The following is a 72,089-nucleotide window of genomic DNA, read 5'->3' on the forward strand; positions in this document are numbered from 1 at the left end:
CGGACGCCCCTCGGCAGGCAATGGCAAACCTCCAAGTGTATTTCTGCCATGAAAAAGCTCCTCATAAAAATATCTGTCGTTCGGAGTCGGCTTGAAACTGTAGGTCCCTCCATTTGTGAAACAACATCAAGGCGCACACCACAAATAGGAGGAGGAGCTCGGCCAAACACCCATATATATATATGTTCTGCAGCTAGCAAATTGTGACCCTGTCTATTCGACCTTTCATGTCCACAAGGATGCCATTGTAGATCGTCTTGAAGGATTTTAGTGTGTCGTTTTCTTGTTCAAATGCCATGCAGTGCCCTTATGACCGAATACCCAATAGATGTGCAGCTGTCTGCCTACGGCTAATCTCTCTATGGCTTCCCCGCTTTCTGGAAAGTTTTTAGATGAAATTTCATATGAGTTCATTGCATTTATCGCTGCTAACAGCCAGCGTATATATTTATTTTGGAAGCTGTCGATGTCTTTGCGGATATTAATTCTGCAGCCTAACCCTAATACGGTACTGACAACGGAACAAATGGACTCTATCCAAGAACTTCTGTTAGACAAAATACTGGCGGGGAAAAACATGGCCACAAAACCACCGTTCTTGGGCACTACTTATAAGGCAGGATACCTTGTCCTGCATTGTAAGGAGAGCACATCGGCAGAATGGGTCAAGGCGGCTATTTCAAATGCGTCGCCGTGGGAGGGTGCAACACTGTGGGCCACAGAGGAATCCAAAATTCCTCACTCTCGGATCGCAGTGGGGTACTTTCCCAACTCCGTCAAAGTCGAGACAGCCAAGATACTGGACTTTGCGCAGAATAAAGGCCTCAATGTTGATTCCTGGCGCCTGCTAAAAAAAAGCCGAAAGAGGCTCCAACGTAACGCTAGTCGTAGCGGTAGATCACAAATCAGCCGCCAGCCTAAAGGAGTACAATCGTAGAGCAAAATACCGTTTCATCCAAGTGACCCTCAGGCTGAAAGCTGAAAACATAACGACCGAAGAGTTAGTTGACCAAATGGAAGCAGTGGAGTTACAAGAAGAGGATAAAAGTCCTCCCAACGACTCCGAAAACCAGCCAACAAAATGAGGTGCCTCCAGGCAAATCTTCACCATGCTAAGGCTGCTACCACTGAGCTTAGCAGAAGACTTGCCGGAGGTATCAACATAGATCTGATCCAAGAGCCCTGGATCTACAGGGGCCGTCCTCAAGGCCTCAATGTCCAAAACACACAGGTAATTTATGACAAAAGCGCTGTCAAACCTAGGGCTGCGATAATCATAGATACCAACATTAAATTTTTGCCATTCACAGAATTCCTGGATGGCGACACATCAGCAATACTGGTCGAAGCGGAGTTTCGTGGAAGCAAGAGAGAGGTCGTAATCGCCTCAGCTTATTTCCCCGGAGACGCCGACATAGTACCACCAGAGAAAATCAGAGGCCTAGTGGAGTATTGCCAAACCCACAATCAAACCCTCATAATTGGATGCGACGCAAACTCCATCAATGTGGCATGGGGTAGCACGAATACAAACAACAGAGGTGAGTCACTCCTTGAATTTTTATTACTCAGTAATATAACAGTAGCAAACAGGGGTAATAAACCCACTTTTGTAAACGCAATACGACAAGAGGTACTCGATTTAACTCTAATTACTAACAAATCTTAGAATACGATCAGTAACTGGAGAGTCTCGGATGAGGACTCAATGTCTGACCACAAACACATACTCTTTGACCTAAATGGGATGGTAAAGTTTTCCACATTTTACAGAAGCCCAAAAACAGCAAACTGGAAAAGATACAAGGAATGTCTTTCAGCTAAGCTTAATAACAGCGTAAGCAAAATATGGCCTCATATCAAGACTGTTGTCCACTAAAAACGAAATCATCCACGAAGAGGGTTCCCTGTTGGAACAACGAACTTGACAAGCTTCGGAAAGCAACGAGGAAACTATTCAACACTGCAAAGAAAACAAATAAATGGGACGAATATAGGAAATCCCTAACTAACTATAACAAAGAACTAAGGAAATCCAAACGAAACTCTTGGAAAAACTTCTGCGAGGATCTAAAAGATACTCCAGCAAAAGCTAGAATCCAAAAATCACTCTCCAAAGGTGACTCAAGTCCCGTAGGCACACTAAAAGGTCCAAACGGAACTATTACCAACACATCCGTAGAAACACTAGAGCTTCTTCTAAAGACTCACTTATCAGATTGTAAAAGTCATGACCCATCAATCGACAATAGTCTAGACATGGTAACTAACCATCAACGGAGATCGACGGTCTCATTTGTCAATAAAATCATAAATTTCGAAAGGGTAGAGTGGGCAATTAACTCCTTTAAACCCTTTAAATCACCAGGCCCGGATGGAATATTCCCAGCACTTTTATCCAAAGGCACTGTGGAACTGATCCGAGTCATGGTGAAAATCTTCAGAGCTAGTCTAATAGTGAAGGTAATATTTATTCCTAAGGGAGATAACAAACCCCCAAACACCCATCAGTCTATCGTCGTTCATGTTAAAGACAATGGAAAAACTACTTGAATACCATCTAAGAGAAGAAGTAATCTTCAAAAAACCCCTTCATAAGCTGCAATTTGCTTACCGAAAAGGTAAATCCACAGTCACAGCACTGCACACACTCGTTCTCAATATAGAAAAGGCTCTAAATCAAAAAGAAATGGCCCTATGTTCCTTTATGGACATAGAGGGAGCCTTCAACAACCCAAATTACAAATCCATGGAAACAGCACTCGAGAAAAGAGGTGCAAACCCAATATTAACACATTGGATAAGCCAAATGCTTAATCAGAGGATTATTAAAGCCTCGTTAGGCCAAGCTGAACTTAATGTCACAACAGTAAAGGGATGTCCGCAAGGAGGAGTTCTTTCTCCACTGCTATGGTCCCTACTAGTTGATGACTTGGTGCAGCACCTAAACAATAAGGGATTTATAACCATTGGTTATGCAGATAACATATCTGTTATAATAAAAGGCAACCATGAAAGGACACTAACAGACTTAATGCAAAATGTCTTGAACGCAACATGGGAATGGTGTAAAAAGGAGGGGCTGTCGAGCAACCCTAACAAAACCACAATAATCCCCTTCACAAGAAAAAGAAAGTTAGAGTTTCCTACATTGAAAATAAATGAAACAGTGATAGAACTAAAGGAAGAGGTCAAGTATCTAGGTTTAACCTTAGATAAAAAACTCACTTGGGAATTACATATAAATAATATAACAAAAAAAGCCACGAAATGTTTGTGGACAACCAAACAATTACTAGGGAGATCCTGGGGCCTCAGCCCTAGTATGGCCCTCTGGATATACACCCAAATGGTTAGACCAATCATACTGTATGGGGCACTAATATGGTGGAGCAAATCTATCCAACAAACAGCGATAACCAAACTGGGAAGAGTACAAAGGCTTGCTTGCCTATGCATCACAGGGGCTATGAGAACTACCCCAACAGCTGGCATGGAAGCACTCCTTAATCTCCCACCACTTCATATAGAAATCCAAGAGGAAGCAGCTACGCAAGCACAACGCTACACATGAAAGAAAATTTCAAATTAGGCAACCTCACCGGTCACCTAAATATCCTAAATAAAATCAAAAACACCATAAGCATGGCTCAAGTCTCAGACCACATTGACCCAACCCTCTGTTTCACAAAAGGATACACAGTTACCTTTCGTGAGAAGATCGAGTGGAAAACAAACCCAAAATGGATGAATGATGGTTCACAAAAATGGTACACTGATGGATCAAAAATACCTTATGGTGTAGGAGCAGGAGTAGTGGGGCCCAGAATCCACAAATCATTCACTCTCACCAGGGACACCACTATCTTCCAAGCGGAACTATACGCAATAATGGAAGCAGCAAACATCATGCAACGTAGAAACCCCAAGAGAGTAAAGATCAAAATACTCTCGGACAGCCAATCAGTTCTAAAAGCCTTAGATAGCTATACCTACAACTCAAAAACCCTCTTAGAATGCCACAAGGCACTCAATAACCTGGCATCCAAAAACAATGTCTCATTAATTTGGGTACCGGGACATGAGGGATATGACGGCAACGAAAAGGCAGACTTTCAAGCCAAAAAAGGGGCAGATGCAAACTTCATCGGACCTAGTCCCATGCTCGGATTTAACAAAAACAGCCTGAAACAAAAAGTAAAACACTGGGCCAAAACTCTAATAAATCAGCATTGGAACAACGTAGAGGGTCTTAGACACTCCAAAAAGTTCCTAAGTTTCAACGCTAAAAGAGCTAACATGGCCCTCACGTTAAACAAAAAGAGCATTCGCACTCTCACAGGCGCCCTCACGGGTCACTTCACCTGCAACAAACACTTACATAAATTAGGCATAACCAACACCAGCACCTGCAGATTTTGCTGCGAAGATGAGGAGTCTATAGAACATCTCATCATCGAATGTCTGGGATTGACGCATAGAAGGAAAAAGTTTTTAAACAAGTTCATGCTTATAGATGAAGGCCTACAATCACTCCCTCAGAAGGAGCTGGTACAATTCATAAGCATACTTAACAGTCAATAGACAGCATAGGGTGCACAATAGATCAATATGGTCGCAGTGCTAAAGGCCCATACCTTAACCCTTTACTACCATTAACCATTAACCATTAACCATGCGTGTTGGGGCTAGATTTCATTCCCTTTACCAACCCTCTTCTTCTATTATTTCTCGGAATTTCTTCACCCAATTGCATTTCAGAGGCATATAATCCGTCATGCCTATTGAGCTATGTTCCCATCATAAGGCAGATTTGGCTGCTAGACATTCTGCTGCAATGTCCATCGGTGAGATGTTGAGTATTCTTGCAAACGCCATATTCGGGATAGTTCTCCTCACCCCTGTAGTGCAGAGTGCACCAAGACGTTGAATCGACTATTTTCATAATAAGCTTCAATAATTTTAACGAGTTGTCCTACCGTGTAAGTCTTCATGGTTGATCACATAAAAAAAGGTAGTCAAGGTCGTATTCATACCAAAAGTAGGTAGAAGAGGACATGAATCAGCGAAGGACTTCAGGCCAATCAGTCTTTCGTCTTTCCTGTTAAAAACCTTTGAAAGACTTTTGAATATGCACCTTAGAAGCTCTTTGGAGAGCTCTGGTATATCAACTGCACAACACGCATACCTTAAAGGCAAATCTACGGAGACAGCGCTTCACGAGGTAATCCGAACTATAGAGGGCTCTCTAGAGAGCAAACATTATACCATGGCGGCATTCTTGGATATAGAAGGCGCCTTTAACAATGTTAGCACAGATGCCATCCAACGGGCGTTGATAGACCTGGAGGTGGACAGTTGCGTTAGAAACTGGGTCATCTCCATGCTAGAAACCAGGATCATCAAAGCTAATATGGGCAATATCAACATAACCAAGAAGGTCCACGGGGGCACTCCACAAGGGGGAGTATTATCTCCACTTCTTTGGCTATGTGTGATCAGCAAAATCTTAATAAAACTTAACGGAGGTGGGGTAAAAGTGGTGGCGTACGCTGATGATGTGGTGCTAATGGTGTCAGGACTGTGTCCAAATACGATCAGTGGGATCATCCAAAGGGCGTTAGGCGAGCTTAACTCTTGGGCCACAGGATGTGGGCTAAGTTTAAACCCGCGTAAAACAGAACTTACGCTTTTCACCACCAGATACAAGGTACCAACTTTCACCCTACCAAACATCAACGGACAAACTCTGTCACTATCAACCAGTGCAAAGTACTTAGGAGTAATTCTGGACTCCAAACTTAGCTGGAAGTTAAACGTCGAAGAACGGGTAAGGAAAGCAGAAATTGCTTTATATGCCTGCAAACGTATGCTTGGAAAAAGATGGGGTCTTCAACCTAAGCATACATTATGGCTGTATAAGGCGGTTATACGGCCAATTTTAACGTATGGCTCGGTAGTTTGGTGGAAAGCTCTGGAGAGAGAGTACAATACCAAATTACTCGGCAGAATACAAAGATCAGCCTGTGCAATAACGGTCGGTGCAATCAGATCATGTCCTAGAGAGGCTCTCAATGCACTGACACACGTTATTCCAATAGACCTACATATAAAGAAGACGGCAACCATGAGTGCATTTAGGTTAAATGAAGCGGGTCGTTGGAAAGAAAAAACTTATGGTCACGCTAGTCTATTATTGCGACAAACTCAGTTAACCTCGGTGAGGACTGACTACATCGTCCCGATGGTAACGTTCAATAGGAATTTTGCCACACTCTTTCCATCTAAAAAAGAATGGAATAAGGGATTCTCTCTAAACACCTTCGATACCACAGTCTATACAGATGGCAGTAAAATGGATTGCGGTGTCGGAGCTGGTATATATTCTCAGAGACTTGGAATTGAAAAATCTGTGCGTCTCCCTAATACCAGTAGCGTCTTCCAAGCGGAAGTACTAGCAATTGGGGAAGCCTGTAGGTTACTAATCGCAGATTTCTCTTTCAAGGGCAATATCGCTATTCTTTCGGATAGCCAAGCTGCAATCCAGGCGCTGGATGCGACTATAACAACCTCTAAAGTGGTGGAGCAAAGTAGGAATAGCCTCACCAACTTGAGTGAAAACCATAGAGTAACCTTAATTTGGGTCCCGGGACACCGGAACATAGAAGGTAACGAAAAAGCTGATAAACTGGCAAGAGGGGCATCTGCCATGAATAGCGCTCTTGCAGTACCAGTACTCACCCCACTAGGTGCGGTCAAGAATGCAATTTCCCTAAAATACCTTCGAATTGCAGAGTGTAGATGGAGATACCAGACGAAATGCAAAATCAGCAGAACGTTATGGCCCACCTACAACCTCAAGCAATCGTCGACATTAATAAACATGAAACGACGGGACACCTGTAGACTTACGGCAGTCATAACTGGCTTCTGGTCTATCGGAGAACAAGCCGCCAAAATGGGCATCCCTCACAACACATACTGTCATAGTTGTAAACAATCGGAGAAAAAAGAAACAATCTTCCATTTTCTCTGTGAATGCCCTGCCCTATGGAAGGACAGAATGTCAACCCTGGGCAAACCGCTGTTCGAGAGTCTCGAGCAGCTGTCTGGCTTAGACGTCAACAACCGAATAAGGTTCCTAAACCGCACAGACTGGATATAGTCCTGCTGCAAATAACTGTTAAACAATTTGGTAACGAGGATGTGGCAACAAAATGGTGCGGAAGCGCTAGTTGGATTCTGGATGAATCACCACTCTAACCAACCAACCAACCTAGGCCAATTCTACGTGAGTAATATGGATGGAAATGAACTTTACGAAGAAATTCTTGACCATTTCAAGTCCAGAAACACTCCCCGAATTCATTGTTCAGTTCGGAGATGAAGGCGTGTTGCCGAATATTCGCGTCGCAATTCAAATTTTACTGACAATACCAGTTTTCATTGCTAGCTGCGAGAGATCCTTCAACAAGTTAAAACTGTTGGGGCGCAATTTTTTCGCTGTCATGGGTGATACGTCCTCCAGGTACGCCTCTGGTACTAAGTAAATGTGAATAGACTTGTAGTATTAAATGCATATGTAGATGTGATACGTACTTCTGCGTCATTTTTTCATACATATTTACACGCATACATATTCAACTAAATGCATACATACATATGTATTTATTTACTTGAGATATGCACGTAACTATGTACGAGCACTCGTTTCAACCAGCAAATCACTCAGCTATGCATGCGCTTACATACGCATACATATGCCATACATACATGCGAGTATATGGACATTTGAGTGTACGTAGATATGTTTGTATGTTTGAGCGCTGGTGTGCATGTGCACGATATGCATAATGGCGTTTACATGTTGGCATTTTTATTATTTGTTTATTGTGGCGCATTAACAATTATTTTTAAGTACCAACAGCTATTCAAAAGCGACAACAACAACAATCTTAACAGCAATCATAGCACCAACCAACGCATCCAACACGTCCACATGCAACGCCCATTTGCGAGTAATTACCCACACCACTGCACGGCCTCTGCCGCATTTTCCCTCCGGTCGCCACCCATCCTGCCTGCTGTGCGGATACTCAGGAACAGGCAGGCGCGCCGCCTCCAGTACAACATGCAAATGTCCGTAATTTTGAATAATTACTAACGTTTTTTAACGTTCCTAAATGTGGTCGCAGTTATTGCATGCGGCCAGCAAGCGAGCGGAGTAAATGAGAAGCGTTCGCCTGGAATAAATAAAACGCAACAGAAAAGTAAATGAAATGCAATTTTCCATTCCCGCCAAACGTTCGCGTTCGCACACTGATGTTGTAGCGTTGAATGAGAAGTTGTCACACCATGTGTGGCAATCAATGGGCATACATACATACATACATACGTGCTTGTGCGAGTATGCGTGACGTGAATATGACCACACATATGTGCTGGCTCATACATGGCCTTAAACAAAAAATTGTATACATAAGTAAGTAAATATGTATGTATGTGCCACTCACCTGTATGTATATTACTGTAACATTTGGGGTGGCATGCAGCATGGCAAACCGGGCTAACGTGCTCTGGCCATTGCGTGCTTATCAACATCCTGCATATGTTTACCTTTTGCACACACACACATTTTCAAACATTTTTAAATGCTCAAAGCCCCTCCTTTCTCGTCTAGCACACATCAGCTTTTAGTGCCTACAGAAGACGCCATTACCGTGCAACGAAACGGTGAGTGTGACATGGCAAACTCCGATCCGTGCGCTTTGCCAGCAGCCAACATGGCCGGCAGTAAATCCGCGATCCGTTAGACATTTGCATATGCACCTAGGCAAATAACGGCATCGCGCCTCTGATTTTATTTTGAAAATTGATTACTAATAGCTTTAGAAAAAATGTAAGGAAGGATTCGGAAATGCCGATGGATTTACAATAGGCAACACATCTAATCGTATGGACATGGTTAAGGAAGTTTATTTTAGTAAAAATTCCATATGCGGAAGGTCTGAAATAGAGAATAACGACCATAGAAAATATCTTCACTTCGATGGTTTCCACTCTAAGGAATAGGCGATTTAAGTCCATATTAAAAATTGCTTTAAAAAATATCACAACAACACACAATACGCATTTCTAGGAAGTGTGTAGCAAATCTTTCTCGAGGAGGATTTTCAAAGTTAAACCGATCAATGACTCTGTACTAGCAGATATCTCACCATATTTTTGTATAATTAGTCGTTTTCTTCCTCTTGAAAGCACGGCAATCGTTTCTTTCTCGTCCTAACCGGCGCCAGTTGGACATACCAAGTCCTTCTCCATCTGACCTATCCAACGCAGAGAGGTGTTTCTCTTCCTCTGCTGCCCCCAGCTCGTGCCGCATCGAATACTTTTAGAGGCGGAGCGTTTGTGTCCATTCGGAAGACATGACCCAGCTAACGTAGCTGCTGGATATTTATACCCTGCACTATGTCTATGTCGCCGTAAAGCTCTTACAGCTCATTGTATATCAAATTCATTGGTATAATAAGTGTCACTGCCTCAATTTTTTTCAGCATCAAACCTCTCCTCTTATTTGTGGTGTGCATCTTGATGTTGTTCCACAAATGGAGGAACCTACAGTTTTACGCTCACTCCGAATGGCAGATATTTTTTATGAGGAGCTTTTTCATGGCAGAAATACACTCGGAGGTTTGCCACTATGTGCCGAGGGGCGAACGCTATTCCAAAAACACTTTTCATTTTCATTTTACATTTTTCTGTTTCACGGCTACTTCAGCCGCCATAATGGACCACCCTATTAACTACTTTTTCTACCTGAATTTGCAAACTTCCTCGGTAAAATCGGAAATGATGTGAGTAAAGAGTAACCAAAGGATCTCAGGTGGCTGAAATCATTCAAGTAACCTTAGATTCTTGAAGACGATGTATACATTCAGATAATATTTCCACACTGAAAATGAAATCTAATAATTTTTTTAAATCTATTATATTCTTGTAAAAAAATTGGTCCTCTACTGCAACCGCAGAATCATGAAGCCGTAACTGACCCAAACACAAACTTCGTCTAGAACTTTTTTATAGTTGACAGCCATTTTCACTGGGCATTTGCTCAAAAAGTCAGCTGCCTACACGGAAGCAATAGGACGAAGGAATGAATAGCTATACCAAATAGAGGGAAGTTGTGTTCACAAGTCATGACCGTCTAGAATGCCCAAGGAGAGTACAACTCGAAAGGCAGTTGAATTACGCCCTGTTGGAGGCCGAAGCAGAAAACGCCCCAGAAAGAGGTGGCTTGAAGGCGGTGAAGTTGATCTTGAAAAGCTAAACGCGTGGCGGTGGAAGGAAGTAGCCTTGAACAGAGACAGATGGTGCAAGGTTGTGAATGCAGCAATGGCTCAGCAAGGACTGTGATGCTACGAAGAAGAACAAGAAGTCATAACCGTTAACATCAGAACTCATTTACCCATGTCCGTTAAATTTTCTTTAAAAGTCAGAGTGCACGCCAGCCTTTACTCATTTCCATCAATTGTGACCTTTCGCACAATACAAAATGTCTTTGATAACCGATGATTAACTGAACCTTCGTCACATCAATTAACCTGGCGTTCAAAAATTAAAATTAAATCTAAGTTCACCTCCAGACATTTCTTCAATTCATTAGCTGGCAAGCGCAGATCGGCGTTTTTGCAACTGAAAATTGTGCGACCCAGCATTTCTCCCCACACAAGTGCGTCAATTAGTAGGGATTTGAGACACTCGGCTTAACCTGCGACTCGTCAGTCAATTTTCTGTCAGTGGTGACCCGCCAAATCAACAGAATTAGATGAGTTTTTCCGACACAATTCACATCTTGCTGCGTTAGTTGTCATGCCGTCCTTCATTCCTCCAAATCTCCTTATTCCTCTTCTTATTTTCCTTAAGTGCGTGTGATTTTTGTAATTTGAAACTTTTCTCCAATTGATTGCCTCAAATCCGCTCGAGCTGCCACTACACACGAGTACGCACACATTCACCCGACTTTCTTTGCTGTCGCTACTTTCCGCACACGCACACACACACGCACGCGTGCGTCACAATGTTCTCCCCTAACGCGTTGCCTTGTGTCAAATGTGTAACCCCCTGTTGGGTGTACAAATGTCACTTTGACACTTCAACGTGTGTGTTCGCGCGCACTCGCTGCGAAGCTGCCAAAGCAGTGGCGGCGTTTGTCACCAAATGTCAAGGCGAAATAATGTGAAGCTGGGAAAAATCTCAAAAATATGAAAACGAAAAAGAAGTTAAGAGTCCTGCTCTCTGTTCGAAGAATAACAATACTTATACCAACAGCAAAAACAACAATCTCGTTCTCAAGTGTCTTGTTAAGCATCAGTGCGATATTTTAATTTATTGCACTTGTTATTTATCCAATCCGAAGCACCAACTTAAGTGGCTGTGCTCATCCTCCAAGTGTCCTCCGGCACATTCGGTCCTCTTTAGCAGTCTTTTGTTTGCCAGCATGAAAGATAAACATTCGTATTGTTGTTAATTGGAGAAGGAAAATATGTCAAGAAGAAAGTGCCGTCAGCCACTTGTAGGACTTTCTCTAACAGTTCGTAACTCGCGTTCCGGTGACAGTTGACAGTTGGCGGAGATTATTTGATGTTTAACACCGTTAAGTGGAGCGGCTTGCACAAAGTGTTGGCCATCAATGGTAATTAATAAATTAAGTGCGCTTAGAAATTTCTCCAATTCTAAGTCCATTTCATATCCTTTTTGTTTTGCTTTGTATGAAAATAAATGGCACATTAGCGTTTGGAGTATGAGAATTTGTAAGAACTTGTACAGCATAGGTACTGAGCGATCTTCATTTTCGATTTTCTGTTGACAGACATGGCGTGGCGGAGCTGAAAATAAAAACAATGAGGACCACACAACAACTGGAAGTAGATTTCCTTTCAGTAAAACAAGAGATTTAATAACCTTCTGCATATTTATGTACGAAAATATATTTGGCTGATATACACATAGCTGAGGATGGTTCCATATGTAGAAGTCCACGCAAGTGGGGCAAGTACTTGATCGCCATTCACTTGTGAGTCGTCAGCACGATACTTCTGCATACGGTTCACGCAGCTCACAACTTTCGGGCTTCGCTCAATTCTACTCTGGGTAGCTTCCAAAAATCCTGTGATTTGAGGGAAGGTGGCTCTGTACTGTTAAATAAAAGCTTCGGCAATCAAGAACAAGCAGAAGGTATATCGATTTACAAAACGTAAATTGTGACATTGCGTTTTCTGATGTATGCAGATGACTCGAAGATTTATAGTCGTATTGAGGACGTAGCTGACTGTATAAGGCTTCAGGAACACTGAACAGGATTGGAAGCTTGGTGTGCTGATAACTGCTTACCTCTTAATACTGGCAAATACCAGCACTAGTCCTTCAATAGACGCAAAGTTGCGACTTATTTCGATTACGAGCTGGGCACTACCACTCTCACAAAAATGTATCAAAAGAAAAACTTGGGGGCCAAAGCTGCATTAAAAATGCCGATTTCTAAACATATAGACTTTATGATTGTCAAGACTAGGTCTATGCTTGGCTGTGTAGTAAGGAATTTAAAGAAGTTTCAGGGTCTTTCTACTTTGAAAAATTTGCATTTTTCTCTATTTTTCTATTGTAAAAAGAGAACAAAAGTAGTACTTTACATTTTCCCTTTATACTTTAGCTATAAATTACTTATATTTTACTTTTAAATAAATAATTAAAATACAAATTTTCCCCGAAAGGGAGTGGTTTCATGTATTCAAACACTCACTGTGAGTCTCTAAGATAATTTTTTTTTGTGGCTTAATTTTAATTCGGCTATCAATAAAAGGCACATGAAAAATTGTAAAAAAAACTGTCTGTAATTAAACATGGAGCAGAATCCACCAGCTCAATTTTTCAGCACTCCTCGCAGACCTCGCCACTCACAAAGCAAACTTCGATTTCACAGAAAATAGTCTGACGGAGTTAACCCTCAGCTTATAGGAGGAAAATAGGCATCACTGTGTTGGCTAACTTTTTAATTTTCGAGGGCAGTATGCAAAAATCAAAGATACGGTTGGCTGGGTAGCACCAAGCATCGCCCAGTTGAAAGCATATTGAACTTTCTTTTCAATTTGCAGAAATTCTCGTATCACTCGCTATGAATGTTCATTTACATTTTTTTTTAATTTTTCAAAACAAAAAATGTGCAGTAATGCGCCCAACAAAAATCCGCAGTATTGAGGCAGCGGTTTCTTCATGACGACGTGTAGATTTTTTGAGCCCAAATACGACAATTCTACTTGTTAACAAAGCCATAGAAGAAAGAAACTTCAACTAAAAAGTTGATCTTTAGATAAAATGCTCATCTTTCAATCAAGTATTGTTCAGTCAATTAAGATGGACAGCTCCTTCATATTTTCCATTTTTTTCTTTAAAAATTCATTTACAACCTAAAGAATATCTTTTCTACGCTTCAAACTTAATAGAGAGTCTAAAAATTCCCTATAAAATCAATCAACTGATGAGCGTCGAACGAAAGATGAGTAAGAACGAAGACTTTAATCGCGTTTTTCTCGAAATACGTTTTTTTCCGCGCTGTCGAATACAACTGAAAAATTAATCAAGATATCAACTTAAAATTTTACAGGGATATTCTTTAACACATTGGCCTTGCATATACTTCAAATTTTGTATAGTAGAAGTATCACTAAAAATATTGTTTTAATCAATTTGTTTATAAAAAAAATTATAATTTTTTTTTCACTTCAAATTTTCATTTTTATTCTTTAAAAATAGATAAGTGCAAAGCGGAATAACTTATTTTAATGAAAAAACTGTGTCTGGTTGATTTCAGTTTGATTACAAAAGGTTGTACATTCCACGGGCCCAATTAAAATAGCCACATTTGAGCAACTGTAGCACCGCATTGCTTTTTTTTATTTCAAAACAGTTTGTAAATGCCTAACTTTAAAATAAAATTTCTGAAGCTGCACGGATGTTAAATTAGTTGCCAAAGTTAAAAATTCGATAGCTCAAATACTAAACGAATGATGGATCACCCTGTAAAAAAAATGTTAAAGGAATAAACTTTGATTTCAAAGGTATATGCAGAACGTAATCCAGTACCTAAACTAAGATATAAACAGTTGTCTTAAAGTCACCAAAATTACATGATGATACCCTTATAAATAATCCTCTGGAAACTATTGTTAAACATATTTAACCTAGACAAAATCAGGTTAGTTCATAATTATTGAACTCTTAAGATGGCACGCAGAATATATACCATAGCTTATTAAAAATACTTTCCTCATTTACCTCACCTTAAATGTGCGTACATTGAAGTCCCAATAAAATATTAAGTAAAATTTAAGCCACTGTCCACGTGAAATGCTCATACCGCTGTATATTTTCAGGCATTGAATGTCAATTAAATAAAGCTATTATATATGTACGTACATACCTCCATACATATGTATGTACATGCCCACATAAACGTACAAACTTACAACAACAAGAAGGAGTCAACAGCAGCATTTCAACAGTTCACAGCAAAAGTCAGCGCTGAGGAGTAACAATGACAATGCAAACACAATTTGCCACGCACTCGCGTATCTCAAAACTCGTAACAACTCAGCGGCATCAACGCCAAAGGCTGCAGCTTTAACCATAAGCAGCAACAACGAACATTACGCAGCGAAAGGACAATGGCGTTGCACTCGCTATGGAGAGAAGTTCTGCATTTGCCATACAACCAATTACATTTAACATATGCTGCGAATTACAATAACAACAAGAAACAAGAGCTCTAGCGCTATATGAAACGTATAGGAACGTGTTGGAAACATAATGAAACATGAACAACTTAGTGTGGAAATCAAGGGCAAAATTTGAGTAAAATAGAGTTGTAAAAAATTGAACGTCGAAAGCTGTTTGAGAAACAACGCCAGGGTAGGAGAAAGGAGAGGAGATGTGACGTTCAAAAACCGCAACCAAAACGTTTACACTTCATAAATACAGCGGGAAAAAAAATTAAGAAGAAAAAGAAGAATTTAAGAGAGCCTGTCACATGCACTCACTCCACTCGCACTCACGCGCTACATATCTGCTTGACGTCAAGTCAGCCTTTTTGCCTAAAAAAAAAATTGTACAAACTAGTATGGTTATGTATCTGTTGCGCTGCGAACGAATGAGAAACCAACATTCAGTGCAACCCGCCGACATTTTTAATTGTGAATGAATTATGACGTACAGGCAAGCAATCGCCACCCGTTACCCCCGTTGCACCGCACCACTCCCCTCAAAAATGCTTTAACTTTACGCCATTACTGTCCACCAAAGCAGCAACAACTCATCACTCGCTTGGCTAAATTGCAGAGAAGCCACACAATCAACGCATAATAGTGCTGTTATGTTGTAGCTCTCTGTAGCTTTCTCGCGCATAACTCATATTTGTTGGTATTTCATAGTGTGGCACAGCCCACTCACGCGCCAACAACACTTGCTTACCACTTTTGAGCGGCGCTCTCAGTTATGCTGATTTGGCCTATAGTAGGAGGATGAGGCGTACATTTAAATGAAACAACTCCGTGAGTGAGAAATGAAACCAACAAATACGATATGTTATAGCATGCTCTCGCTTTGACTTGCTTACAGCTGCGTGCGCACAATACCAAATACAGCCCATCAAAACACCACACACTACACTCCTTTCGAACTCATTTCCAATTGTTCTTGACTTTGTTAGCTCCCTTCCAACAATAAGAAAAATCCTACAACCACGAAATTCAAATTGGATTTTTCCATCGCTGAGCGAACTTTCTGCGCTCTCTCGTATCGCAATGCTTTTTATGTTGCCTGCATTACTGCAGCAGCTACACTGCTCACACAAATCGCGCACCCCAGTATTTGCCTACTACTCTCACGCAACCAGCTGTTTGTTATTGCACAGCTCATGCTGTTATTGTTGTTGACACGGATCTCTAACCTCCTTTCCGCATATATATTTTTCCTCTTTCTTCATTTGACTTTTCTCAGCCCATTTTTCGTCTTTATTAGTGTTTTTCTATCACTCTTAGTGTAGTTGCCCCTTAGTGAGGAACTGGTTGCTGTTGTTGCTATTTTTTGCCATTCTTGTATAAGCCAGCGTATGGGCACGTACATCTGCGTATGTGTTTGTTTGTTTTCTCAACCTACCAGAAACACTGCTCATACTGGTTTCCACAGTGGCTGCCCCGTTCACCAAGCAATAACAACAATACGCGTTGGCTGACTGCTTGTCTGACTGGTGCTGGCAAGTTGTGCACCTTTCCTTGCCGCAGCAAGCAGTCAGTTCGTCGTCGCTTGCCTTTCATTGTGCACACACCCGTTTTCGTCGCTCTATACGTCGTGTATTCGCCGTCGCCGTCGCCTTTGCCGTTGACAAAGCGTTTTTCCTAACATTCGTTTGGTAACAGGAAAATTGTGTACTTAACGACAAGTAGTTGTAAAGAAAAACTTCTCAAGATTAGTCGAACGCGTTATAGAGTGTGAACTCAGGGACGAATGTGTTAAATGCAATAAAACAGAAGAACAGTAGTGAAACGGCTGTTAAAGGGTAACTAAAAATTACAAACAACAAAAACGAATTATAAACAAAAACAAGTGCAACAAAAGATTTAGATAAGAATTAGAAAAATATTTTTCACGAAAGATGTGCTGATTTTCGAGGAACCAAGTGATATATTAGTGTTATTTTTGAGCCCCAAAAACACGCCAACTTCTTATCGGGCATCAGCTTTAAGCGCTAAAAAATCAAAATTAATTTTCCTCACTCATCATACGCCCAGGCTGCCAAAATGCTTGTTGGCTCACATCCGTATCTGTGCAATGGCGTACTGCCGCCCACGGTGTCTAATACCGCTGCAGCTGCTGCTGCCGCCGCCGCGGCTGTGGCCAATTCGAATGCCAACAATTCAAATCAGATCCAAACCACAGCGGGCAGTAAAAATGCCGCCGGCTCAGCAACAGACTTCTCAATAGCTGCGATAATGGCCAGAGAAGATGCCTCAAGTAGAGAATCGTCCGTGCGAAGTGCGAGTAAGTAAAAAAGAGTACACAATTATTATAAAAAGATCAAATGAAAATTAAGAAGAAATATTAGATTAAATGGATGTTGCAAGTCAACATGAGCAGAAGTGCATGACGATGATAGCGAATGGCAGGTCACTTGAACCAAGTCCCACCAAAATTGAAAAAAGTTCTTAATAAGAAATGCGCGTGAAGGTTTATTTAAATGATTTGCATATGCATAGAGACATTTGTTAAAGCAATACAAAGTTCACAAGTTATTCTTCAACTTAACTCACTGCTATTCTGAATACTGGCAGTAATCAAGAAAGGTATGAACCAATTCTTAAAAGAGGTGAAAGAATAAAAACTGAGCTTTTATGTGTGGTAGTGTATGGCATATTTGAATGTAATGACCTTCGTCTTCGAAAAAGTCATATTAGAAAATCATCTTGGAGAGATTCATAGAAACTAATTTTACTAAAAGAAGTGACATAGAAAGAACACCGACGGCATTCGAGGCTTGAGAAAATTGCAATGTTAGTACAAATTGTTTATATATCTTTCAAATTTGAACTACTCATTTATATGAAAAATAGTAATTTCAAAGCTCTCCAACTAAGTCTACTTTCAGAACTATATAACAGGTGCGAGTACTATTGAGGTTATATTCTTTTTTATTCCAATTGTTCAAAGACACATCTGAGGCATAAATTTTAAAAGAGAAATATGACTGAGAGGTATCCACTGCCTACCGAAGGTCGATAGCCTTTAGCTCTCAACCTGTTCTACCACTTTATCTTTCATGTAGGTGTAATCATAGTGGGTATCGAGCCCGGGATCAGCCGAATGCTAGTAACGCATAATCCCACTTTGCTAGTGAAGGCTCAAAAAGTTTATTATTGATGCGGTCTGCGCCCAAAAGAGATCTATTGTGCAAAGCCTGCTCAAGTATCCTATATTTTAAGGCCTTTTAAAAATTTTAGCACATTCTGGGGTTTATCGTTCCACAATCTATACGAGGATGGCATTACCACCAAGATGGTGTAAAATTTTCCGGCCAAGGCCAAGACTTTTCAAAAGATGTGTTCTGAATGTTCAGTGTCCATTTCATAGAATTGACAGATGATAGACTCAGAAACACCAATTTTATTTGAGTGATATCTCATGCTCCAGTAGTCTATAAAGTAACTAGTTAAAAGTCTTAAGTCTTCTCTGCTGAGCGAGAGTAGCTTATCGGAATTCCTTTGCCTAGAGTTAGGAATTGTTTCGCTTGTCGCTTTCGCTAGCCGATAGAAAGCCTCTACCTGAAAGTATGTAAATGTGGGCTTCTCTCATTTTTCTGCGGAAGCATTCCCTCACACATATCTCAATGGCATGTATGTATTTCTGCTTGGAAGATTGTTGGGTAGTGATTCATTGAAATCGATTTTTAGAATGAAGGTCCATTGAATCCCGCTCCTGTTCTACCACAAAAAGATTAGTTATTATCGGGTTAAGTAAATGCACCCTCCATGCCAAAAAAATTAACTTTTTACCGGTAAAAACAAACATTGTTTATTTTATGCCAAATAATTTTTATTAATCAATAAATTCCCCTTTCTGTTTACACATTTTTGCCAACTTTTCCAAGTTTTCAAACGAGCTACCTTTGTAAGAATGTTTTACAGTCACACAGGATTCAATCGACTTACAATGTTTTTTTCCATGGTGATGATAGCACATCAACATGTCGACCAGTGTTCAGCATTTTTTTAATTTTGATTTCTGGCATGATTTTTGGTATGCAGATTTTTAGATCATTAAACTTGAATCCTGTAGATTTTGTATAGCTTTTTCCTTAACTGTGTTGCCCATTTCCTCCTTCGAAAGAAATATCGTACATTAGCTATAAAAAAAAAGTTTGTAAAATGTTTTAAAAATTGTCTTGGTTGTTGTCGAAGGCGTGGTTGTGTGGCACAAAGCTAGCATTGAACTTGCGAAGACCCAAAAATTCTGTAGCAATGCAAAAACAGCTGCCTGAGTATGACAATAATTTTTTCAATTGAAATCCTCTACTTTTTCGGTGTTTTCTAAGTTGGTGTACTCTATCAATAATATATGAACGATCTGTTAGTTTATCATCACCAAACCTTTCTCTCTCAACTACTAGTGGATTGGCGCACGAGAATGAGATGAGTTATCATCTTTTTAGAGGAGCTTCTCGAACAATCTTAATGCTCAAGTCAAGGTAACAACTTCTACAGGTTTAACACAAAAGTCCATCGCAGATCTTCGCAGCTGACTTTTCACTGCAGCACAGAACATACCAATAAATATGAAACATTAACTAATACTATTTCCATACCTCCTAATGTCATACTTTTTTATATTGTGGCATAGTGATTCTATATTCTATTTAAAATTTTTATTTTCTTCAATAGAGGGCGTTTGCTTGATATCAAATAAATGAAATCGCGTAACGTGAAAATAAAGATTTTCCTCAATCAATTTTTTTTTTGGTTTTTGGTATTTATTCAAAAACAAAATTGGATGTTTAATTTAGCAAATGAGTTACTTATAGTGAGATATGGTGTAAAAATGGCTGTAAACTGGTGAAGGATCTTTCAAAAGCAGCATCAAGATGTCAATAGTGAATAACTCCTAGACGGTACGATTTTTTATGCCATCCTTGACATTATTCAAGTAGACACATGCACAATTTTATATGATAGAACAACGCGTTAAAACTATTGACTTATTACGAAAATCTTCGATCTCTAAGCACAACATATCGCAAAATTTGTGATTTTTCAGGTGGAAATAATCGGGCGAATGAATTGACAATTGTAAGCTTGGTGAAAACATTTCAAGAAACTGATTCCAGCGTGGATAGAAAAAGGAGTGCCATACCAAAAACTGGGCATTATGCTGAGAATATTGCTGCTGACTGCTGTAGTACAAAGAGAAGCTGAATAACCTTCAACATCGAATTCTATATATATATAAAATTGGCGCTACACCCTTTTTGGGTGTTTGGCCGAGCTCCTCCTATATGTGGTGTGCGTCTTGATGTTGTTCCACAAATGGAGGGACCTACAGTTTCAAGCCGACTCTGAACGGCAGATATTTTTATAAGGAGCTTTTTCATAGCAGAAATACACTCGGAGGTTTGTCATTGACTGCCGAGGGGCGACCGCTATTAGAAACAACTTTTTCTTAATTTTGGTGATTCCCCGGGATTCGAACCTACGTTCTCTCTGGGAATTCCGAATGGTAGTGACGCACCAACCCATTCGACTACGGCGGACGCGGAATTGAATGAATCGAATTCTAAACGTCCCCGAAAATTAGGCATTCATGAATCGACTTCTTGGCGGATTTTACCTCACTTGTAGACGAACTAATTTTTCACATATAATTTCATTGTATTTTGAATAAAAAGAGTGAAGCTTGAATGAATCTAAATTTTTACATATTTTATTTTGAAGCAAAATCTAGGAACGTGTTTTGTAAGACCCTTTATTGTTCTTGTTAACTGTTAAAAGCTTCAAAAGCATACATATATTTTAAATATGTTTGTGTGCGTGTTTGTTAAATTTAAAATTTAAATATTTTACAAATCTTTCACTTCCATATCGAAATTGTAATTAAATTCGTATATCTGTTTCGTTTCTGGGTTTCTTCGCTTGCATTACTGGGTTACCCAGCATCAGCTTCTAAAAATTGTTTGCAACTGACTTTCCACTGCAAATTTGGAATTTTACACATCTACATACTTCCTTTCAACGAATATTGGTGAAAACAGTGACCGACGTACGTAGTCCCTTACCGCAGCCCCTAACAAGCACAAAACACAACTGCGTTCTTTTAGTTACATATTTACACAATACCGAACCGATGTATGTGTTTTTGGGTTTGGTTGTATCTACACAAAGTTGCCATTGATATTTTTGCTTACTCACTTTTTCACACATCCGCGTTATCAGTTACAATTTTTCATTGTTTGATAAACCAAAGCCAAAAACCAACAAATGCAAATAGTTAATTTATCTATAATTAACATTAATCAACAGTGTTTTTAAGTTATTTTAATAAAAATTATAATTTTTCTAAATTTATTTTGTAAATGATTTCGAAATGTCCTACTTGGCAATACTGTGTGGTGATATTACAAAAATAATATTATATTAAAAAATATGAGAGAAATGCCGTAAAGTTTGCGGCTTTCTTTTGGCTCAAAAACAGGGGCAATTTAATGAGAATCAAAATTGACAAAAATTTATTAGCAATACAATTTCAAATTTTAGACAAAAGGTGTTAAAATCCCAAATGAGATGCAAGCATTGAGTAGCCTCTTTTCGTTATTAATTATTAACCTAATCAGCCACTTTGTATGTACGTGTCTATGCATATTTATTCTTTTATGATATTCAAATTTGACTGATTCGAAAACCGGCAGCCGCAGCGCTTCATGGTGTTTACCTCAAATTAAAGTAACACAAATTAACAGCAGCTCATATTTTATGTGTTTCCGTACAATGCGCATGCAGCACAATGAATTCTCTGTGTGTGTATGCGTTGATAGCAAAAATTAATAAAATTAAACGTATTTGCTGAAATCATTAGCATAATTATGTGCCTTTGTCCGCTCGAATGTTTATTGCAGGTTTAAATTACAGTCTCCAATTTGTTGAATATGTTTCGGGTGACAAAGCCAAACTAACTAATAATAAATAAATAATTTTCAAAACGTAAAAGACGCATACTACTCATAAGAAAAATACATGAAAATCTCTCGAAAACGCAGATGAAATACCTAAAGAAAAACAGCAGCAGTTTTGCTGCTTTGACCGTTGGTCGGTCGTTTTGCATGCTCTGGTCTGCAATTTCAACCCACTCAGCAGCAGCTCTGTTACCCGCTGATTTGTGAGATACTTGTCATATCAACATACGCCGTTACACATACATACACTCACACTTATAAGCATTTGCGTTTAGTTGTGTGTGTTGCAGTTAGAAGTATGTGATTTTGTGTTATCTTAGCCGTTGTTGTTATTAGATGTTTGATTGACTAGCGGATGTTGGCATTTTGTGGCGTGTAGAATGAGTTTTTAATTCAAATGCGCCAGCGAATGTTTTTGTGTAACCACTTCAGATGGCAATAGACAAGCGTGCATGTATGTTCATGTGTATGTATGTACATATGTAAGTATTTTTATTGAAACAATCATAATATTCAATGAAATAATTATTGATTTGCAAATGTAACTAATTTTTATGTCGCTATTTCAAAGGAGTTGGAGATTTTCAGCGCACATTTGCTTGTATGTCTGCGGACACTTAGATAACGAACCATGGAGCAAACTGGTCGATTGAAAGAAAATTCGTAAATCACGATACAATAAATTTCAATAAAGCATCTTTTGTAGCTAATCTTCCATAAAAGTTAAAGTGGGTATATTTTTGAACGTAGTAAGCACCAGCCACGAACGGCGGCCACCGTAGCCGATTGGGTTGCTGCATGACTACCATTCGGAGTTCAGAGAGAGAACGTAGGTTCGAATCTCGGTGAAACACCAAAATTAAGAAAAACATTTTTTTAATAGCGGCCGCCTCTCGGCAGGCAATGGCAAACCTCCGAGTGTATTTCTTCCATGAAAAAATAAGGTAGGTGCCTCCATTTTTGGAACAACAGCAAGACACACGCCACAAATAGAAGGAGGAGCTCGGCCAAACACCCAAAAAGGGTATATATATATATAGAATTCGATGTTGAAGGTTATTCAGCTTCACTTTGTAGGGTGGTTAAGTTTCAAGGGCCGGTGTTGATTTTGAATAAAATACAATGTTTTAGGAAATTATTGTCATATCTCTTTATTGTGATAATATTGGTATGGTTCAATTACGTATGGGTGAAAATATCGCCCAAACAGCCGCCGCGGCTTCGGTGGCACACCTCCAAAGACCACCAAATGCAAATAGTTCCTTATTAAAGGGTGGTTAAGTTTTAAGGGCCGCTGTTGATTTTGAATAAAATACAATTTTTTAAGAAATTATTATCATTTATCTTTGTTATGATACTGGTATAGCTCAATTACGTATAAAACAAAATATTGGCCAAATGGCCGCCGCGGCCTCGGCGGCACATCTCCATCCGATGGTCCAAATTTTCGATGACGCTGAGGCATAATTGAGGTTCTATGCCGTTAATGTGCCGAATTATCTCATCCTTTAGCTCTTGAATTGTCGCTGGCTTATCGATGTATACCTTTTTTTCAAATAACCCCAAAGAAAGAAGTCCAACGGTGCCGTTGACGTTTAGGTGTGGTTCACATTCAACATCGGCCCTTGAAATTTAACCACTCTTTATAAGTATCAGCATATTTTTTGAAACGGTTCTCTGAACTTGAGTTTTGACTAAGCAAAGGCATTCACCATTTCTTAATTGAAATGTTTTTGTTATTGCCAACTATGCATTTCTAGACAATTATTAGATTTAGTTGACAGCAACATTCATACATTTGCACTTACGAAATGTACTTCTGATCCACTATTTGACGCATTGCAGATTCATTTAATTTGTTTCATATGGCAGTACATAACATTTCCAATCAATTTATGATCTAAATTTCTGTGTTTATAAACAATATGACACTTTGAGCACGTCTACAGGATGTCAGGCGAGAATTAAAATTTTCAAGGGCTCGCTCACACATTTTCGCATTGAGCCCAGCAATCTTGATCTGAATCTTCATATTACTGTTGTGCTTCAGCTCTGGCATCATTTTTGATTTATTCGCCTAGACTTTACTTTTCAAAAAACCCCACAAAACTTATCTAGTGGAGTTAGATCGCATAAGTTAAGTGGCCAGTTTATGTCAACATTACGTGCAATTACTCGACCGGGAAACTTAGACCACAATAATACAATGTTTACCCGTGTTGCCTGACTTGACTATGTCAGGCCACAAAAAATCTTCAATCAGTTTTCTATAGCAATGCCCATTCACAGTAACAGCTCTTTCAGTTTCATCTTCGAAGATCTATCAGCCCAAAAATCACATCACAGTACATTTTAGAAAACTCATTGGAAATAGGCCATCGAAAATGCTACTTGCCTTTCAAATTTCCGTTCCTTTTTCAAATAAAATGTGTTATGTAATTTTTTTGGTGTTTAAAATTTTCATTATTATAAATTTTCATAGTTGCTCCCTTTTATAAAACATGCATAAATATGTATGTGTATGTATAAATAGGTAATAAAAACAAAGCCAGCGGCATAAATTAATAACTATTTAATTTTCAATTAAATAACTGCTAACAACGCAAATCACAAATAATTCAAATAACTACAAATCAACAACGGCATTCGCATATGTACATATGTATATATGTGTGTATGCATGTACAAGAACATTAATTTTACTAAAAATAGTATAAATAACTAAATTGCGCGCCACTGAAAACTGTTAAATCAAATCACTCGTTTTTTACTCTAATGAACTTCACACCTTATAGAAATGGCAAAAAAGGAGTATTTATGTATGCATGTGTGTATGTATGTATGAGTATATAAATTAAAACATTTGAAAAACGTTGTAAACACAACTGAAAACCTAAGTTTCTACGCAACTTGCACACAATCCTCATGTGAAGATATAAGTGAGCATATGTATGTTTGTATGTGTGTAAGTGTGAATATATGTATGTATGTAACCCTGTGTATATATATAAATATATTTATGTGCATATTTAACGCATGCAAACATACATATGTATGCATGTACGAGTATCGTTTGATAAGTCCGCGCAAAAATAAAAAATACCTAATTGAGGTAAACCCTTTTATTTTTAGACATAGTCTCCTTTTCGGCCTATACACTTCGTTCAACGCTTTTCTAGTTTGTTTATCCCTTCTGAATTATAAGATTTGTCCAAGTCTACAAAACAGCCATTCGCTTCTGCAATCACCTTCTTGTTTGAATAAAATCTTTTTCGCGCCAGCCATTTCTTCTAATTGGGGAGCAAAAAGTAGTTCAATTAATCCGAGGAAGATAAGTCTTGAGAATAGGGAGGATGTAAAATGCATTGGAACGCTATTTCCATTAATTTTGCGGCCAAAACTGCAGAGGCCTGAGCTGGTGCGTTGTCGTGATGGAAAATAACTTTTTGAAAATCGCTCGACTTCCTCGATTCAAACGAATGCCAAACACAAAGAATTATACCGACCTGACAGAAACTTGGTGTGCGTTCTTACAAGTGATGCTATTAAGTAAATATAACTTTTTTTTTCTTGGTAGTAGGAAAGCGTCGAAAGCCTAAATGGCCAATGTGGTCGTCAGTATGTGATTTTAACCCCAACTAAAACCTGCTCTTGTCCGAACGGTTGCTTCTCCCGCAGCCTTGCCGTTAAATAAAATAATATTATATATCGGGAGGCCTATTTGAGTATGTGAACTGAAATCAGTCAGTCTCTGTCAGCACGATAATCTGTCCAGTGCCAGTAAGACGAGCAGACACAATGTCTCTTCAGTTTTTCGATCAACCTATAGATCAAGCTGCAGATGGCGTAAGTACGCCTTTCCGACCCATTCTTCATCACGCAGCGTTTTCATGATGCGCTCTGGTACACCACTGAATGCTCGATATTTTGCTCGAGCATTTGCCTCGTAAGTTTTGCCTCTGTGGGATGCTCGCCGAAAATCCTGCAGGCTGACTCAAATCATTCAGTTAGGGCAGCGTTGAGTTTCTCAACAACCGCCTCAATGGTTAGTTCTTTTCGAAGTCTTGGTGGCATCAGGTCAAGGACCCGCAACGCACCCCTAAACTTCTGTCAGTCTGTTTTTGGGCATTTGTGCCTCTTCGCCACACTGAAACTTAATGTACCTGTAGTCTCAGCACGAATCTTCGGCAAGAACTCTCCAGTTCTTGATTGACCACCCAAGCTTCGAGTTTGATAGAGTGAGATCAATCACCTCCTGCCCTCTAGCAGTTACAAACGTAAGCTGTGAGCCCTTGTTATGTATGTCTAGGTAAGAGGACGCGATAATTTCGAATAGTCGAGAGCCCCGTCCATTGCACTTGCTGCTGCCCCAGACTGTATGCAGGGCATTAGTATCGCAACATAGGATAAGACCAAGACTGCGCCGCTCACAGAACCACACGAGACTAGTGGTGCCCCTTCCAGAGCATCGTAAGGAAAATAAGCAGATGCAATCACAAACTCCGGTCCTCCGCGTCTACCTCTATAACACACCTCAGCCGCTACTAGGTCTTGACAACAGAATTGCTCAAGACCCGTCAAAGTGAGATGGGATTATACTATAAGTCTTCTCTTTCGGTGTCGAAACGTGGGCACCTGAATAGCAAATTTCTTGCACTCTCTGGTTCCTCAGAGCAGACCGAGCAACAAGGGTCGTTTTTCAAATTAAATTAGGTTAGGTTAGGATGAATGACTGCACTTGTGAGAGGCCCACTTGAACAAAAATTCAAAATTTGTCCGTTGTGATACTATACAGGGGAGGAGCGGCGAAAAGGAGAAGGGGAGGAACCAGACAGGTGGAAGAACAAGAAGGAGATGCTTTGGAATAGAGGATGACGACCAACAGAGGCGATTTACGTTCGTATTCACCGCTTCAAGCTACTGATGAATTTTACCAGATGTGTGATATTTAAACCCGCAATATACGCAGGTGTAGTGAAAGAGTGAGAGTTCAGATGTACCTATAAACCTTTGCCCGACGAGAGCAGGGCAGCTGAGAAGAAGGTGTTAATCCCACTTCGTCCTCTAGACAGCTGCTGCAGAAGGATTTGAAGCAATCCCAAGTCTTACTGCATGAACACCTAACGGACAATGTCCAGTAAGAATACCTACCAAATTCGAGAGCTGTGACTTTGTTAGCCTTAGAAGTTCCCTTGAGCGCCCCCGATTTACCCGTGGCCAGAAGGATCTCACGGTGTAGATACTCTTTAGAACATCCGTGACCGCTCAGCAGCTGCGTCACGTAGAATCCAACTTTCCCCGTGCTTCCTTCCATACCATTTCGTATGTCGGGTGTCAGTTTGTGCGTTAAACGTCCGACCATTTGTAGAAAGTTCCCAGCGCTGATGCCACGCTCTGCTGGTTCTCTACCTCTCTTCTTCTTCAATTACACCGGGCGGTAGTTCTCGCACTAGTTGACGCAGCCTCTGCAGCTCTTTTATAAAATGGTAACCTACGTTACGCGCCAGTAGTGGCATCTCGCTGCCTTTGCACGAACTTTTCGAACGACCCTCGTATGTAAGCATAGTAAGCGGGCTGGTTGCTTGCCAACGTACTCTGGTATTAAATGTATTTGCAGTTGCAACATGCGCAAAATAAAACGTAAAAAAATCACAACAATAATTATCGCAAAGTTTGCTTTTCTTATTGTTTTTGTTGCTGCTGCTATTGGCGCTGTTTTTACTACTATAATTAATGTTATTTCATCTATGCAGCTATTTGTGTTTTGTGTCGTGTTTTTTGCTGCTGTTGTTGCCGTTGCCGCTGCATTTAGCGCAATTATAAATAATTGAATTTCATATGACAGCAACAAGTGCAGTTGGCTTGAAATGTTGCTACACTTGACAATTTACCAAGTAATTAAAAGCGGGTAATCATTACTTGATGGCGCGCAGTTTTCTTTATTCTCTCATGTTTGCCTTCACAATAAATTCATAATGGGCGATAGGTAAAATGCAAGAAAAAGTGTGAACATTGAATGATTAGTATGATGGAAAATATTCGAGCGCTGCGGATATAAATTTCAGGTAATGTGCTTGTGCACCTATCCATTGCTATCTGGACATTTATGCAGCTATTATCTGAAGTAATTATTTTTATTTATCAAAACATAAAAGTACATTAACAATAAAGTGTCAATTTTAGCGATATTTTTGAGCGGCACCAACATTTTACGCAAAATGAATCAGAAAAAGACTCCAACTAAATATAAAACTTTTGAATAAAAACACCCATACACACACACTTACTTTTCTGACCTAGTTAGCATTTATTCACGCTAGATTGTTTATTTATGTCTACTTCTTCTTTTTTCCTCCCCCCTCCCAACACAGGTCCCATCTCCGTTGAAGATGAGGTGGATGTTGATGTAGTCGATTGCAGCGACTCGGAGGAGCCACCACCGGCCAAAGTACGCCGCCTACATCACAACAATAGTCATCATCACAGCCACAACAATAACAACAACAGCAATAGTCACAATCACAATAACAGTAGCTCGTCGCAAAACCATCTGAACAGCAGTACAACCAGCAGTCAGGGGCGCTCCACGCCGCCGCAATCACCCGGCACCGACACCGAAGAGCGCCTCACACCTGAACCGGTGCAAAAGACGCCGAAAATTGTGGGCTCCTGCAATTGTGACGAACTAAAGCCGGTGCAATGCCATTTGGAGACAAAAGAATTGTGGGATCGCTTTCATGAGCTGGGCACCGAGATGATTATCACCAAAACGGGCAGGTATGTATACCCAAATATGAGTAAAAATTTTAGTATTTATAGTTAGAAACTTAAAAAATTTGTATGCAATGACTATGTATGTATGCGTGCGTGTGCATGTACGGACAGCTGTGGCGTTTTTGTTAGCTGCCGCGGTTGGTGGCAGGGATGTGTTGTGCAACCGCCCAGTTTGCCATTGAGAATGCCATAGTACAATAGTTATTTACATACACACATACGAGAAAATATGTGTATAAACACTCACATTTATATACAAGTCCGCGATCGCTGATGTTGGATGTATTTTGACCAAACATGCAAATGTTGCATTAGTGCGGTTTTTGTGCCGCTCGTCGGGGGAACAGACAACGGCGGTTGCACCGGTAACCGTTGAAAAAGCTGCAAGCAGGCGACATTCAGTCAACTCACCACTCAGCGGCGTCATGCAGTGTTCGTGGCAATAAACACTCCACTAGACTTGTTTTCTTTTTTCTTTTTTTCGAATATTTTCTTTTTTTTTTGTGGCACATAACCAATTCCGAGGGGGGCAACTTAAACTCTTTCTTTCAGTTAGTTGCATTTATTTGTACTTTTATTTGTGTTCTTGCTTTATTTTATAACAAATTACCTTGTAATGTGAGTAGATTAACGGCAACGGATAACAGAAAGAGAAACAATAAGAAACGCGCTCAAAATGTAACGACAGCAAAATTAGAATACAAAAGTGATAGGCAATGCGAGCGACAGGTTGCATGTGGCACCACATTTTAATCCTTTTCTCAAATTAATACACAAACAGCTAACAGTGGCGAGAAATTACAGAATTACAGAAATAGCAGCCCGCTGCGTGTTAAATGGTGCGCTAAAAACATATTTCTTGTTAAACTCTTTCGCGGTGGGAAAACCAATGTGCGTATGAGGCGTCCAAGAGTGGGAAAACCTAATTGAAAGAGTTTGAGAGAAATGTTCATATATAAACACAAATATATGTGTGTATGTGTGCTGCATATATATACAATATTTGCTTATCATGAAGGATGTGGAGTTTTGAGCATTCATTTGCGAGAATTGGTGCCATGCTGGGCTTGCAGAAAATAATGAAGCAGTGTAGGTACTCTTCCAACAAATCCCAAATATTTCTGCTCGCTTTAAATAAGACCTCCTTCATTACGCTGAATAGCAAGTGGCTGACTTCATCACCGAGAAAGCACAGGCTCTCATAGAAAGTTGCAATGACAACTAAAGAGTCTTGCAAAAGACGCGTTTAGATGTGGTTTTGAAATAAAGCAGCTAAAAATTAAGATTCTAAGAAATTAAAAATTCAGATTCTTTCTGGCTTCACTATTTTTATTCAAAATACGGTTCCTAACAATTATATGTGAAAAATTACATCATTTAAATGTCCACCACGTGTACCTCTACAGGTAAAATCCGACAAACAGTCGATTCATGAATGCCTAATTGTTGGGGACGCATAGAATTCGATGTTGAAGGTTCGTCAGCAGCACTTTGTGCTACAACAAAAATATTCTGAACAGAATGTCCAGTTCTTTTTCTGTCAGTCCTTTTTCTATCCTCGACAGAACCAGTTTCTTGATATTTTTTCACCAACCTTTGAATTTTCGGCCCAATCGGACGATAATTTGCATCAAAAGAATTACGAATTTTGCGAAATGTTGTTCTTAAATATCGACTAATTTCATAATAAATTCCATTAATTTTAACGCGTTGTTCCATCACGTAAAATTGTGCACTTCACTTAACAGATGTGAGGGATGACATAGGAAAAGGTGCCGCCCATGATCTATTCCCTACATACATCTAGGCGTCACTTTTGAAATAGCCTTTATTTTGAGCCGCAAAAATAGAATAGCACATAGAAATAAAATTGTTTTGGATATGAGTGAGTTAAGCTAGAAAATATTTTTAGACAAGAAACAACTAAAGTAATGACTAAGTTCAGTTGGAACTCAAATTTATCCACCTGCAGCCCGCGAAAAAATATAGCACCTCAATATAATAATATAATAACTACTTTTTTCTTAATTTACCTTTTCTTTTCCCACTACCAAAGCCGTATTTTATTATTATCCGTACTTCAATTCATGTTAAAATTTAAATGCTAAACTCCTTCTTCTTCTTAATTGGCACAATAACCGCTTACGCGATTTTGGTCGAGTTTAACAAAGCGCGCAAGAGAAGCAAAATCCTGCTCCACCTGATTTTCCAACGCAGAGGAGGCCTTCCTCTTCCTCTACTACCACCAGCTGGTACCGCATCGGACATTTTCAGAGCCGGAGCATTTGTATCCATTCGGACGACATGACCCAGCCAGCGTATCCGGTGGATCTTTATTCGCTGCGCTATGTCTATGTCGTCGTAATGCCCATCCCTCATCGTTGATCTGTTCTACTGATATATGTAAATAAAATAAAATGAAATGAAATTAAATATTTTCAACAGTTTTGACATTTCTTTTTTTGAATTTTCATTATTTTTTTGTTTTTATTAACGTAAAAGCCATATGAATCTAAATTTCAAACTTTATATTGTACAAAAATAAGAACACTAGAACTAAGTCATCAAAATTGCAAGCTTTTAAATCAGAACTAAAAACCAAAATCCGGTATGCAGTTGGCTATAAAACTTTAGTATAATAAATTTTAGTAATGTATAGTAAAGTAATAAATTTAAATAGTAAAGTGGAAGTTTGAAGCAGCTAGAAAATCTTAATTATTTGTTATAATTTTTTTTTCTTGTCGGTGTTGCGCATATCTTCGACGTATTCTCAGGTGGTGGCCAAACGTTATCAGCAACGATGAGCTATATAAAAAGGGTAACTTGCAGTCAATGTCCAACCATATAAAATTACGAAAGTGGAGGAGGATGAGCAGAAAGTAGAGTGGCTATACATTGCAAAAAGATGCAGCGGAAGTCTGTGAACAAGCTTTTGATTAGAACCCCAAAGAAGCCGCAAGAGGGGCCGACCTAAGATTGCATGAAGAAAATCGCTACACAAAGAAGTCAATAAATGCGAGAAATCGTGGAATGCACTAAAACTGCTAGCTAAAAATAGGACCAGGTGGAAATGCTTTATTGAGGCTTTATGATGCAATAGGAGTTAAAGGAAATGATGATGATAATGAACACCATCAAGGAAAAGAGCTATCCGAAAACAATACTGCTTACCCAATTTTTGTGTTTTTTTTAATTTCGATGAAGAATTTTTGAAATTTTTATGAAAATTTTCGTGAAAATTGAATTGACTCTTATAAATCTGGTACAAAGGTTTAAACTCTCTTGGACTTTATTCAACAATGAGCTATATTTGTATACAAAAATAATTTAAATTAAAAAAAGATAAATAAATATTCATAAATTGTCAAAATATTGAAATGCTATACTGAGTACTTATATATAATATGTTATTAGTAAAATGCCTTGGTCATAGACAGGCATACAACGATAAGGCTATCAATGCCTTAAAATTGCTCGAGGAAGATAATGTAGAAACACAATAGAGTTTAACGCGATAGTAGTCGAAAGGATGAATACCGTACGTGCTTCAAGTTAATTTCTTTCTAGTCCCATAAGAATTTACTGCAATTTTTCTTCTTCAAATGATGGCTTAACATATTACTTTACCTTTGGAAACTTACCGCTATATGGAGAGAGAACGCGGAAAATCGAAGAATTCCTTCTTATACATATAAAATTAAATATGTTTTGTACAAGCTGCTTTATGTAGGAGCTGCCATGAAGTGCTTTTGTAGTGTGAAAGTGAAGCAAATAGAAAAAACAATTTACACTGAAGAAGAAATGTTGTTGCTGTTTTCAAATTCAATATATGTATCAATTAAAATACACAGCCAGCAAACTTTCTGCACTGGGCGAGCTTCATAATTTGCGCGAAACTTTAAGACTGCTGAGGACTTCCATGACGAAGTTGACCAGACCGACTAGAGCGAAGAAGATCACTGATCAAAGCTCGTTAGCCTTCGTGAATAGTTCTGCTCCAAAATAACCAGATATGTGTGGTTACCCATTTGCAATTTTTCCTGTTATTATCTCAGCTCTCATAACAGCTCCAACATAAACGCACTCTAAAATATCTCTGAGATGGCGTTTAATTTTTTAATTGTATAAAATTGTGAAATGTGAAAATTTTTATTTTGCATTTTTGGTACCCTTAACTTCTGAAGTACTCTCACAGAAAAAAGTCTATGGGGGTAAGATCGGCGACTTGGATAGCCAGAAAATGCGGCTTTGCATTTTTTCGGGAAGAAATCACGCAGTATCGCCTTCGTCTCTCTAGTAGTGTGCGGCTTATCGCCATCTTGTTGAAACCATGTGGGTGTACTGAAGGAAAAATGATATCTAATTATTGAAAGAAAAAATCATTCAGCATGCGCCATAAGAAACACAAAACCGTCACCTTGGGCCTTTGAACTGGCTTTTAGTGTTTTAATAGGGGGTTCTGTCTTTAAGATCACAAATAGCAGCAGGTTTGCTTACACTTCTATCTAAATGAAAATGGGCTTCCTCACTCCAAAAGTGTTTACCGTACGATAACACTTCGACATTGCCTCGCAGGAGATTTTTACGCAAATTGTAATGGTTAGGATTAAGCGCCTACGCGATTTGAATTTTGAAGGATTGAACTCTGAGATCTTCAATATTTCATTGACAATAGTTTTTGGAAGCCACAGGAAGGCTGCACTCTTGTGTACGGACTGACGTGAATTGTTGTGCAAATTTGTAACGTCGAGTTGAAAATTTTCATTTGTTCTCGATATCCGGCTGTGTCCTGACCGTGGGCTGCTGGCCACCGAACTTTTTGCCCAGAGCTTTCATATCCACGAACGAATCAAATCTTCACTTGCGTATCACGTAAACGTCGCATATTGTAACGTGAGCAGTTGCACACGAATCATTCACCTGAAAATACGCTTCGATTGCGAAGGCACGCAGTCCACTCGTCCACTGCTACATCGTCTCTAAAACCCTGCACCAATAACGGAGCTAATGCAGCACACTATCTTTTGCTGCTCCATAGGCTCTTAGTGGATTTTTCTTTCCTTGCAATATATTTGCGGCTTGGCATTTCATTTAACAAAAATTGGTCTGAAATATTTCCATAAAAGTTTAAGAAAGCCGCACCAAAACGAGAATCAAGTGTCTATCATCCTCCACTCCTAAGGAAGCACAAATATCTTCTGCTGCAAAAGACTTTCAAATGAAAAAAATGGACTAATTCAACATTGAAAAGTGTTAAGCAACTTTTTTCTATCATTACGAGCTCGTCATCAAAACCAATTTTTTTTTTATCGCTTCGTTTCCTACATTTTATTCATTCAGAGTTTCTTAGATTCTCTGGACTCAAGGCACAACTCAATGTTTCTCAGCCAATTCAATCCAACGCAGTTCGTAAACAATGCATTTTTGCAAATTTCCCACTCTTTCAGAAGACAATTCCACTATTCAAACACAACAAAGCAGATGTTTCCCGGAAAATTTGTGTGAAAAAATGGGTCGTGTGCGGTCCTGCACAAAAGATAATTAATAAAAAAACACATTCAGTTCCTTGAGCGTCGCACTCCAAGTTGGCAAAAAAATGATAACAGTTGGTGTGACACGCAATTGTCCGAATGTGGATCGACTCCTACATGTCTCGAACAATCCATCTCGCCAACAATTGGTCTGCACTTTCTCAGTCCGGTTGAAGCAAAAAACAGGGCGTTGCAATTGTCAGCAATAACAACTGCAACGATAGCATTTTTTGCACACTTTTTTGTATTTCATTTTCACTTTAATTGTTTTTGTTTTTTCTTTTGGTTTTGTGCATTTCGCATTTAGCATTTTGATTTCTCGAAGACAGCAAATGACGGTAGGGGGTCGTGCGACTTTTATGCGCAAGTTGTTGTATTCTGTCATAAAGTGGATCTCTTTTATGTTGCTGACCACACACGCAACACATAAACCAGTTACATGTGCAAAACAAGCACAGCAACAGCAACAACAAGCATAAATAGCAATGCAACACTGCAGCGATAAGGCAATAAAGCAATAAAGCAGTTACGTTTGTGTCTTAAATCAGGAAGCAAAAATCCACGCCGCTCTACGCGCCGACTGGCTGGCTGTCAGAGTGGTGGTGATGATGGTGGCGATGTGCCAACCGCAGCAGCGCAGGAACGAAACAAAGCAATACCCAAACGCACACTGCCACGTAACTTGTTTATTGGCAACACGCAGCTACACACACACGCATACGCACATAGACAAGAGTGTGCGTTTCCTGCATTTACCTTTAATGATATTGTAAAAATCACACCTAACAATCAGGGCGGTCCCCGTAACGAATTCAGCCATTCAAATCACCACTTCCTCCACTACACACACTCCCTCCGCGCCCTTCCTCGCTCATTCAACACAACAGCCCTCGTCGACCATACTTCATTTCTGTTATTGTTGTAGTTATGTCATCTAGTGCATAGGCAAGAGCCAACACCTTTGTATTTACATACAAACACCCAAACACACATACACACACAATCGTTTATGCTGGCAACCAGCTCAGCCGTGTTGTTGTGTTTGCTGGTTTAGTTATCTTTCGTTTTTTCTGGCTTTGTTGCTCGCCAAAGTGTTTGTATCTGGTATTAGGAGCATTAAAACCGCAGGATACTTGCCAGTTGTCATTGACTTCTTGGCGTGAAGGCAGACAAAACACAAAACGTGAACAGAAAAAAAGCAGGCAAACTAATATACAACAAAGCAGTTTGTAAAAAAATCCTACAATTGGGTTTGTTTACAGCAAACAAAGGCGCAACGAATAATGAAAACACAAACAGGGCAAACCGAAGAAAATAGTACGAGCACAAAACAAGGTGGAGAAAATGGAATGAAGGGGCGAAGCAGTTGCTGCGCGCTGTGAAAAAGGATTTAAAGCATAAATTTAAGGATTTTCGCGTAGAAAAACAGACACAGATACCTGTGGTAGTGGTCTCGTCACCGTTTAGGCATTTTACATAGACACCGAGGCAACCTGCGGAGCGCGCAACTTGGGCGAGTTTGCCCACACAATTCGATTTTATCACCCATACATACACGATTTTCTCCGTAATAAAAATCACAGCACTTTGCTGCCATAAAGCATAGCCATATATTATATTTTCTATGTATATCGTATTCCCGCGTCGTTCAACCGATTTTTCATAATTGTACACATTTTTATTTAATTTTTTTCTACTTTTATTTCTTCTAGGCGCATGTTTCCCACTGTACGCGTTAGTTTCTCCGGCCCGTTGCGGCAGATACAACCTGCCGATCGTTACGCGGTGCTACTCGATATCATACCGATGGACTCGAAGCGTTATCGCTATGCGTATCATCGCTCGGCTTGGCTAGTCGCCGGCAAGGCTGATCCCGCACCGCCAGCTCGTCTCTATGCGCATCCGGATAGTCCATTCAGCTGTGAAGCGCTGCGCAAACAGGTTATCTCCTTCGAGAAGGTGAAACTAACTAATAATGAAATGGATAAGAATGGACAGGTGAGTGTTGTGGTGAATCGTTACAAACATAAATGTATGTGTAACTTGTGGTCTGTTGTTGTTGTTGATATTGTCAAGCTGGGTTTGCTGTTTTCGTATGAAGAAAATGCTGGTGGTTCATTGACTAAAATACAACTAAGTGAGGGGTGCCGAAAATGAGGGACAGAGATACTGAATGGATGATGCAGAGTAAATTCTTAAAGAAAAAAATATGAAGAATATTAAAATTAAAAACTAAAATATGAAGAATATTAGAAATTAAAATAACAAATATTAAAATTGAAAATATTAAAAATAATAAATTAAAAAAAACTAAAAATTATTAATAATATTGAAATTAAAAATATTAAAATGAAAAATATTAAATATATTAAAATTGAAAATATTAAAAATAATAAATTAAAAATAAAACTAAATATATTAAAATTGAAAATATTAAAAATAATAAATTAAAAAAAAGCTAAAAGTATTAAAAATATTGAAATTAAAAATAATAAATTTAAAAAAAATATTAAAAATATTGAAATTAAAAATTTTAAAATCAAATATATTAAAATTAAAAATATTAAAACTAATAAATTAAAAAAAACCTAAAATTTTAAAAATATTGAATTAAAAATATTAAAATCAAAAACACTAAAAATATTAAAACTAAAAATATCAAATTTAAAAATATTAAATATTACTGAACCCTCCGTTGGACACCTTTTTTAAAACCGGTTGGACACCCGAGCTTTTCCTTTCTCGTCCTGTTCTAGCATCCTTTTTAAAAAGTTATACCCATAAATCGATAGAAAATTAAATTGCAAGAAGCTACCTAGAGCCTAAAGTCGTTCGCTATATTAGAAATATGTAAAATTCACGCCCAAAGTCGAAAGAGTCAGTCCCGAGTGCCCAACGGAGGGTTAAAGCGTAAATATTCTTTATACTTATTTTTACTTTTATACCAGCTAGTTTTCTTGCCAAAAATATAAAAATGCAACTTTCTGCAACTGCAATAAAACTCCTGCTTGTTTTTTTTGTTTTAATTCACTCGGAAAATGATAAGAGCCTTTACATCTACTTACGTGTATATGCGAGATTCTACAACTGTACTCACCCCAAGAGTTGAACGCCATTTCGACTTCTTGCGCTGCCCCCAACCCCATTTAACACACCACCATTTTTTACAAATTCCTACTCTGCATGACTTTCCAGCTGCGAAAAGTGTTTATTTATTTCATTTGGCGTTGAGTTTTTCTCCACCAAACTCATTCAGCTGTACACGCGAGCTGATACATAGCGCTTTTTGTAGAGTTTTTATTGCGCATGCGCGCTCTCAAGCAAACGAAAACGCAAATAAAAACAGTACAACAACTTTTTTACCAAAGAAAGTCTCTAGTTGCATTATGCAAACACACATACATAGTAACATTTGCCTTTTTGCTCTTCCTCTTCCAGATTGTTTTGAACTCAATGCACCGCTACCAGCCGCGCATTCATCTGGTGCGCCTCAGCCATGGCCAAAGCATACCCACAAATCCCAAAGAACTGCAGGAACTCGACCATAAAACCTACGTTTTTCCCGAGACCGTTTTCACCGCCGTCACCGCATACCAAAATCAACTCATTACCAAACTCAAAATCGACTCGAATCCCTTCGCCAAAGGTTTCCGCGATTCGTCCCGTCTCACCGACTTCGATCGCGATCCCATGGAGGCACTGCTGCTTGAGCAACAACTCCGTTCACCACTGCGTCTCTTTCCCGACCCCCTGATGCAACAATTCGCCGCACAGCAAGGCGTCGATCCCACCTCGATGGCCATTTTCGAAAAGGCACGTCAACATCTGCAAATGTTCGGCGGCAATTCGCCCTATGCCCAGCTGATGATGCCGCAAATGTATGCACAGCAGGCGCCACCACCGCCTAGCCTCGGTGCATTCCACATGTTCCAGCAGCAATGGCCGCAGTTGACGGCCGGCTTTCTGGCCAGTGCTAATCAGCAAGCGGCCGCCGCACAGGCAGCCGCTGTGCAGGCGCAAGCCCAAGCCCAAGCACAAGCGCAGGCTCAGGCACAGGCGGCTGCAGTAGCGGCGGTGGCGGCCGCCAATCGCACACCACCACCACCGCCTACCGCATCAACACCATCATCCACGTCGTCGGGCGGCTCACCATCGCCCGATATGCGGCCGCGCCAGTTTCAACGCTTCAGCCCCTACCAAGTGCCGCAGCAACAACAGACGTTGACGGCGCCACCGCAGACACGTAGCCCACACAACTAAGCGGATAAATGGGGGGTAGGTATGTTGTTGCTGTTGCTGTTGATGATGATAGAGCCAAAAACAGTATTAAAGGGAAAATCATGGTTCAAGCAGAAAGTTTTGTAAATTAATGTAGAAGAAAATTAAATTATTGTACTGTAATTTATCATAAAAATTGTTTAAGTAGTTAATTAGAATTGAGAAATTCGCTTTTTGTTGCTTTTGTTAGAGAATAACAGTGAAACTGATTCTAACGCGCTGATAATTCGTTAAAAAATCGGCGAAAATAGGCTTCTTTTGCAAGCAAATTCAGGCAGAGAACCAGAATCAGTTCTGTCAGTTGAGCTTTTGTAAATTTTGTTTCGAAATCATATCAAACTTGCGCAAATATTTTCAAACTCTAATAGTTGGACGTGATAACTTGTAAATTATAATTTTATTCTTATTTTTTAAGCTATTGTAAATTTACGTATAATAAAATCTGTTGTTTGTTCAAAATCGTATCTCAGTGTGTTTTAGAATTGTGAACGCTGATCTGCGTCAGGTAAGGCGCGTTTTAGCTTTTCTATTAGTCGTAATCAAGCAAATATTTAAAAAATGTAAAACTGCTTTACAGCTGCTAAACGGTATTGTAACTACTACAAATATAAATGATTGAAGATAAATACCTACAAAAATTTAAGTAAATGTAGCTGCTTAATAAAAAAATTATTGAAAAAAAATTAAATATTTATGACTAAAATAAGCTTGCAAATAACTCAGAACTAAATATATTATAATATATTAATTATAATTATTGCGTATAGAGAAAATACAAATATTAAATGTGAATGAAAATATTCAAAAAGGAAAACGAAAATCATTGAATAAAAAATCAAAAATTCATAAAAAATTATAATAAGTTTGACTTGCTTTTTCTTTCTAAGAACAATTGAACATAGACATCTAAAATGAGCCTCTAAGATGAGCCTCTCCGGCTCTGAGTTAATGGCGCGCGTTCCGATGGAGAGAATAATAAGATGGCTCCTCAAGGATGATAGATTACTAGGTTTGGCCAATAACTGTGATCAAAACCTAGTAATCTATCATCCTTAAGGCGCCCCCGACGTAACGGGGGTGTTACGCCAGCCGAATTCCACACAATCATTTCACATATATTCACACACTCATCCAATCAGTCGTTGTTCAGACGGAAACGATGTAACTTTGTGTTAATTTTTTCGTATATCACAAAGGTATTCTTAGTTTTTTCGTAAACAAACCCATTCATAACTCCTGTTACGTCAGCCCATGAGCCCTGAGAGCCAGTAAACGGTCTGATATTGGCCACACTATTTAAAATTATTTTCACCGTGGTGGCGCCTATCGTGGTAACGTTGCTTTGCTCTTAGAGAAATTTGAAAATATCAGCTGATTTTCGTGACGTCGCGCTGGTGCAATTGGTGATCAGTGTGACCAGATTAACATTTTCCTAACTTGATTTAACATTTATTTTTGTTTTTTGTTCTCTAACTTCGGAGTTTTCGTTCTTTCTTCGTGATATTTTATGACCAGGTTAACATTTTCGTAACTCGATTTGGCATTTTTTTGTTTTTTGTTCTCTAACCTGGGAGTTTTTGTAATTACGTAATATATATTTTTTTTAGTTAGTTCTATAATTCATGCAGTTCTTTTAAGCTTTACTTTTTTCATCTATTTACATCGTCGCCAATTGCGATTATTGTTGGTGTTGGTGATTATTCGTGGATTATTTGTGTGTGAAATTTCTTCGCTCTATTTAAATTTTTTTTCGAGTTTGCTCTTCTTCTTCTTTTTCGAGTAAGTAAATATCTCTCTCTCTCGCAATTGCAGTGTTGCCTAGTTTTGGATATAAGAAAAGCACTAAAATGCCCTTTTAAAGAAAAGAAAATACCAATTTTTTATTAATATACTTAAAGTACTTCCCTCAAAAGCTTACCTTCACAAAAGCCTCGGATCAAAGGCCGACCAAAGAACCGATGGATAGACGGAGTGGAAAGCGATCTCAAGGATTTGGGAATACGTAACTACGAAGCAAAAGCTCAAAATCGACCGCTTTTGAGGAGTGTTTTGAAGGAAGATTTGACGCACTCCGCGTTGTAATATTGTGAAAGCAGAAGAAGACGTAAAGAAATTTGTATGCGTGGAAAATTGTCTGTACTGTGTGCGCTTTTTTTTAAATAAATTTTTTATGGTAATACACAATAGACTGTATGCAAAAAATAGAGTTTCAAAAATCGATCCTTGCATTTAAAATTTATGTTAAAAGAATTTCTAAAAAAAAAGACCGAAAAACACTTTTTGCATATTTGAGGTTATGTAGCAAGATACAGTACTCCATTTTTCGTCATCCTTTCTGCAGTATTGTTTGCTTTTTTAACTACGAATACACCTCTATGGCTTTAATTCGTATTCAGTATTCAAAGACCTTTTAAAATGTATTTATTTTGATTTCAATTACTTTAATCTTTATTTTTTTTTTAAAAGCTTAAATGGAATTTTTAAATAAACAAAAACAAACGCAGCGCTAGCAGCGAAGGCTGTCAGCTGGGGTTTCTATAATTTTAAAATTTTGTAAAAAATATTAAATGTTAAGAAGAGTGCAGAGAAGAAGATCCAATGTTCTTGCATAACCTAAAAAGTATCAGAAATGAGATTCTTTCTTTAAAAACATAACATTTAATAAGAATCAACAAATTTTTAATAGCACTGAAAGCTTCTCATCATAAGCTTTAAATGCACATGTGGCATTTTTAAGCCCTTTTTTAATAAAAAAAAATTTTAACTGACAGTTTTGGTAGCTTTAAATTTAAAACAAACACCAAACTCAAACATTTCAGCATTAAATTCATTGCGAAGAACAAAGGCTTGGCAACACTGCACAACTACACTAATATGAGTCCTCTCTGATGGGCGCAATCTGGTTTCTATTACTGACCTACGCCCATGACCTACGCTCATTAATTCAAACTACCAAATGTAATTTTGCTGAGCTACGAATGGAAGTTGACAAAATCTGAGTGTTGGAAGACCAGCAAAAAGATTCGCGTACTCTTTAAAAATGAAGAAAAGAAAATGTTCACGCTTAAGAAATTATTGTTTTAACAAACCTAAAAAGTGCTTTATAGACAAGCGCGATCTCAAATTCAGGTTTAATAGTCATATATACAGACGTCTTTATGCAACTTTTTATTGGGCTAAAAATGCTCAATTAGTTACTCGTACTTTCAGTTACATTTTCGCGTGTGTCAATATTCCAGCCGTTGGCAATTAAGCTTTCACATTAATTGGCAGCTGAGATTTTGTGATCGTTATGCTGCTGCAAGCCCTTTCATGCAGCATTTGTCAATTCACTTAATATCGGGTGCTTTTTAACAGCTTAAAGTGCTAGTAGCAGGACGGTAATAAAAAGAGCAAAAACATTGTTGGAGCGAATTGATTTTTATTATAATTTGGTAGACCATTTCATGCTATACATTTTTTGATTATGATATCCGGCATATGTCTGCTGGGGCTACGAGTTACATGAATCATTTGATCAGTCCAATTTTTGAGAATTTGATGGCGTAAACATTGACTTCCAATGCTTCAAGAGTTGCTGGTTTGTCGTCATAAACCAATGACCTCACATAGCCCCATAAAAGGTAATCCATTGGCCCGCACGAACGCGGGGGCCAATGAACAGGACCACTTCTGGAAAGAAAGTTGTCAGTAAATTGTTGTTGCAATAAATCGATTGTTAAACGCGTTGTGTGGCAAGTTGCGCCGTCTTGTTGGAAGTCGTCGATGTTTAGCTGATTAATTTTTGGAAACAAAAATTCGGCCATTCTCAGCCGTCAAACCTTAGCTAGCTCTATCAATAGTTCTCATGCAGCTAAAACAACACCCATTATTTCTTACATAAAAAGTCTTAGCTAAGCAGGGATATCATGTTACGAGTATTTTACTTGTTAGATTTATAAATACGATTGCAAAACTACCCTACAGAGAAATTATTTTGTGGTCAACTGGGGTCCGTCTAGTTCGATTGGTACTAGTTCCTAGTTTTCTTTTATAGTAAAAGCAAAGAGGGAATTGAGCTCCTTATGATGAAACGATTCCAAAAATTGTATTTTCTTCTCTTTTTTTTCTATAAATACATATATAAATTGTTGTAAAACAGTCCCTCACTTAAACTGCTGCGAACCCAGTTGCACCCAGTCGAGTTCGAGTTCGCAGCGACTTTAAATCTAAGTATTTCCTAGAAGGCACGAGTATTTTCGGTACGCTACCACATCTTCACACTTCTGCAAATGTCAGCTCAATTTCTTTCGCTACTAACGACTACATAAAATACATTTTCTACAGCTTGATCTCAAAGTCATCCATCAACACATCGTAAAAATCTGATATCTGTGAAACGGCAACAGAGAGCAGACGCGCGCAAGGGCAACGACGTTGGCACCGACGGCAACGTTCGCAATGGACATTTCCAAAGGGTACTGCGAGTACAACTGATTAGCGTGTCGAGTTTAATTGCCGTCAAAGCAGCCGATGGCAACAACAGCAACAGCTTGGCACTTGAGACACATAGACAGCCAACCGAACGTACCGACACACAAAGGCTACAATTGCACGACAACTCTGTGCATTTGTATCTACGTATACGAATTCTTTCGCCTGTTCCTTTTCAGCTTTTCGAAAGCCAAACATACTTGTATGCTGTTTGTACAATCCCCAAAATGTAATGGGATTTACAATAACAATAACAATAACCAAAAAAGCAACGAAAGTACTTAACGATTTTTCAATTTCGTTTTTTGAGTAACCATGAAAATGAATTCGTTACTGGCAATGCACTCAAGTGCATTTGTGGCTATGCTATGGCATCTCAGTGCCAACGTCAGTGCATCAGAAGTTTGATTGAGGTTAACGCTGGAGCTGAGTACCTCCACAACTATGTGCGCTTTGTAGCTGGAAGCTACTTGGCATTGCAGCGCTGCTGAGCCAGTGGTCGAGAGCTAACGCATATTCATAGAATTGGGGAATAGCTGTCAGTGTGGCAGTGGCAAATGAATTTGTACACACAGAACCAAAGCGGCATCGCATCGCGCATGACTGCATTGGCAACGCATCAGCAAGGGAAGGGGAGCAGCGAGCAGCGACGAAAGCGATATGTTACCAATTTGTTATGCATACACACAGAGTCGCAGGAGTGAGTAAATCGAAGAAAGAGTGAACCGATATATAAGTAAATGGGGATATACATACATACATATATATATTATGAATGTATTGTATGGGAATCTAAAGTTGTCGGCGAAATTGTCACGCACTTTTGGCCACTTACAAAACGCACATTCCTTCATTAGTATTTGGTTTATCGCTATGAATGCGGTTGGTATTGAATTTCAGCGTTCAAATGGTTCGAGAGTGTCGAGAAATGCTGCGTTGCTTCTAAAGATTTTATGATGCGCTAACGGCAAAAGGACATTTGGGTAGATTTATTTTTCATCATCGCTTACTCAGCTTACACTGCTTGTGCGTGTGAATGTTTGTAGTTCTTATTGGTCATGAATCGATGGGGGCTATTCTTCACCACATCCATTCATACATCCGTATCGAAGTAAATTTGTTGAAAAGTGTAACAAAGTGTTGAAGAGAAGAAGTAGGCATTACATAGTGTGAAATTGACTTGCACAGATAATCCGCAGTAAGTCAATACCCAATCTGTGGCAGTGTAATAAGCAATTTTCATGTATTTTGGCGGCATTTCGGCTTATATTTTAGTTATAGAAATGGTTTAAAGTAACATAAGCAAAAAATACAATATTATTCTATATTCAGCAAAAAAATCAGAAAAGTTCGTTCCAAACTAAAGAGCAAAGGGAAGAAAGCATTTTTCTATTAGAATCCATACTCCCATTCCACATATTTTGTGCTCTCATGCTCGAATATTCTTCATTAAACTCAAAATTAATACCAACTAATTTAAATTCTGTTGAGTTGTCTAGCGACAGCCCAAGCTTCTCTATATCCGGTCGTATTAAACAATATCAATCAATAGATATTAAATCAATGGTTTGTAATGTAATGCATTTGTTACTAATCAGTTAAGCTTAACTATTGAGTAAAACATTCATTAGCACATTTACACTAACAACAATTGCAAATTACTTACTCAGATTCAAGGGTATGATATCGCACTGTTCATTTTATTCATTGTGAAAATTTCGATATTGGGTCGAGTAAAAGCGACGCGAAACTCCGCATGTTCTTTCTCTATCACTTTCACTTCAGTTAATTTTAGAGCATTTAAAACGGAGTCCGACGATGCCGTCTTAGTAATAACTGGCATGTGTCCGTTAGACATATTTCCAATGGAAGTTGCTCGCTGCTCGTGTGACGTTACGTTAGAACTGTATCGATGAGTGGCAAACGAGGTGGGACAACTTTACAAAGGGCGTTGGACGCACAAATGCATCTCAAATCTAAAGCTTTGGCTAATGAGGCCACATGGAAAAGCGGCCTTGTACCTGGCCCAGTTCTACTACGACGACAATACCTATTGCAATTACTGCCACAAAAACTTTATAGAAGATGTTCACCACATAGTCTTCACATGGTCGTGCTCCTGTTCAGTAAAAGAAATACTTCACAGAGCCTTGAAATCCAATGGAAAATCTTTCCTGCCAACAAGGTATATTTTAGACTAAGGGGCAATTGAATAGTAAAGTACCCTCTCGACGAACAAAACTAATACTTTACAAGACACTCAGCATGTCCGAAATGGCTCAGAAGATTCTGCGGAAGATTTTTGGATGTTTGCACGTTTGGTGACGGCGATAGTGGGGGTACAAACGTTCCGACACTGAAGGCTCTGAAAGTATTCGATGCGCTACCAGCTGGTGGTAGCAGAGGAAGAGAAATCCCTCCTATGCGTTGGAAAGGTTAGATGGAGAAGGGCTTGGCTTCACTTAGTGTGTCTAACTAACGCCGGTTAGCACGAGAAAGAAACGACTATCGCGCTTTGTTAAACTAAGCCAAAATCGATTAAACGGTTTTCGCGCCAACCAAGAAGAAGAAGAGGTTGCAGGCCGATGGAGTCCAGATTCATACGATATATTATCAATGCTCATGTTATACACAGTTTTTGTGTGGACATGGATCCTTTCGCAAGTATTTGAGGCGAATGGGAAAAGTGAGCCTACCAAACTGCATATATGAAGATACTGAGTGTCATGATGCGGAGCACACCTTCTTTAAATGCGAGAGGTGGAACATGGAGCGAACAGCTCGGCACCGAGCTATTGGTGTATTTACACCTGAAGAAATAATCGAGAAAATAATGATAGACGAAGAAAAATGGAATGCCGTCGCAAATTTCGTGGAGGATATTATCCGAGAAAAAAAGCATGAAATGGAAACTTATGCTGAAGGGCATTGAGCATAGGTTTCTCAAAACAGGCGACCCTGGACGGAGGGTGAGTAAGTAAGTGTCCTTCTTAGGACGCCGTCTTGGCCCTCTACTTCGAAGCAATGCGGAAGCAGTCCCATGGTGGAGGGAAAAATACAAGAGGAGAGAAGGGATATGGAATCACCAAACACGTAGTAGCGACGGTTACTATCATAAAGGGTGTTTTTTTAGAGGTTAGGTTTTCAAGTTGGCACTACTTTTTTCGTAGATGGTCTTTTTGACAGCTGTTACTTGATTTATGCTCAGTTTGGTTTGCCATTTCATAATGAATAGACTTATACCTGAACACCGTTACATCCTCAAAAAGTCAGTGTTTGGTGTGCTCTATGGGCAGAGGGAATCATTGGTCCATATTTCTTTAAAAATGAAGCCGGCCATAATGTTACAGTCAGTGGAGAGCGCTCTAGAGCCACGATTAATGACTTTTTCGTGTCTGAATTGGACGATGTTGATGTGGACGACCTTTGGTTCCAACAAGACGGCGCTCCATGCCATACAGCCAACGCAACAATCGATTTATTGAAGGAAACTTTTGGTGAGCGCATTATCTCGCGCCGTGGACCTGTGGCGTGGTCTCCAAGATCGTGCGATATAACACCGCTGGACTATTTCTTGTGGGGCTGTGTGAAGTCGCTTGTCTACGCAGATAAGCCCGAGACGATTGACGTCTTGGAAGAGAATATTCGGCGCGTTATTGCTGACATACGGCCCCAATTGCTGCAAAAAGTGGTCGAAAATTGGGCCTCTCGGCTGGAATTTATTCGAGCCAGCCGCGGCGGCCACTTGCCCGAAATTATTTTTAAAACATAATGGCAAACCCTTATCTTTATAATAAAGCTAAATTCTTGGCCATAACATTAAATTATATACGTTTTATTTCATCTTGAAAACCTAACCTCTAAAAAAACACCCTTTATATGGTGCATTTTCAACCCAACCTCACCGCCAAAAAAAAAAATATGCTCATGTTACAATTATTGTATAAAAATTTATATGAAGGTCACGATATGCAGTAGCATCTAATCAGGAGTCAGTAGACCCCGCTGGCCTTTTCCAAAAATCACCTCAAATGTCTTGTTTTATATATTTTTTTTTCTTTTTCGCTGTTGCACCAATTTTATTACAATGCCATCATTTGTTATACATTTCCACCAAAAAAATATGAGATGAAAATCCGTTTTTATCAAACAAAATCTTTCAGTGAGAAATTGGTGTTCTAACTAACTTTAGTTGTTGTTTAAAAATTTAATAGTGTATTTGTTTCACTTATCCAGTTCTTCAATACAAATCGTGGTAGTCTCATCTGTGTGGTTCACACTTTTCATGAATGGACGCGCAGAACACACAGAGAATTACAAAACTTCTTTGGGGGTTGGTCGATTAGAAAGTAATTAACTTCAAGAGCGTACACGCCGCCCGCACATTCGCTCACCAACAACGCAACCAAATAAATGCTACCCAAGTGATTTAAAAGAAGATAAGACTAAATTATGCTGCCACCTCATATCTTGACCTTTTTTCTGGTGTAAATGACACCTGGCCGGAGAGGCATAAAATTCCAGGCGAATTGGAAGAATCGAGACACTTTGACATGGCGAAAGCAAAAACAAAAAACGTGACACTTGCTGGTGCCCATCGAAGCCAAAAAACGTCGACGAGTGTGTGCATGGATGTGTGTATGTAGATGGGCAATTACAGGCATTCTAATAGAGATAAGAATGTGGGCAGGTAAATATTTTATGCGCGACCGATATTATCCTGGGTATGCGCTTATTTGTTTAACATAAAAGTTAATTGTTTTATAATTGCTTGTACAAGCGACGAATTTGGGTGTGGAGTGCGTGGGTGCGCATTACAGCGCATGGCGGGACAATGTGGCGGCGGCTGCAGTTAGTGAATGTTTTGACAAACTATTTTGAGGGTAGTTGAAAATAATCAAACCTTTTGGTGCATTCTGGTGTTGAAGCATTGAAAAAAATTTGGAAAAAATTTAATATATTACAAAATAAGTAGGTACATATTTGTATGACTCGATTTTCTATGATATCAAAATGTAACCTCAATTCAATTAGGAGAGTTGCAGAAAGAACCACTGTTTTCGAGTGGTCAACATGTTGCTGATGTTGAAGCAGCTCACTAGGCCCTGCCAGTGCGGTCTGGTCACCGATCGCCATCGTCTAGCTCACCTAACGGTAGACCAAAAAAGCATACTGTTTCGACAGATTGGGTCCAAAGGCGAAGGTGTGTTATGTGAGTGACTTTAAGAGAGCATATAAATAGGTGCGGGTGCCTTCACGTGCCGGATATATATTGAGTATTTCGGGATCGATTCCACATAAGTAGGAGTTTAACCTGCTACAATATCCAGACAGTAATTTAGCAGGTCTTACGAGACAGCTTAAGCTCTTCGTCTGCAATAAGTGGTGGTTAGACTTCGATAACGGCATTTATTATTCGAGAGTTTAGGAAGGTGATGAGAGTCTCCCGATAAATGTCTGCTTATACACTATCCCGTCCAATTGTTGCAGTTGAGTTTGGTCATGAATCTCGTCGGTGTAGTTGAAGAGATGTCGAGACATGGGAGGGGCTCAGGCTGTAACAAGTGCCAGCAGAGGTAACTTCTACGGTAACACCCAAGCTGAAATTGCTTGCTGAGCATTTTGCTGTGCTTCTTGGCCGAGCGCATGGAAGCCTCGTTGTAAAATGGTTATAGGAGAGGCATCAGGAGGTATCTCGTGGCTTTCCTGATAGCAGTATTTTGATAGGTCTGGAGCTTTCTGAAGAGATAGGAGTCACTGGCAGCCAACTCTGATGAATGTAGCGGGTGCTCAAGCAATTCGTGCTTTAATTCATTAAATTTAGTCATTGTCAGAAAACGTTGAGAAATGGTTTTTTTTTCAATTCAGGTTTTCTTAATTGCTCACGAAGGCGGCACTAATTTTCTGAACAACTTAGCCACATGAAAATTTTCGTGTAATTTTTTGCCTATGAAATTAGCGATTCCACGCTTAGTCAAACTTGAATCGCCACCGACAATGCCACGCAGTGATGTTCTTCAACACTTGCAGGACCACCTTGAAACTCGAAAAACATTGTTGCACAGTTGGAAGTGAAGAAGCAGCCCTTTGGTATTATGAGCTCGCACTTGGATTCCGTTCAGCTTGTGGTAAAATCTTGGGACAAAAATAGTAATAGATTCCTGCTGGACTCATGCCACCCACAAAGTAAAAAAATAACGAGGAGAATGTGAAACAAGCAACTTTTACTATTTCTCCGGCTAATTACACAGTGCTACAAAGTGAAAAAATTCTAAACACTGTTTTGAGTTAGATTTTAAAATTAGAAAAATTAAGTAGCGAGTAAAAAAATAATATTTATGAATTAGAAAATGTAAATTGCAACAATTGTATCCTTCGAAATAAAAAAATTGTTACAGTTTTGCTTACAAAAACAAAAACAGAACCAATAAGCGGATTTCAAATTAACTCAACTTAAAGCAAACCACATTTCATAATAAATTTTTTAATTATTTAACACAGTTTTGGCTAATTTCAGGCACGTTTTTGCCATAATGTCTGAGAATTTCATATAAAAGGACAATTGCAAACTTTGAGGTGGCATACGTTAAGTTAGCCATTTAGGCTCATAATCCATGGTGATGCCACGTGGAAAACTTGCCCTTAACTTTTCTTAAACCAGAGTATACTTTTCAGCAATTTTAGAATATTCCTGATTTCCACAGTATTGAAATCTTCCAATTCATTCAAAAATTGCCTACCTAAAATGGTAAACCTACTTCTGGATAGAGCAGGAGAAGGGCACAGGAAGTGCGAGATCGCGTCTTCCTCACCTAGACAGCTTCTTCAGAAATGATGTGTTTACACGTATATCCTCTGGGCGTGTCTGCCTCGTTACAACGGAATTTAGACTATGCTTATTTTGGCTCAGTAGAAATTCTGTACGCTTATCGCCATCTTTCATTCGCTGCTCTTACAATTTCCTCAAAGTTAAATAGCTTACAAGTCTGTATGAGTACGCCTGTGTCAACTTGGCGCCGAGTCTCGTTAGTTCTTCGGCACTGCAGTTACCCTCAATATCGCAATGACTAGGAATCTGTGATACCTTTAGGTGAAATAACTCAGCCATCTTGTTAAGAGATGTGCTGCATTTCGTGATCCCCTTTGATGCAGTCCAAAGCAGTCGACCTTTGTGACAGATTTTATCAGTGAAAGTGTAGATATCAACTCCCGGTATCGCATCAGACTGTTGCTGTTGTTGAAGCATCTTGTTAAACCCTGTCAGTGCAATGTAGTTGCCGGTCGTCTTCGTCAACCTCATCTAACGGTAGACCCAGGAAACGAGCTGTTTCGACAGCTTGGCTCCAGAGGGATAGGGGTGTAAGGTAAATAAGTTTGATGGGCATGTGAAAAAATCGTGCCATGTGTCTTCACATGGTGGACATATCTCTTGGGTATGTTGGGGTTGATTCAGGATAGGTAGAAGTTTAGTCTGCTGCAGTATCCAGAACGTAATTGGGCCAAAGGCACGCGGGTTTCTCAGGGTAGCTGAAGCTCTTCATCTGCAGTAGGTAGTGGCTGGACTCCGATGACGGCATTTAGAGGTCGGGACTCTAGGAAGGTGGTAAGTGTCTCCCGATGAATGTCATTTAGCGTCTGTTTATATACTGCCGGTCCAGTAGTTGTGAGCTCATTTTATCCTGGATCTGAATAGCTGTCTTTTGAGGTGTCTGGGAGGCGGCTCACACTGCACCATTGTGGTGGCTTAAAATGAATGAAATTACTTATGAAAATATTTCGTAAAATACAATACATTTTCCATAACCTATCAGCAAAATACTATGCGACCGCAGAGATTAAATTTTTTTTTTAATTTTTTTGTACTGCGTTATTATATTATTTTTCATCAAAGCCCTCGTCAATTATTCCGCTTATGCTGCGCATTCATGCCACCAGTAAGGTTGCCGCTCCCAGCTACTTTTTTCGCCACTTTCCACACATACGCCCCACAGCTCGCCACCTAATTTCCACGCCGTCCACAGTTACATTAATTATCGCCAACCACCAACACTCCCAGCATTTCTTTCCAAGAATCCAATCAGAGAGTCATCACCGAGTCACTGCACCTGCATTAGTTAGCTACTGTGCAACGTGGCGTTCGCAATTGTGGCAATCGGCAGTAATCATTAGCATCACACGTGTTGAGCGCACGCCTAGTTGATACGTAAGTATGTGCGTGTGTGTGTACCCATGCAAAAACTCGGAATTGGTATGTTTGTGGGAGTAACATCAATGTGGCATCCACACATTCCAGCGATGTGTCGCATCAAGTGGGCAATGAATGGCGGCGGTGGCTTCAGCTAAAGTGAAAATCATTCGATGCCGCTAAAGTGACACGTGGTGCGGCATGATGTGGCGCGACGGAGTACCGTTGTAACAAATGACAACACTGATTGTCACATTACGCAGTGCATTTCTCGTTTGGTTGGCTGACGGGCGTAGCTGGTAACAGTACAATCAACGCGCCGCATCATGCGACAGCTCAGCAATTGAAAGCAAACACTCGCACATATACACGCATCCATATAAGCGTGTGTACGCAGAGGTATGTTCGTTTGCATATGGCCATGTTGCACGCAAACGCAGTCGTCGCAGCTTATCGAGGGTCGGCCACTAAAGTTCCTTTGGGATATTCCACGCAATGGCTAAGTGAAAATGTACACAAATTAATATTCGCACTTTTTTGCAGTGCAATTAAATGCGAATGTTGCAAAAGCACAGTTAACAAGGCGGAAGAGCGATGGGCCACGAGCAGACAGAGCAGAGTGGCAAATCAATAAGTTTTGTTGTAAATTACATTTGCGATGACTATTGTCTTTTGCAGCAATATTGAAAAGTACATTGTTTTTTGTTGTTGTTGTTGCAAGGTAGCAGAAATTCAATTTATTAAATTACCCAATGAAATATTTATATGCTGACGATGACCAGTGGCTGAATGATGGGTGTGCCAGTTGGTTTGACGTTTGTATTTGTGGCCTCTTTGTGCCGGTGCTTCGTCTTTGATGGTATATCTAATGAATATAATGAATGCCACATGCCACACGTCAGTTGCATCAATAGTTTATTGGCCTGCGGATTTTCACAAGTCATTCAAAGTCTTCCCGCCCGCTGGTCAATGCTTTGGGCGTTTTTAGCAACTATGTACAGTATGGTATATAAGTACGTATCTATGAGGCTTTTGCTATGTAAAATTTCCTTGGATTGGTAATTTGAACAGCCATATCTACTGCATGTGTGTGTGTGTATATGTACATTTACATGAGTGGTGGGTGAAAGCACCAACAGAGCGAATGGGTCTGCTGATATGAGTTATTTTGCCATTGATACTCAGAAAATGGTAGAAGTAGATATGTACATCGCAGATGGGTACGCTGCATTATATATTTCTTGTACATAACTCCATCCCTCTACCTGCTTGTACATAAAGCTTTCAGTAGTCAACCGATTGCAATTGTGCGACTTGATTTCTTATACAAATGAAGTAGTTTTTGATGCAAGCTTTCTGTTTTGTATGTCGACCAGAATCGCTATTAAGAGAGAGGAATTTGTGCCAAAAGGTGCACTTAAAACTTGATATAGGAAAAAGTGTCCGCCCGAGGGAGATGTCCATCTAATAGAGATGCCCGTTAAGGAGGTTTCACTGTATTGAACATCCATTAATTGAATATAGGTATAAATATGAATTAGTGAATCACTCAGACATTCGCTGAAAGCATATGCGTCTTTTTTTCTTCCTAGGCCATCAAATACATAAAGAAATTGAACACGTTAAGAGTGGGATTTATGTGTCCGCAGCAACAGCATGGCCTTAGACAGCCAATCCAACCACTTCAAGGGTGGTTGAGTCCTGCAAGTCCAGGCTGAACTATGTCGGTAGGTTTAATATCCTAGTGGTAACGAGGGTCTCGTGACACGTGGGTATAGCGAGTAACGAGATCTCTAACTCCTTAGCTAGGATGGGCTCTGATACCAACTTATTTGGCCCGGGTACCTTTCTGCCACTCCCTTCTGCAGCCATCATAGCCACAGTTAGCAAACGGGCTACTTCCACCCACAAGCGGGCCTGGCAGGCTGAGAGAGGCTGCAAATGACAAAACTGATGGTGCCTATCAAGTCCAGTCATAGATCCTTCTGTCATTCAGCAGAAGGGACTGTAGGTAGCTGGTTGTACTGATAACGGGCCAATTTCTATGGGCGAAGCACATGGAAAAGGTGGGCTCTCAGACAGTACACTCTGCCCTGTATGTGGAGAGGAGGATGAGACGGTGGACCACTTTCTGTGCATGCGTCTGGCCTTCGCTTGAATCAGACTTGAGATCCTTGGTACTGATGTGTTAAAAAGCGACCACCTTGACTCTTTGGCACCACAAAGAGTTATTTGGTGGTCGCATAGATTTAAAGAAAATTAAAAAGGGAACCCGAGTGCAGTACAATGGACTTAATATTGTCTGAGTGCTATACTTGCTAGTCTGTCCCGATAAAAAAAAGAAAAAAAAAACGGGTTTTAAAAATTTGGTCAATATTTTGCCCAAATGACCTGACCTTCCAACCAGCTCAATGCGATAAACCACCAGTCCAGTACTAGCAGCTCTCCGCTCTTCTACTTACCACAAAAATGCTGTCAAAGGGCTTTATATTTCATTTACAAACCACAGTTATTCGCCTTGATATGATGAAACAAAGTAATATGTGCATCCAATAAGGCTGCGGGCGATTGTCGAGAAGCTCACATGCACACCGTTGACGGGTTGACGGGTAAATAGGTATAATAAAGTTTGTTGCTCGGTAATCACTTCCTTCCTTAAATGTCAGGATTCTCCCAATTGTCAGTTGAAAGCAGCGAGCTACCGACTCCGCTGTATGAACAAACATAAAGGAAACACAAGAATAATTGACAAACACCGCTCGGACATTTGCATACACTCACAGTGACCTCACGTACAATTACATACAGCAGTGCGTGTATGGGTGTATATGCATGTGTATGAATGTATATATGTATGTATTCGTGTAAAGTACAAGGCTATGATTCACTTTTCAAGCACTGGCAATTTAGTGGTTTCTTTAATATTTCTTCAGTCGATTGTGGTTGAGAAATCAATTACACCAACAAAAATCTACAAATAAGCTTACAAAAGCAGTTGCAAGTGTGTGGAGGTCATCACCACATCAGTAAATGATACTGTAATAATAGTGATTTGTAAAAGTACGAATGATGCGAGTACTCGTCAGTTTACACACATCGGTGGGCGTGAATAATCAATTTGTTTTTGGCTGTGCGGAGACTGGCTAGCTGAATTTTGTTTGTGGGTCAGCTTATTTGTAAATTGGGGGTTTCTATAATCTATTAGCTGGCTACTGAAACCAAATTCAGGTTTCTGTTGTACAAACATACATACGCACACACTACTGAGAGCATGTGAAGCTCCTTCTCTGCCTTCTTGCTTTAATATTGCACGCCTTACGGTTTGCGGTGGGTGTTGGCCCTGAACTGCGCTATCCTACATACAAACATATGCACAGACATTCATGTAACTGCTGGGAGGGTGTTATTTTGAGTGAGTTTGATTTGAATTGACAACTTTTTGGGAATTATATAGATTTTCCTTCAAATATTTGACTGGAACTTCCGTTTGCTGTGAGCAAATTGGCTGGATGATAAATGATGAATGCGAGTAAATAATAGTGTGAAGGGAGTTGAGTGCGGAGAATGAGTTTGGCTAGTTTCACAGAGTGGCCCAGAATTTATGCGTACAATGGTAAAGTAGGCGCCGTTGCTGTGGGTGCTTGTGAGTGGCTAAGCAGACAATAATTCGAAGTGGAAAAGGATACAGGGCTTCAGAGCCCGGGGATCCAAGTTATATTAAAAATGTAAAATTAATTGGCATACCACATATTTCGATGTACCAGAAAATTTTCCTTAATTTTCAATATTTTAATTAATGCAAAAATTTAATGCGAGAGTGCAATAGAAAATTTGATAAATTTTTCTTTGACAAAAATTGCTGATATGAGTAAATTTGATTTGAAATGAATTTTTAAATAACTCAAATTTTTATCCTACCACTATTTTTTTAATTGTAAACACATTTAATACATCTTCCTGCCTATTTTAGCCTTGATAAGTGTAATCGTTGTTGATCCTATTTATTAGATGTACTTAGTCTTGCCAAAAAATCTGTAACAATCGGCGAGAACAAATTCTCAGAAAAAAGTTCCGTTATTTTTGCTTTTGTTCGTATGCATTGTCTACTCAACAATTATATCCAGTGTCGTAGCAAATTTCGCTTGTTGACAGCGGAGTGGGGAGCTAAGGAAAATCGCATTGCAGTTACTCCATTAAGAAAGTGCGGTAAAAGTGCAAGTGAGATTTATGAATTACGGAAAAACTTAATATATTTATCTACCGCAGAATTGGTCGTGATCGCGTGGTTCGAGCCAGTGCTGCCATAAGAGCCGTTCGAGGAAGAATACGCAGAAATCCCCTTAGAAAGCAGAAAATTATGATCAGGGAAATGAATGTGCCGACTAGATCCTAGTCAAGACTTCTTAGAGATTATCTCCACATAAAAGCCTTACGTTACTCTACTGGCCACCCTTTGACAACGCGCTTGAAGAAAATTAGACTCGACAGTCTAACCGTGGCATCGTAACGATATTTTCGAGCTTCGCAAAACTCCCATCAAGTAGCTTTTCACAACTCCTATGCCTATAATTCTCTATATCTAAAACTCATGCTAGCGCGCGCTTTAACGGTTGCACGGGTGTGGGTTGTATTCGTTGCGATGCGCACTATGATTTTGAAGATCAAAGGGTAAAAATTGCTTGAAATTGAAAAATTGAAATTTGAAAAGGTCGAGCCAAGAAGCACCAGGAGATTTGTTGGCTGCTAAAACACTCAGGCTGAAAAGCCCATTGTTTTAGAGCTCTGGAAAGAGGGTAGATAGTCCAGGAGAGAAGGAGAAAAGTATCAGAGAAAGAGATAGGAAAGAATAGAGACAGAGATAGAGAGATAGTTAGTTCGTTAGAATTTTCCATATTCTTTGGCAAATCTGCAAACATCCTCCAGTTTTAGAGAACGAATATTACTTATTCTCACGACATCCGAACCCAAAACTCGTAGCCGTAAGCAAAGGCAGGACACTCATAGAGAAAGTGCTCAGTGTATCCGCCTCCTCCAAGCACGACAGGCGCATTGGGTCCTCAATGGTTCCAATGGGTTGAGTCCTGTAATAATACCGACCATCAACCGAACGTCTTTTCTGAAGGAATCTTTCCTTCCAAGTTTTAGTAGAAAGTTTGACAGTTTTCTGTTCGGACTTGTCACAAAACACTTTTCAGTTCTGCAGCGTTCTAGACCGGACCATAGCTCTTTATGTAAATTTCGTGCATAACCGCCGATCCAATTCATGATTCCTGCGGAACTTATTCCGATTATTGGCTCTAGCTCTTATGTGGGAACCGCTGATCCACGGTTGGCCAATTAATCGGCAATTTTGTTTCCTTGAACACCGGAGTGTCTTGGAACCCATATAAGTACAAACCTGTTTTGTCTTGCGACAGAATTAAGCTTCTTCTTACATCCTTGAACAATCTTTGAGGTTTGCTTCGCGTTCTCCAGGGCCTTCAGTGCAGCCTAACTGTCACTGAAAACTCCAATCTGTCTCTCTCAATTTGAAAATTCTTAACAGCCTTAAGGATGGTAGATTCTGGCTTTTTTGCCCATTTACATATATAAAAATTGTCCGCTTTTAAATGATTTAGCAAAATACTCACATACATATGAGGATGAATAACAAGAAATTTAACTTTTCAATAACAAGAAAATTTAATATTTAAACTCCATGCCAGCTTTTGCAGAACACACATTTTCGGCTATCGGTTACCCAGCATATTTCCACAATGCATCACATGTGATTCGCCACATTTAGCTTAAATAATATTTAAGTAAATTCTCGCTTACTCTCAGTTGTATGTCTGAAAAGACTACAACACTCCTATATTTCATGTAAACCCTTTGGAAAGCAGCTTTACGAAAATTGTGGTCAGCAAAATTTAAGGTTAATCCTGCGGAATTGAAGCAACGAAAGCGAAGCACTTTAGGCTAAGGAGGAAGTATGTACGTATGTATGTAATTTTTTAGCTTCAAGTAAAGGTTGGCAACTACTTATTTAGTGTACAAAATTTTACAGTTGTTGGTGGTGAACTGAATGTCTAAGTTTGGAAATCACTTTTGTCTAAAGCTTTGCCATTGAAATGGCATCCTAGCGGAGCGGAAAATGAAGACAGCAGCGTTCGAAAAATAATGTTGGATGCCACATGAGCAGTATGGTGTCCCGTCAATGTATGAAATTTTTTATTTTTCAAGATATCCAAACGCAAGAGTTGTCAAAATTTGCGTAATTTCACACAGATTACGAATATCATAAGAAAATTTGAATTACATATTATCTTGAGGGCTCTACAGAACGTTAAAGTTTATTAAATCTTACATTTTTACAAGAATGAACCATATGCCGAAAATAAAACAAAAGTTAAATTCATAAGCTGGTTTATTTTGCAAATTAGTGAACTACAGAACAATAAAATAAAATAAACGAAGTAAAGCGGTCAATTAATAAAAGAATCTTAATATTTAAAAAGATTTTTGTGCCCAAAATTTGGCATTTCTGCTCGAGATTGTAGCCTGGTTCTAATGAAACCATCTCTAGAGCTTGCGGCAGTTACACGTTGTGAGGCCTCTGTTACCAGTTTTACACACCTTTCCACTGATTGTGTATGACAAGGAAAGTCATCGATTTCCAAGATCTTATCTTTTGCCATGTTTTTTAGCTCCTCGTCTGAAATGTGACGAAGAACAGGGGGTGTTGTAGTTAGGCATTCGTCCCATAGAATCATTTCAGTGTAATCTCGGGCCGAGAAGTTAAGTTTTGGTGGCCTGAATATTCTGAGTTTTGTTGAAGATTCATTTTCTCTAGCTGTTATTATTTTCTGTAATGCCAGCTCCCGAATGTGATCCCTCTCATCAAATAACATACTGACAAGTAGGTTTTCTGGGTGCGCATAAAAGGCGTTTCTTTCGATAACAGGATCCACAACAGATTTCAAATTTTCTGGCAGAAATGGAGAGTACTGAGTCAATTGGTAAGTATGCTTCGCGCCATCCTTAAAAGAACTTTGTTGCTTGATAAGGAACCACATCGGGGCGTATGCTTTAACAACATAATTGACAAGCAGTTTCAAATTTTCTGTTGGATGAAGAGTACTTATATAAAGTCTGAGTATACGATTAGCAGTAGTAAGCCATCTCGAGTGCGCCATTTTTCCAGGTTGACGGTTTGCCAGCTCAGGAGCACAGAAACCAGTTGATACAGCATTACTCATCTGATAAAGGTATTTTTGATCTGTACTAAGATCATCGATCACATTTCTCGGCAAGTCAGGCAAATTACCAGCCACCGCACAGAAAGACACGGGGGTTTTAGTTTCACAGCCAACTAATTGTTTTCCGATAGGTCCAGAATATTCTTTAGGCCCAGAAGTGGGACCATCTAAAGTAGAAAATAGATGACGAAGCGGTAATTCGTTAGCATGAAGTAAACAAACACACCATTGGAGTGGCCGTTTTAAATATTGCTCTTAATTTTGAATCACGCCACCCTTCCAACCGGTATTAGTTGCAGTTCCGTCACATCCCACGCAAATCAGGTCATCTAACTTCCAACGTTGTCCTTCTAATAAAGTTGTGATCGAAATCTGAATTTCCTTCCCAGTCCCACGATTCGGCGTTGTGTGACCTAAATAAATTGATCCAGGTTCAGCCAAAACTGAGACGTGTTCTTCTAAAACTTCTTTGCGACGGTAGCGATTCCCTATTTTCTCATTTATCAGAGTCTTGTCCTTACGTCCATCAAAGTAAATGCTTTTTATAACGGTGCTTCCAATATCTTTTGAGGCTTCGGTCCGGGCTTTAGATACCGCTCTGTGGATCTTGTTTTTATCAATAACCAGAGTTAACTCTTTGGTAGAAACCAAGCCAACGTCTGCCAAAACCGCCGAAGTTACAGCCGCAGCAGATCGCAACGATAAGCCATATCTGTCACAGACCTTAGCCACGGTAGGCAACGGCAGTGTGTTTCGATTTGCCGTTGAAGTTGATGGCGCCTCTACTGAGGGCATGCTGGTCGATGATCCCTCTAATATCGGATTTATTTCCAGACAAGATTCACTCATCGCATCTTCATAACAGGCTGAGTCCGAATAGGTTTCTTGAGTAGAACAGAACTTTTTTGTTGCCCTTGTTGATTCTTCTATTTGTCTCTGCTGTCGTTTCATTAATCTAGTCGTTTCCTTCTTATCAATTCCGCCAATAGCCATTTTCCTGTCATTTCTCTGATCCAACATAAATTTTTCTTTCAATTTCTTTCATTGATGGGAACTTTTTTAGGTTTTAAACATGAACAAAATTTGAAAGAAGTGCATTTACAAGCAGCAACGTCGAAGAGTTTTTCTGATAACACTGAGAAACATTTCAGTTTATTTTCATAGCTATCACTTCTTTTGTTTTTGGGGTATCTTTTTAAATGGAGATATTTTTCGAAATGTTGTTTTTGTAATTGAATAATTCGTTCTTTTGTTACGATTGGAATCGAAGCTTTGGTCCAAATATCGCATATTTTTTCAGAAACAATCGCAAATGTATCTGAAATTGATGGATCTTTTCCATTGTACTTCAATTTTAGATCGTGTTTTACGAATAAAATATATTTAATGACGTCCTTTATGGTTGGTAGCTGTCGATCGCCAAGTTCTTCGTAAGGTCCCAATATAGCACAAGTAGTTTCACTACGCCTCAAACTCATTATTTAATCCACTTTTAAAAATAAAACAATCGCAACTGCACTTTAACGACACAAGAAACTGAGTGGCTTTGAAGAAAACACTCCCTAGTTAAGGTAAGAAACACTTCGAATTATGTTGAAAATTGAGGGTATTTGCAGGTTGAAACCTAGCAAAGATTTAGTGATTGGGAACTTGTCAATGCATGCGAATTAAAATATTATGTTTACATTATACTTGAATGTAATAAAAAAGTTAATATTTTTGTATATTCAATTCAGTTCAGCGAAATTAAAAAATGCGAAAAATTACAAAAAAAGGTAAAATATTCTAAAGTTTGAAGATCGGTAGAGACCTGAAGATATAATTTCATTTTTATTTAAAAATTATTTTTGGAATCTACAATTAATTACACAAATTTTAAGAGGTCTTGCGTTTAGAAAAACTAAAAAAAAATATTTCGGGACATCCTAATGAGCAGTGTAAGTAAAATGTATAGATATGTACACACAACTATGTTGCCACACGGTAGATATGTTCTTTGGAAAACCTAATATAGAAAAATAATTGTGTAAATAAATGCGTACGACTGCACAACTTAAAAAGTTATGCAAGACTTAAAAAATTCAAATATTTTATAAAAAAATCTGTGCCAAAAAAAATTAGTAATAATAATAATAAAGGTCACATTCATGTTGCCTATTTGAATAAACAAAAACAATTCACTTTAATAACAAAAAAAATGCATTAAAAATGAGATTCAATCTAGAAAATACATTTTTTATTATTTTGCTGTTTCATGCACAGAGATTCGAACTTAAGCACTCCCGAATGGTAGTCACGGAACAACCCATTCGGCTACGATGCCCACCATTGCCAATTACAAAATGCAAATAATGATTTCGGGGCGGGAGTTTCTAAAATTTTTAATGGATCTTAGCGTGGCACATTGAATAAGTAGCAACAGCAGGATTGTAATTTTTTTATTCGAAATCCATGAATCGTTATTTTTGTTTATATTTCCCTCTAAAATGTCAAATTTTGTCAACCTTTTTGGGCATTTTAGGCGATAAATCCTGCGGTGAAATACACACAGTTTGTTGTTTGTTCCTCTTCTACCACTTAATGTGCCTATGATCTGAGGCGTCTCAGACGAGCCTTTAAAGTCTGGCATCCGTATAAAACAACTGACTTGACATGGAACTCGAATGTTCTCAGTTTCGGGCGCCTATACATATACATACATATATGAGATGCGTTCCACACCTTGCCCAACATACTAAACACTAAAAGGCCTTTCGATATTCGGCTGCTGAAGCCGTCGTTTCTATTGATGATACTTCCGAGATAACAAAATTCTTCTACTTCCTCGGTGAAGCGTCGCATATTTGCAAAGGTGAAGCTTTTGCGATATTGATGGTCATCATCCTTGTTTTGGCGATGTTAATTTTTGAGCTGCCTAGGCTGCGAATGCGCTTACCGCTTCCAAATTGAACTGTATATAAAGGATTTTCCAATAAAAGTTGTTATTTTGGTATTAAAAAAAAATTGCTAATATAAATGATCGGATGTTTATTTTATTATAAAGAGGAAGGTATGCCGTTAAAAATAATATCAGGCAAATGATCACTACGACCACGCTTACAGGACAATATCCTTTCCTCGATAGCCTCACGAATTCCGTCTTTGAGGCCTTGAATCGATCCAGGTCGACAAGGTGTTAAATCACAAGATCTCGTTGGCCAATTTTGATCACCTCTTCGAGAGATAACACGGTCCGAAAACTTTTCCCGTAAAAGATCAATGGTTTCGTTGCTTTTGTGGCACGTAGCGCAGTATTATTGAAAGTAAACGTTGCCCCGAATAAATGCCATCCAATTCCGGCCATAAAAAATCGTTAATCATTTCCCGATAGCGCAATCCATTCCAAAATAACACCTGTTATTGGAAAACCCTTTACTTGTACGTGTGTCCGAGCAGACAAATATCTGGCGCATAGTCAAGATCTTCAAGAGTGCCGCCCAAGCCCCAGGAAATGTCTCTTTTATCAGCAGAAGCTTGTCACATTTTCTGTAATAATTTTTTTATGAATTTAATTTATCCGTTATCAAAAGGCTGTTTTTTGACGTGATAACGTCTTATAATTCGATGTAGCCGGCTGCACGCACCAAAAAATGCGGCGTTATTTTGCTCATGCGTCGTTACCTTAATTGAACTGCAAGCGAAAGCGCGGAACGAACGACAAAGAGGCACAATCGGCCCCTGCGTTCGGCAACGTTCGACATCTGGCTCTCTCCTACTTGAGTGACAGACAACCTCTTTTTTTGTCTTTTCCTCGTTTACTCCTCTCGGGAGCATAGGGCCTCGAAAAGACTCAGTCTTGCGTTGCTATTTTGATTTCTGATAGGGGAGGTGATTAGCCTGCCGGAACGATGCTAGGAAAAAAGGCTTTTAATGTAAGGAAAAAAATGTTTTGACAGAAAGTGATGACCTCCTTTAGCAATGTATGTATTAAAAATTAAAAGTTTCGGAACGTAAAATTTCAATATATATAATGTATATGTACATTAATATTATATATATACAAGGTGGCGAAAAACTAATCACCCTATCGGAAAATTTATAATTTGTGCAAATGGCGTCCTATGTCAGTCATATTTTACATTTGTGACGTAATTACACAGGCAAAAATAAAAAAATTTCCATCACTCAGAATCCTTTTTTTCGTAAAAAAGTTATTCAAAATCAAAATAGGATGGTTAATTGGATTTTAACTTAAGCAATATAAATTGGGTATATTTAGACAATAACGTATATCTAATGCCTTCAAACGTCAATAGTCCTACTGAATCTTTTTTTATTGATAATTTACTGGGCATGGGTCTAACTCAGATTAATGGGTTAACTAATAGTATGAGTCGTTTATTAGATTTGATTTTTGTAAGTGACAACATTAATTCTGTCGTATCGCAGCCTTTTTCTTCTATATCGCCGATCAGCGTTCACCATATTCCTTTAAAGCTAGACTTGGAATTTTTAGAATTTTTTGAATCCAGGCCCGATAGTGCTCATCCCTCCTTTAACTTTGCCAATTGTGATTCCAAACTCTCGATAATGCCTTACGTGAAATTGATGGGGAAGTATCTTTAGGCAATATTGAAGTTGCTGAGTGCTTTAAGATATATAAAACTTTAGTCCTTTATATATGCTCTCAACATGTTCCAATTTTTAAGCGTGTAAATTATAAGATTCCTTGGTGCACGAAAGAACTTAAACATCATAAAAACTTGAGAAATAAGTTTTTTAAGAAGTTCAAGTTAACTAACGAAACCCGCTATTATGATTTTTTTATCCTTCACAGGAATAAGTTTCGTACTTTAAATAAGTCTTTGTATAAGGAATTCATTCACAAATCTGAGCTTAATATAAAAAGTAATCCGAAGAATTTTTGGTGATATATTAAATCGATTAAAAAGGCCTCTTCTGTTCCTAATTCTATTTTTTATAGGGACGTAACTGCCTGCTCTGTCAGCGATGCAGCGAATTTATTTGCTGATTTCTTTTCATCTATCTTCGTGTCTGATGAAGATATTCAGGAAGAACATTTGGCAGCCATTCGCCATAATTTCGTGGGGAAAGTGTCTTCTTCAGTTGACTTTGGTTCGCTTGTTCTATCAGATGATGACGTCATTGAGGGATTGTTAAAGATTAAAAACTCGGCCCATTCGGATGTAGACAGGCTTTCTGTAACCTTGTTTAAAAAGTGTCGCTCTTTGGTTCAACCTCTTAAACTAATTTTTAACAAATCCTTGGCCGAAGGAATATTTATCGATGACTGGAAGCTGACTTCAGTCACTCCTATCTTCAAAAGCGGTAATGAAACCGATATTGCAAATTATAGACCAATTTCCAAATTATCTGCTGTATGTAAACTTTTTGAATGCATTGTTAAAGACAAGTTATATTTTAGCGTTAAACATCTAATTAGTCCTCGACAGCATGGTTTGGTAGCTGCAAGATCTACCTTGACTAACTTATCCGTTTTTTCTGATGATTGCCACGCTGGCTTCCAGAATGGTTTCCAAACTGACGCGATATACACGGATTTTTCTAAAGCCTTTAATAAAATCTCCCATACGATTTTAGTAACTAAATTGGCTTGTCTCGGTTTTCATTATACTTTCCTTGATTGGATTCGGTCCTATTTAATAAAGAGATGCTGCACTGTAGTTATCGATGGTGTTTCTTCGAAACACTACACTGCCACCTCTGGTGTACCTCAGGGTAGTATTTTAGGACCTTTGTTATTTGTTTTGTTTATTAATGATATTTATTCGTATTTTTCCTTTGCTATTTTTCTTCTCTATGCTGATGATCTTAAAGTGTACGCTGAAATAAGAAATTCTAGTGATTCAGCCGCCCTACAGTCCGAATTGAATAATTTATTTTCTTGGTGCCTTATAAGGCACTATTTCTTAATATTGAAAAATGTCATAAAATCACATTTTCTAAGCTTCAAAACCCCCTCAACACCTCTTATCATATCAATTATACATATCTTGCCTCGTCTGATGTGATAAAAGATTTAGGGGTTTTCTTTGATTCAAAGCTTAATTTTATCACGCACCTAAATTATGCCGTTTCCAATTCTCTTGCTATGCTCGCTTTTGTTAGACGTCACTCATCGCACTTCACTGATCCATATACTCTTAAGATTTTATACTCTGCGTTTGTGCGGTCCAAATTAGATTATGCCTCTTTTATTTGGAGGCCTTATCATGCAGTTCATATAAATCGAGTGGAGAGGGTTCAAAAAATTTGTGTGCGTTTCGCGCTACATTCACTCAATTTCTCAGACCCCAAACCATCATACGTCTGACGCTGTCGTTTGATTAGTCTCTGTCCATTAAGTGACAGAGGTACGTTTCAGGCAGTTTCTTTTATTTTCGATCTTGTAAATGGACTAATTGACTGCCCGTTTCTTCTTGAAAGAATACATTTTAATGTTCCTTGCAGGAACTTTCGCCGTGTCAAAATGTTTCATGTTGGCGTTAGGAGGACATTATATAGTTCCAAAGCACCTCTTGTTAGAACGCTGTCTGACATTAACTATCTCGCCTCCCTTTTGGATCTAGACTTTTCCAGAGCGTATTTAATACCCAATTAAAAAATGTCTTCCTTTGTAAGAATTCTAAATAATTACCTAATATATTTTGTTAATTTAGTTTCCTAAGCTTTAATTTTGTTAACTACTTCTATATAAATACTCTTAGTTCTATGTAGTCAGTAAGAAACTTTGTATTTCTTGACTCACTAAAATGAATTATTCCTCTCGGTAAGTTATAAGAAATTTTATATTTTTCTTTTACTCATTACAATTGAAGCTAGTTAATTATAAGTTTAATTTTACTTTGATTAATTAATTTAGCATTAATCTGTTTTCATAGTCTGTAAGAAATACTGTATTTTTAGACTATTAATTGAATTAAATAAATTAAAATTTTGTGCCACCTTGTACAAGTGCATAGTATAAAAATTAATCCAATTAGTAGTATTTGGATTACCATATGACATTAGAGAGACATTAGAAAAAATTTTCAGCGGCTACGCTGGGTGTGATAAAAATGGTAACGCACTAATTTAACCTAAATTTTTCATTTAAAGGCATTCAAAAGGGGATCAATTTAAGGCCATTCTCTACTACGTTTTAATATTACTTTCAATTCGGCCGTGCTTTGGCTTAATTGTGTTCAATAGAAGCATGTAAAGATGGAGGATGGTTCCATATGTAGAAGTCCACGCAAGTGGGGAAAGTTACTGATCGCAATTCACTTGGGAGTGGCCAGGACGATTCTTCTCTATATGGTTCAAGCAGCTCACAACGTCCGGGATTAATCCAAGTATCCTCTGGGCAGCTTCCGAATACCCGTTCGGGAGTGAGCTAAAGTGAGAAGGCGAAACATTCCAGGATAGTTGGTTGTGCGCTGGGTTTGGGACCCGCCACTTAAACAGAAAATTCAGCCTGCACAACGAAACATCCGGTAACGGACACAGACTGATCGACTTCGCCGGGGCCCGAAACATGGTAGTCTGCAGCACCAGATTCCAGCATAAAAAGATACACCAAGCTACCTGGATGTCTCCTGATCGAAAAACGCGAAACCAGATCGATCATGTTGTGATAGATGGAAGACACGCTTCTAGTGTATTAGATGTACGTACGATCCGAGGGCCCAACCTTGTTGCAGCCAAACTGCGCACATGCCTCTGTGCAGCAAAAAACGTGCATCTAACTACGCAAAGAATGTTCGACATCGAAAAGCTGCAATCACAACAGACATCCAGACGATTCGCAACTCGACTCTCACTTCTGCTCTCAGAGAGCACTGCTCAACAAACCGGCACGCACGAGCAATGGAGCAACATTTCTCGTTCTCTACGTACCGCCGCCGAAGAAGAAATCGGATTCCGGCAAGCCCGAAAAAACAATTGGTATGACCAGGAATGTCATGCTGTCGCAGAAAGAAAAGATGCTGCCTATAGAGCCACGCTGCGATCGGGCGCAACGCGAACCATGTGGGATCGCTACAGAGAGCTGAAAAAGGAAGAGAGACGTATTATTCGACAGAACAAACGAGAGGCCGAAATTCGTGAATGCGAGGAGCTTGAGATGCTGGCCAACAGGAACAACGCCCGGAAAATTCTATCAGAAAGTTCGGCGGCTTACAGAAGGTTTTAAGACCGGGGCGTTTTCCTGTAAGAACAAAGACGGCGAACTGGTGACCGACATCCAAAACAGTCTCAAATTATGGAGGGAACACTTCTCGAACCTGTTAAACAGTGATAGCTGCGCATGTCATAGAGAATGTGAAGATCCCGATACCGCAATCGACGACGACGGAATTGACGTTCCACTACCCGACCATGACGAGGTGAGAATAGCGACAACGCGGCTAAAGAACAACAAAACCGCGGGCGCCGACGGAGTGCCGGCTGAGCTATTCAAACATGGCGGCGAGGAGCTGGTAAGGTGCATGCATCAGCTCTTATGCAAAATATGGTCGGATGAAAGCATGCCTGCCGATTGGAATTTAAGTGTGCTCTGCCCAATCCATAAGAAGGGCGATCCTGCAATCTGTGCCAATTACCGCGAGATTAGTCTTCTAAATATCGCCCATAAGGTTCTAGCGAGCGTATTGTGTGAAAGGCTGAAGCCCACCGTCAACCAACTGATTGGACCTTATCAGTGTGGCTTCAGACCTGGAAAGTCTACCATCGACCAAATATTTACAATACGCCAAATCTTGGAAAATACCCACAATAGGAAAATCGACACACACCATCTTTTCGTCGATTTCAAAGCTGCATTCGACAGTACGCAAAGGAGTTACTTGTATGCCGCGATGTCTGAAATTGGTATCCCCACAAAACTAATACGGCTGGCTATGCAAGATGACGTTGCTCAACACCAGCAGCGCCGTCAGAATTGGGAAGGACCTCTCCGAGCCGTTTGATACCAAACGAGGTTTCAGACAGGGTGACTCGCTGTCGTGTGACTTCTTTAGCCTGATGTTGGAGAGGATCGTACGAGCCGAAGAACTTAATCGCTCAGGCACAATTTTTTATAAGAGCGTACAATTGTTGGCGTATGCCGATGATATCGACATCATCGGCCTTAACAACCGCGCTGTTAGTTCTGACTTCTCTAAACTGGATAAAGAGGCAAAGCGAATGGGTCTGGTGGTGAACGAGGACAAAACGAAGTACCTCCTGTCTTCAAACAAACAGTCGGCGCACTCACGTATCGGCACCCACGTCACTGTTGACAGTTATAATTTGAGGTTGTAAAAGACTTCGTTTATTTAGGAACCAGCATTAACACCGATAACAATGTCAGCCTTAAAATCCAACGTAGAATCTCTCTTGCCAATAAGTGCTACTTTGGACTAAGTAGGCAATTGAGTAGTAAAGTCCTCTCTCGACGAACAAAACTAACACTCTACAAGACTCTCATCATGCCAGTCTTAACGTATGGCGCAGAAGCATGGACGATGACAACATCCGATGAAGCGACGCTTGGAGTGTTCGACAGAGAGATTCTGTGTAAGATTTTTGGACCTTTGCACGTTGGCAACGGCGAATATCGCAGGCGATGGAACGATGAGCTGTATGAGCTTTACGACGACATAGACATAGCGCAGCGAATAAAGATCCAGCGGCTACGTTGGCTGGGTCATGTCGTCCGAATGGATACAAACGCTCCGGCTCTGAAAGTATTCGATGTGGTACCAGCTGGTGGTAGTAGAGGAAGAGGAAGGTCTCCTCTGCGTTGAAAAGATCAGGTGGAGAAGGACTTGGCTTCAATTGGTGTGTCCAATTGGCGCCGGTTAGCACGAGAAAAAAACGACCGGCGCGCTTTGTTAAACTCGGCCAAAATCGCGTAAGCGGTTATCGCGCCAATAAAGAAGAAGAAGAAGTATGTAAACAACCAAATGGCTTTTATTTGACTAAGAAACAGCAGTGCAGCCTTCGTGCAACTTCATGAGGAAAGTCAATATTTACTTCATCTTAAAACTGTTTCTAAAAAGCAATAGTTATGTGCAAAGCGCTAATATATTTGGATTGAAAAAATTGTCGCTAATAAAAAATACCACACAATTGGCCGAATTAATGTTCAGATAATCGAAGATACGCAAAAATTAATAGAATTCATTTTATTGCTAAGGCCGCCGTTAAATTTTTGTACATAATCAGCGCAAAAAGATTTGCTTTTCCTATAAAGATTTTCTTTAAATAACAAATATCGAAGCAAAGTACTAAATACCACTCATAACCGGTTTCCATGTGTATATGTGTATGTGTGTATTTGAATAAAGTCTGAAACCCAAGCATTGACTAATTTATATATTAAAACCCACAAAATCGTTCACGTTCGTAAATGTTTACATTCACAAACGATGATTTTTATTGATGTGGATTTTTAAGATTGAAATATTGACGATTAAATCGCCCAGATTGTTGGCCATCATTCGCAGTCAAAGCGAAAATGTTCCGCTGCGATAACAACTACTTGTAAATGAAACTTAGGCTGCAGTTAAAATTCATTTTTGTGATTTTCATGCGAGTATATACATACATTTTTTGTTGCTTTTTTTATATACATACCAACTTATAAATTAATTAATCCATGCCCAAGGTGATGTTTGGCACATCCTTATTTCGAACCAGTAGAGTTTGAGGCGGATTATGGAGAAAAAAAGTTTCCTATTGTTAATTTATGCAAATACTAAAGAAGCAAATTGATTTACGCAGACGAAAATAACAAATCTTTAAATAATTACATAAATAAATAATAGTAATTTTGCTGTGTTTTAAGCAAACTTTGTCAATATGTGTAGCCGCTTTTATAAATGGTTTTCTAGTTGCTGTGCTTGCCTGCTAATTTAATTTATGCAAACAACAAAAGATTAATGATATTCAACGCCTTCTCTAAAAAATGCGCATACATAGCGACACACCGCGTATAACTCGAAATACGTATAAATATATTTATAATGTCTTAATATAATATGCCACATACCAAATAACAATAGCAATAAATATAAGAAATAGCAACAACAACTTGAAGCGTTATTAACAGCAACTTAACAACGCCATAAAACATTTGGCATTCGTATGCATGTATGTATGTTTAAGTGTATCTAAAGATACAAAGAAAAATATGTTTAATAAAAAAATTTAGCATAACAAAATTAGCCAAGCATTTTTATCACAGACAGTTGAAAACGTTGTAAGGCCAATAAAATGTGTTAACGCCCACACAAATCCAGCACAGAAAAAAGGAAAAAAGGAGAAAAAAAAAGAGAAAAAAGTAAGTTCACGTTCAACGCATTTTCGTCAATTTATTGGTCTCGTAAATGTTAATTTCTATGTAAGATTCACCTTTAAGCTAATACGTTTAGGAACTCGGCTTGCGCGCTTGTCAGTTCGGCGACCTGTCATCCCGCGCGTCGACAAAGTCACACACACTGGGGCACATGAATTTGGCAACGATAAGGGCAAATAAAATTCACCACTTTATGCAACAGAAACTTTAGATTGCTGGTGCAGCGCATTTGTGAAGTCATATTAAAGAATATACACACACACGCACACACACACGTGTGCCATATAAGTACTCATAAAATTCATACAGATGCATGCATGCATTCATTTGTTAAGTTACACTTAGCTACGTGGGCTGTCTCTGGTGTATTGCCCAATTTTCCGTGAGAAAACTGCACACATAAAAATTTGGCAACATAATTTTTTTTCTCATTCTCGGTGTCAGTATACTCAGTGCAACGCCGCTACACACATGAATATATACATGCAAGCTCTCATACATACACACATACATACATCTTCAATAATTTAGTTATGTTATATTAGTGTTTGTTTGTATTTATGTGTGTGTGTGTGTGCGCACTACTCACATGGTATGACAAACGTGACTTCTGGTGTCATCATAAATGTTCATGGACCCCAACGGTTATTGGCACTTGCCATATTTATTGGCAAGGAGTCATTAACGTTACAAGTGCGAAACGTGAGAAAAACTGTGGTGGTGGTGCGCTTGAAAGTAGCTACCTTGGATTTCATTTGAAATGCAGTATTTTTCTCTATTTTTTCAATAAATGTATCTGCTCTGAATTTCATGGCTTAACTCATTGAAATAAAACTTAGATCGAATGTAGAAGGCGAAATATTTTCAAAGCCAGTGCGTCGTTAGCCCTAGAAAGGTGAACCCTTAGAAGTGTTGTTATACATAATTAGGATACCAAAGAATATCGATTTTAAAACCGCACCGAACCGAACTGACACTTTGTGACCGCTCATGGCCGATGCCGAAGCCGAAGTTTGGTGGTTCTCCAGTTATAAGGAAACCTCAGAAATTTTCCGACTACTCACTTTTTGATCTCTTTACAAAAAAGGGTATAATACAGTCACATACCCTTTTCCCGCTACCAATAACACAGACTTCTTTTCTCATTCTCTCCTTACTTTTCCTACTTTTATTCTCACACCGCTTCTTCACGTTTCTCAATTTGCACCCTTATCTAAACCAATATATTTCTCTTTCTTACATTACAAAAAAAAACTATTCACATTTCATTTCTGACTATTAGTTTCTAAGCTCATATTTGTTAACTTAGAGTAGTGTAACCTTGGAGCTTATTATCAAAGCTAACTTCAAAACGAATTTAATTATTTTATTTGAAAATGTGATCGTTCAGAAAATTTCGAAGCTCTGAGCAATGCAATACTTGCATGATATATAGAGCAATTTGTTGATTTTGTTAAGATCACAGAATACAGTAACCCAGATAAGCAAAACTAGATAATCTAATAACTATAAAGCTAATCCAGATAGGTTTATTTGACAATTTGATGGTATTGGTTGATATTTGTTCACAAGATGTCGTTTTCCAATTCAAATTCATTTCCAATCCATAATATATTTAGAGAACAAAATGCAGGGCAAATCAAGTTTTCTTGAAAGAGAGCTGGATGCGCTGACTAAGTATTTAGTGCACCACGAGATGAACTTTCATACGATAAAAAAACAGTAGAATATTGTCACCCATGAAGCAATAATTAAAGGTGATGAAATATGGCTAATTTTCACCCTGTATCAGCAATCTTGAGCTACTAGAATTAAATCTATGATGTCATCTTGGAAAAGCAAAATTTTTTATCAGGGCAAAGTCTGTAGAAAAAGTACTCAAAAGCATAGAAATGAAAATTTTTGCTAAAATGTTAGCAGGCAATACTGCTTCTATTGTGCCACAAAACGTGGACAAAAGTTGGCTTTAAGTTTGTTCATGGCGCAAAAGACAAAATAGGAAGAAAAGACTGGGTAAAATCATGCGACACTTCATTCAAACCAACGGAAAAATTTGCGTGTACTACTTTTCAGCGACAGATTTCTAGATTGGGCTGTATCGGAAGAGGGTGAAGTTGTCTAGTGATGCTCTTCCGAAGCCTATCGAAATTTTACGTTGCTGGAATAATCCGAGAAGGTTCATCCGTTGGTTAACGCTCCATGTAAACAGAGTAGATCATTTTTTGTATGAATTTGGAATTAGATCACATACAGATTGTCGTGTGTTTCACCAGGAAAAAAATTGGCCCTTCTTAAGGAAGGACTTGTGAAGCTGGATAAATTCAAATCCAAAGTCAGTCAAATACTTTTTTTAAAAGTTGGAAGACCCATCTAAAATAATTGAGCTTAGGAGCATATGACACAGGCAATATCCAAAATTCGTACAAGGATAGTTCTTCTGAGAATGGGAAAAATACACTTTCTGTGAGAGACTTATAGTTTTTAAGATAAAGGTTGTCAGAGC

The 72,089-nt window shown here is 39.0% G+C and overlaps 1 protein-coding gene across 1 annotated transcript; it reads left to right on the plus strand.

Moving 5' to 3' along the window:
• Window positions 1–16,376: 16,376 nt before the first annotated feature.
• LOC129247764 (T-box protein H15) lies at window positions 16,377–39,026 on the plus strand. Its single transcript, XM_054887053.1, has 4 exons — window positions 16,377–17,091; window positions 28,138–28,543; window positions 35,784–36,069; window positions 37,510–39,026. Exons 1-4 carry the CDS (start codon window positions 16,851–16,853, stop codon window positions 38,329–38,331), a joined length of 1,755 nt encoding a protein of 584 aa, XP_054743028.1. The 5' UTR covers window positions 16,377–16,850; the 3' UTR covers window positions 38,332–39,026.
• The last annotated feature ends 33,063 nt before the right edge of the window (window positions 39,027–72,089 follow it).

This window comes from Anastrepha obliqua, chromosome 5, assembly GCF_027943255.1.
Source record: "Anastrepha obliqua isolate idAnaObli1 chromosome 5, idAnaObli1_1.0, whole genome shotgun sequence".
Taxonomy (NCBI): Eukaryota; Metazoa; Arthropoda; class Insecta; order Diptera; family Tephritidae; genus Anastrepha; species Anastrepha obliqua.

Excerpts from the sequence above, each read along its gene's own strand:
- LOC129247764 (XM_054887053.1), top strand. The coding sequence starts at position 16,851 with ATGCTTGTTGGCTCACATCCGTATCTGTGCAATGGCGTACTGCCGCCC. Across the intron at positions 28,544-35,783 it reads ATTATCACCAAAACGGGCAG|GCGCATGTTTCCCACTGTAC; the intron begins GTATGTATACCC and ends TATTTCTTCTAG. Across the intron at positions 36,070-37,509 it reads AAATGGATAAGAATGGACAG|ATTGTTTTGAACTCAATGCA; the intron begins GTGAGTGTTGTG and ends TTCCTCTTCCAG.